The following is a 72,089-nucleotide window of genomic DNA, read 5'->3' on the forward strand; positions in this document are numbered from 1 at the left end:
TATAATATTATAACTTACCCTGCAGCAGGATCCACTCTGCACTGGAGGATTAGAGTAGAATTTCATGTTTCAGGAGACTCCAACAATCTCTTTAAATAGATAAGTTGGACAAAAGCTTTGTACCAAGATCAATAGGTCTTTGCCAGGGTTTAGACATTTTTAAAAATATATATATATATGATTATTTTTTATAATTTTGGTATATTCCTGGCATGAAATTTAGTTGTCTATGAAACACACTACAAGACACTCATAACTTTTTGGTTAAATTTTCAGCATTTGTGGTTTTTAAGTCGAGGCAGCAATATACCCACGGTTGCAGTATAGATTCCTATCAAAGAACCTCCAGGCCCATCAGTTAAGTGTTTTCCGGATATGATTCCAGACACAGGCCTAGAGCAATGGCCACCTTGTCCTTGAGCCTCAAAACAGGCGAGCTGGCTGGCTGTGTTGGGGAGGGTGCACCTTGATTCTGCTTAGCATCCTGCTCTTGGAAAAGATGTTATTTCTATCTCAGGGTAATCATCTTGACTGACAACATTCTTTCTCTTCAAAGTGGTGAGTTAGCACAGAGGTAAAACATGAGCCGATTCAGAAATAAAAACTCATCCAGCAGTGACGAAAACAGAAGCAGAAGGCAGGCCGCACAGCAAGTTAGCCCTGCCGTTTCTTTGCCGGGAGACAATTCTGTGGACTTGGCACAAGACGACGATCTGGGAGAGAAGGCAAAGTCTATGGATATGGTTGCCTTTTCTCCTCTCAGCCAACGAGTGCCTTGTTTTTCTGTGAGACTGCCACTGTGGGAAAATTGCGAGAGTGTAAACTTTCCCTCTTTGTCCCCAGAGCACTTCATTTACGAGGGAGCCAAGCTGGGGACAGAGCGGCCTCTCACACGGCTCATGAATGACTCCATTTTCTCAGGCAGCCTCTGCCTGCCCATTGTCTGACTGTCATGCCCTCTTGTGTAGGTGTTCTCTGCCACCCCGGCTGTTATGTAACGCCTGTGCAGGGAACATCGCGTGAGAGAGAGAGATCAGAGCACAAGAGGAAAAATCCAGAGGGTAACAGAGACCTAAATGTCTTCCTGGAGAACTCAAAACCAAAGGCTAGCCATTTGTCAGCATTTTTACTCTGGTTTGTGTGCCTGAGTGATAAACTTTGATTGCTGGTATATGAAGCCCATGGCTGGCATAAGTGAATGCCTCCGTTTATGTCCATGAGACGGGACGTGCTGTACCCTCATGCCCACGCCGGCGTAGCTGCCACTTAGGGCCTCCCACAAGACTCTGACATGAAATCCTAGCCCCTCTCCCTCGTGGCCTCAGAGGCAAGGACTTTCTCCCTCTTCGGTCACCACTTTCTATGCCTCCCTCTCCTGTATAACATCGGCTCAGTGAGCCTCTCAGTCCTGCTTAGAGAATCACACGCGCCCTCGGCAAATTCCAGGTGACCTCGACTCTTTGTCAGAGTTCAGCGTGGAGAGGCAGCTGCTACTTGGTGTCCACAAATAGGGCCACTCTTCCTCATGTTTGCATCGCCTGGATGTCGTGTTTTGAGCTTCAGTGTTACCTATCACCCCTTTGGTCACACTACCAATATGGCGAAATGAAGGAAGGTAGAAATGGTGCTTGTCATTCTTTCTCTATCTGCCCTAGCATTTTCCCCAGCATTTTCTTGTGCTGCAGAATACCAGGCCTGTTGCCACAGAAAGAGACATTACGGCAAATAAAATAAGATTCCAAACCATGGTGAGGTCGTAGGGCAACCTGTTACTCACGTGTTTGTGGTGATGCTGGTGTAAGCAAATGTATTGCACTGCCTGTAGTACAAAGTATAGCACATACCATTATGTACAGTACATGATACTTGATAATGACAAAAAATGACTCTGCTGCTATTTATGTATTTACTATATTATGTTTTTATCATTATTCTAGAGTGTATTCTTTCTACTTATAAAAAAAGTTTGCTTTGAAACAGTATGCTGTGTTATGCTGGCAGCAGCCTCATATTCAGCCACATCACCTGATTGCATCATTTTCTCCTGTACTTGATTTAATCTCATGTTGTTTTGTATAGTAACAGGTTGTGCAGGCTGGTAGCTTAGGAGCAACAGGCTGTACAAGGTAGCCTAGGGGTGTAGTAGGCTGAACCACCTAGGTTTGTGTAAGTGCACTCCATGATGTTCACACAAGGACTCAATTGCCTAAAGATGTGTTTCTCAGAATGTATACAGTCATTAAGTGGCGCATGACTGGAATTATAATGAAGAAAGAAGAAAAAGAGCACAGACCCATGATGAAGTCTTTCTGATTCTCACATAAGAATAGGCTGCAGGAAGTAGCTCTGTCTGTAGCCCTTTAAATGCATCCAGCCCACCCATGAACCATTCCAGGAAGACTGTAGAAGACTCTGTCTCTGCCACTCACCCAGACCTTCTGACTCGTCCCTCCACCAACTCTGTTTGTTTACCCTAGTTCTTTGAACCCTCAGCTTTGGGGACTATCTCACAGTAGGTTCTTCTATCTTCTTTTTAATAAAAAATCCATTAAAGCAAAACAGGACCTTATCTCTATCTTGCCAGTTGGGGCTCTGGAGTCTCAAAAACTTAGATTTGAATCGACTTACTGGCTGTGAGATTTTTAGAAATTTCTCATACCTATCAGAACCTCATTCTCCTCTCTATAAAATGATGGTAATAGTATCTACCTTATAGAGTCATTGTGAGCATTTAATGAGCATGCAAAGCCTCAGTGCCTGGCATTTAGCCAGTGCCCGGTACGTGGTTGCTGTTATCCAGTTGTTCTCCCCTGTCGGCTCTCAGCCATGCCTGCTGCCTCCGCGTGGGCACACACACCTCCAGGCAAGCGTGTATGCTCCCTCTATTGGGTTACCACCATGAGACCCAGCTGGCAGGAACTTTGGTCCAGATACCCTCTGCCACCAAGGACTTTTCTCCTCTCTTTTCATCTGCCCCCTCACTGCTACAGCCTTCAGGTACCCCTTAGATTCATCCCTTCACCACTTCTTATGCCCCCTCAGGGCTCTGACAAGAAAGGGTAACTCTTCATTAGTGTTTTGCAGTTTACAAAATTCTTTCTAATATGTAATCTCACTTAATCATCACAACAACACTCTGCAGGTTGAGTTATCTGCAGGTTGAGAATAAGTGACCAGTTTGAGATTACATAGCAAGCAAACATCAGAGGCTGCGTTTGAATCCAGATGTGGCTTAGAAGCAGCGCTCTCCCTCCCCACCCCTCACAGCTGCCACCTGGGTAACTGTGAAGGATAGTAGGAGGCAGAAGCCTATCCTCTTGCCCCGTCAGGACCTTGTCACTGACATTCCTTTTCTGCCTCCACTTCCATCCAGAGCATGGTCTTGCACAGCAACGAAAGAATGTGGAGAGAGAGGACATAGGAGGAAAGGAAGATATGGGAGAGAAAAGTTAGCCCAACTGACCCTCCAACTTCATGTCCCAGATTCTGGTCTTGCTCCCTGACCTGAGAGTTACCAGCCTCACCTTGCTAGGAGAGTAGCACATGGAAGGCCTATGTTCACATCCAGTAACAGTGAACAAAGACACTCAATGAAACATGCAGAAGAAAATTCTGATTAGCATACTCGAGTGTCCAGTATAAGGAATGGTACATTGTCAATGATAAAGTACCTGAAAACCCTCCAGGAGGGCTTGTTTAGTCCTTGCTCTGTTGAGAAGAACACACACACACACACACACACACACACACACACACAAACATTATGGACACTGTAAGTGCTACAAGACACACACACACACACACACACACACACACACCCCTCTATGGTACTAAAGTAAAGGAATGAACAAATGGTGGTCTTCCTTTTCAGGTTGTTCTTTATACCATACCCTAGAACAAATATGGGAAACCTCATGATAAATCATCTAAGGATCTAGGACACCTCTGTCATTGTAAATGGTAGAGCTGATAGATGTGAGTTCCTGTGAGGGGACAAAATGTGTCAGGAGCAGGAGGCACTGAGAAGGCACAGTCATCTTAGGCAGCACCATGGACAGTCACCCACCTTTCTGCTGGTCACTGAGGCAGGCTGCCCTAGAAATAAAGGAAGTGGCAAAAGACGACGGAGAGACGGGTCTTCCTTCTCTGTGGGAAGACTCACACACTAGGAAGAGTAAGGCTCGTGTGTCTTTCTGCAGAGCGGTGGACACTGCTGGGGAGTCAGGACCCTGATACATGGAAAAGGAAAGAATGGCAGTCTCTTGCCTTTTGGTATGGAGGTACCAGGAATAGCCTGTCACATGCTTTTCTTCCTCTTTAATTACCACGTTAATTCCTCTTTCTTTCTCCAGCCTCTAAAAGGCACTGAAAAAACATTGCCAGTGATTTTTTCACACTCTCTGACTTGCCATTCTACTCTGCCATCTAAGGATACATCTAGAATCTCGAATGTCCACCTTTACAGAAAAGACATCAAATCAGAGCTCTGTGTCTGAATTCTGGTGGTGAGGGGTATTCTTCTGCCTACATAGGCCTCCATGATAAACCCCTCCAAAAACCTAGTACTTTAGAATAACAAAATTCATTTTGCTCATAGATCTGCACTTTGGGAAAGATATGGAGGGAACTATATCTGGGGCAGCTCACAGGATGGGAGCTAGAATTCTTCGAAGGTTTCTTATTCAAATCTTTGTCACTGGGTGGGAAGATGCAAAACTAAAGGCTAAAAGACTTGAGATTCCTTGGGAATCTCTCTCTATCACCATGTGATGTCTCCACATGGCCTTTCCAGCGCACAGTTTCAGGGTAGGTGGACTTCTAATAGGTCAACTCAAAGCATTTCTGTGCTATAAACAATGCAATGTCAATGTTTGATCCCTCTATGGAGGACGGTCCAGAGAGGGTGGAGGTGAGACCAATTAGGAGGGCAGTGCTAAGCTCTAGGTGAGCCGTAATGAGAGCCCACATCAAAGCAGTTGGAGTGGAGATGTCTAGGATAATGACAAATATAAGAAACACATAGGACACAAATTCATCAAACTTGGTGATTCAGGGTAGGATAGAATAAGGGATGACCATTAGGATTCTAATATAGGCAACTTGGAGGAAGCAGTGGCATCAACTGAGGCAATAAACAAGGAGAGGAGAGATGCTGAGTTTAATTTATGGCAAGTTGAAGCTGAATGGACGGTGGGAAGATCCATCTGGTAATACACTACTACAAATCAATAAGAAAAAACAACCCAATAGAAAAGTAGGATTTGAACAGTCACATCATAAAAGAGAATATTCAAATGACAAATAAACACTGAGATACTGTTACACACCCACCAGAATAACTAAACTTAAAGAGGCTGAGAATATTAAGTTGATGAAGATATGCAAAAACAGAAACACATACAATGCTGGTGGGAATACACATACTTAAGAATTTTGGCATTATCTACAAAAGTACCTTATGATCTAGAAATTCTAAACTCACAGACATGTGAGTACATGTGCACCAAAAGACACGTACAACAATATCCACTGTAGCATTATTTATAAGAACTCCAAACTGGAAGCAACCCAAAAGTCTGTCAGTAATAGAATGGATAAATAAATTGGACAAATAGGTAAATAGACATAGTCATACTATGAAATACCATAAAGATATAAACATGAAAAATTACAGACAAGTAATAACATGAATAATAAATAATGACATGAATAAATAATATTCACAAATAATAACATGTATAAAGTTTATGAACAAAATATTGAGCAAAAGAAACCAGACATAAAAAGAACACACACTGTGTGAGTCCATCTATACCAAGTTTAAAAAAGGATAAAAACTAAACCATAGCATTTAAGGTTCAATAGTTAGGTGGTAAAACTATAAAGAAAAGCAAGCAAGTGATTTCTGTACAAGTCAGAATGTCTTTTTCCTTTGAAGAGAAGGAGGAGACAAGAATTGAGAGGGGTCATAAGGGCCACTTCTGGAGTTCTGGCAATGTCTATTTCTTGATTTTACATTGTGTTTGCCTGTGACAAAGCATTGAGCTGAACATGTTTGTCTTGTGCACTCTTTGGTAGGTGAGTTGTAGTTCACAAAATGCACACACATACATGCATATTTCACACACACTATACGTATGTGTGTATATATGCATATATGTATATATGTATCTATTAAGCACCTAGCCTCATGCCTGGCACATAATAGAGGCTCAAAAAACATGAAATTGCTTCTCTTCCTCCATTCCTTCCTTCTTTCTAGCAGAGAGAAAAGAAAAAGAGGAAAATGTGAATTTTCATAAACATCTTACTTCTCAAACATGGGCACCATCGTCCTCTTGCCTTCTCACAACGGTCTCTTTACCATGGCACCTGCCATCGAAGGCCCAGCCTGTGAGGAGAAGGATGAGTATGGGCATGACGGCCGGGACTAATTATCCCCTGCACAAGGAAATTCTTGCTGGAGCACTAAACCAAAAGTGCTCATTAATGGACAACATATTTGTTTGCTTTATATTTTATTTTCCCTCCCAAAAAAAAAAAAAATGAAAGCAAAACCTTTTTTGAAGGTTTACCTTTGCTATACGCTTCACATAATCCTGTAATCACTGGATGCATGTTTATGGAGCCAGACATGTTTTGTGAGTCAGAAAAGCAAGAGGTGGGCAGTGGAGGCCTCGTCTTCCATGTGATCGTGGTGCCTGGGGAGGACGAAGGGCTGGGCTGGGTGGCAGCACAGTGGACATGTTTCAGCCTGCACCTGCTGGGCTGGGTGTCTGCATTCACCGCTCCCATGCCCCAGCTCTTTACCCACACAGCTTGACATGTTTAGAACTGGGGAAAAAGCTCATGACACTTGGAAATTCACTTAAACTCTGTCAGATGAGAAATCAAAGACATTTGAAAAACAAGGAGGTGCCAAAGACCACTTTTAAAAGACTGTTCTGCAAGCCAAATCCCACTCCCACCCAACCAGTTCACCTGAAAAACACCAGTCTTGGAAAGAGAGGAAAGAATGAGATTCTTGGGCCTGAAAATGAGCAACAAGTCCAAAGGGCCAACCACTGAAATCACAAAGGACTTTGGAGGCTTATGTTTAGCTGATGTTGAAATTCTTTCTTACATCCTCAAAGGCAATTCTGCCTGTAGCATAGATTTGTTCCACAACGGAGTCAGTCTGGAATTCCTTGTAGACTAGAAGGAGGTGAGGGATAAAGGGTGTGAGTCAGGAGGACATCTGGACTTCAATTTCTTGGACCTTTGTGGAATTAGGCAAGAGACATTCTACTGGTTTGGTAGAAGTGAGAATCTCTTAAGACCAGATTATTGATTAATTAACTCAGCGATAGTAATTGAGAAACTAGAGTATACCTGTGCTGTGGTGGGTACAGGGGTTAGACTGACCAACCAGAGGGATAGTGTCCCTCCTCCACGGAGTATCAAGATAGGAGGGTGATAGGGCTCAAAAGTAGGCTCCTTGTGGCTAGAGATACCTATGTCCACATGGGTATTCCAGGGTGACCAGTCTCAAAACAGAGAGGAAAGACAGCAGAGAATCTACAGGCCAGAATAACCACCAATTCCTGTATTTCAAGTCTGCAGAAGTCTGGCAGGATGGCAAGGTATGAAGAAGAAGCTGTCCCAGATGGCTCACATCCATGGGACTCCACCGATACACATCATCAAGATGGGCCAGGGAGAAAGGAAACCCAATTATATGGTTGGGAAGATTCGTAATCTATATAAATATATAAAACGTGTCAAGAACCTGGAGGATTAACCCAGAACAGAGCCATCTTGCAGCATAGCAAAAATAGTAACACCACAGACTCTTGTCCGACTGTCTATTTCCAGGGAATTCATAATTACAAGGAAGGGCACACACTGCCAGCCTGCTCACGGGTATGATGACCCCATCCTTCTGAGGCTGATTAGAGATCCACCCAGAGACAAGGCTTGCCTGCTAGTCTGGTCATGCCGTGATTTCCTACATGGACTGGTGAGAGGAGCAGAGATATCTAAAAAGGGAGGACTTTCTTGTCGTGACTGCTACAGATTCCTCTGCACGACACTTGGCAGGCTTCTTTCCTCAGCAATTTCCTCATTTGCAAAGCATCAAAAACACTGATTAAAGCAATTCCAATTCCATTACCTTCATCATGCTCATTGCCAAAATTAAATAGTACAACACCAACATATCTTCCATAATCTGTCCCTATGATATCATCTCCAGTATTTATAAAAGTGTTTCCCAGCCAAATGAGAGCAGGGAGAATTGGACTTTTAACACCCGGAGAGAGGGAAATGCGTCCATGTCCTTCCATGAGTTGAAGTCATGGCCCCCACGTAATTATTGCAGATGGCCCGTGGGCACCGTGGGTAGGACCCTAGCCAACTTGGAAAGCTGAGCAAAGTAGAGCTTCTCTAAACCCTCATACCTGGCAGGACCATACAGATGTGTCCTAGCGATAGAATGCTGTGAGGTAGAATTTTACTCTTCACATATGTAAGTCTTTTCTCCCCCATTGGATTGTAGGACAACGGAAGACAAGGACATGTCATTATTCTTCTTTATTTCTCCCTCAGTGTCTAGAATTAGTGCTTGGTGTCCATGAAGTTCTTGTCAGTAGAACAAATTCAACAGGCATCCATCAAATGTTTATCGAATGAATCCTGTGTGATAGGCACTGTGCTACAATAAACAGATGTTGTTTTTAAAGGTCCAAATGACTCTTTAAGTAGGCGCTTACTGACAACATTGTTGTCAACTGCTTTTCAAAAATAACCCACCAGATCAATATTTATCCCTAGAATAGCAGCTTCCAGGAAGAGACAGGGGAGGGCGCCATTTCCTGCGTTCTCATAGGCCAGCTCCAGCCCAGTGTCCACAGCAAGGTTGGGTCAGTCCTTGTTCAAATGATCTAGAACCAGCCTGACAGGCCAGAAGCAAGTCACTGCTACAAGTTTTAGGGGCCAGTAGGGTCTCAAAGTTCACTCAGAAGACAGAAAAAGGAACTCAGATTAAGAGTTTTACTAGTTTACTGTGAGTTGAATTGTTTTCTGAGATTCTGGTAGTGGGATTGTGTGGAGATGATGATGTGGGAGCGACAAGGTGTTAGAACAGTAGGGAGTGTCAAGCGAGCGGAACATTTCAGAGTGACACAGAAAACTTGTCAAGTGTCTTCTCAGGTGGTTGTAAAGGGTGAGAGCAGTAGCACTTACAAACTTTGTCCCCTTTATAAGATACATGAAACAGAAAACCTAAGGGCTGTTATCTCATCATGCCTATTCTCAGGAAACAACCCTAGAAATGCTCCTTGATGGCCAGCCTGGTTCCTGCCTTATGCTCAGAGTCCAGACCTGTAAGACACCTGAGCAGACCCCAGCAGGTTTAATGCAGATGAAACCATCTTCTTCATGTACTTTCTAGGAAACCAAACTTTGGGGGATAATGTATCCTGTTCCTCTAAACTTTTATCAGTGTCCTCAAAGTTGAGATCAGGCCAAGCTCTTGCCAGGATAACCCACCAATTTCCTGAAAAGCTGATCTCCTGCCTGCAGAAGTTGGCAGAAAGGTTCTGTGGCTATACCCTTCTGGCCCCCCACTCTTCCCTCCACCCCATCTCAGAACCAAAGTGGCCACGCAGCTCAGGACCACAGGACAGTCAGTCTTTGCCATGATCCTTCCCTGCCCACACTGTGAGGCCTCTGTGAGAATGCAGACCTGCCCTGAATTGGAATGAACCAGAACGAATAGTGGCATTGGCATAGGCTGAACCCTCACATCCCAAATACAAGGAGACAAAGGTCTTGTGTGCAGTGGCCAGGGCTCCCCACGGGGGCAGGGAGTGAAGAGTCACCCCCCAACCCCCAACCTCGTGGGAAGGTATGGTCAGGGAAGCCCTCTTCCTATAAGGCTCGGGAGAGATCGGAAACTTCTCTCTTGACCTCTGCTGCCTAGAGCATGATTATTTTACTTATTCCTATCCATATTCTACCTGTAGCAAAGGGGGCTATACTTCTTCCATGCCCTTCCCTTGGGCCACTTAGCCTAAAGTAAGACTATCAATTAAGTAACACAGCAACTCTATAGAATTCAAGAGCTCAGAGCCACAGAGTTCTGGGGTTGGAAGAGACTGTAGATGTTGTCCATCCTTACCCCTCCTAGATTTGAGTTATCACTGCCACACCAAGGCCAAGGGGCCATGTATTTTTTTTTTCCCAAATGAAAGAATCATATTTCCTCTTTCTCTGGGCTATACATTCTCAGTTGCTTTAGTCATCCTTTATAAGTTATGACACCAGATACAGGTATGTGGCCAGCTACTGTCCTGGGCCTACAGAGATGAATAAGACAGATTAACCAGGTAGACAAATTAGTACAATGGCTGAGAGCTGTATGGAGCCACATGCCAAATTCTGAAGGAAGGGCTGGGAAAGGAGCTGTCAGCAGTACCAGGAAGGATTCTCAGAATGCCTGGTGCCTGAGCTGGGTGCTTTGGAAGATGAATAGGATTTACTAGATGGACAAACAGGAAGGGAGAACATTCTAGGCAGAAGAACTGGCACTGATTCATTCCTCCATTCATTCATTCTTTCAACCAGTATTGACCGAGTACCTTCTTTGTGGCAAGATCTGCCCTAAGTAGGAAAATAAGAGTGTAAAAAGGAACACTGCCTCTGCCCTCAGGTAGCTTACAGTCTAGTTTGGAATACAGGTTTTAAAAAAAGGCAACAATGGTATAGTGAGGTAAGGCAAGAACAACACGGGGAAACGTAGGTGCTTTGAGAGTCCATAGCAGGATACTAAACCTGTGAGCAAAAGCAAGAAGTGAACACCAGCTTGGTCAGCTCAGGGATCTGGGTGGCCAGAGCATCAGAGAGCAGAGGGAAATGTAGCTGCAAAGACAGGGTTAGAATGTGGAAAGTCTTGGGTTTTATTTCTTAGGCAATGGGAGAAAGAGCACTGAAGACTGAGTGAGCGATGTGATCCTATTTGGGAGCAGCATGGAGCCCTGGCAGGGAAGGGAAGAGACAGATGCAGGCAGACCAACAAGCGGCAGTGGTTTCTGTGGGTCCTGTGTTTCTTCTCTCTATGCACCCTACTATGTCAATGTCTCTCTTTAAACATGATACCAGATGGGCAAAAAAAAAAAAAAATACTGTAGGTATGGATTGACCAGCACGAAATGCCATAAAATAATTGGTGATTGTAGATGTGTCACTATTCTGCCACTGCTGCCTGAGACGACAATAGCTTTCAGCTGCATAGCACTACAGTGCTTCATATGGAGCTATTATCACCATGAGAGGGCCCGCTCTCTCATTTACTGTGGCCAAACACTGTTGCCTCGAGTGATATTAACATAGTCCTTGCTTGCTACCAAGGTGCAGGATTCCCATTCATTCCTACTAAAATCGTTGTGTTAGCTCTCCCCATGTGTCTAGGCCTGTGGGATCCCCTGTGTTTTGTCAATGCATTTCTATCTCACCTAGTTTTGCAACATCTCTAATTAGACTATTCTAGTGATGCTTTTATTTGAATCCTTGCTAAAATTTTTGAACAGGCCAAGGAGGGAAAGGGTAGAATATACCATTTATAAATTAAAGTAATAAAACTGTTTCACAAGCCCTTATTTTGCTATCATGTTCCAAACACCTGAGGGATTTTTTTTTTTTTTCAAACACCATGTTGAAATCTGGGCAAAATATGGCGTTGTCCAAGGATAGTTTCAAAATAAAAGAATGTACTTCAGCTCGCAAAACCTGTTCTTGGTGAAATGATCTTGAATCCTGATAACCATGACCTTCTTTTTCAAGAGTCCACTGACAATCCTTTTAACCAATTGTTCCAATGGTCATTTCTCAGTCCTCATCTAACTTGACCTTTCAACAGGAGTTGACAGTCCATCGTTTCCTCCTCCTGAGCACCCCGTCTTCCCTCACTGGCCCCCAGGACACCTCCTTCTCCTGGTTGTCCTTGCTGGCCGCTCCTTTTTGGTCTCCCTGTGCTGCTTCCTCCTCCTTTGCTCAACATTTCAGCATCAGGATCCCCCTCAGTCCTTGCGCTTCCTCTCTTTTCTAATTATTTTATTTTATTTTTAATTTATTTATTTAAATAAGTTTCAAGTAGATAGTACATTTGTTAGACATCTATATAGTTCATAAAGTGATCCCCCCAATTGTTCCCTCCCTCCCCTCTAGTTATTTTAGTCCCTTGTTAACTTCGGCATTCTCATGGACATACCTCTCTAACCTTGACCTCTTCCCTGATCCCCACACTTAGGAATCCCACTAGCTGCCGCACGTCTCTTCTTGGATGCCGAGGAGGCATCTCAAAGGTAACACATCCAAAAACAAGCTCCTCATCTCCTCCCATCCCCTACGCTAGGTGGGCCTGTAGTTGTCCCATTTCAGTTAATGCCACTCCATCGTTCCAGCCAATTAGGCCCAAACCCTTGCAGTTAGCCTTGACTCCTCTTTTTTTCTCTCATTCTCATTCAATCTATCAGCAAAATCCAATTCTGTTTCTGTCCAGAATTTAGCTACTACTTACACCATGTCTCATCATCTCCTTTGGCTACCAGCTGGATTCAAGCCATCATTGCTGCACAGTTTACTACAGGAACCTCATAACCGCCCTCCCTGCTTCCTCTGTAGCCTCTTTCAGTCTCCTGCACCACAGAGTGAACTTTTAAAATGTAAATCAGAACATGTCACTCCTCCGGTCAATGGCTGCCATCTCACTAAGTAACACTCTTAGACCTTACAAGGGCCAGCAGAGCTCCGCCCAGACTGGCCTCCTGTTCTCTCTCCGACTCGGTTCTCTACCATTTTCACCCCACGTCCCTCCACTGCAGCCACATGGTACTCTGCAGTGCCAGAAACACAACAGGCACGTTTCTCTCTTGGGCTCTTTGCATTTGCAATTCCTTCTCCAAGTGCCACGTGTCTTCAGGTTCTACTAAAATATCTTCTTGTGTCAAAGACCTTTAAATTGAACCTTCCCCCTCCAGTGTTTTGCATCTTCTTGCTCTATTTTGTTTTTCTCCATACCACCTATCAGCAACCAATATATTATATATTTACTTATTTTTAAAAGTTACATGTCTGCCCTGCTAGACCTACTATACTGAACAAGGCATGAATTTCTGTTTATTTCATTCCATCCTCTATTTCCGGGGCCTAGCACAGAGCCTGGCACCTGTTAGGTATATAATAACATTTGTTGCATGTTCGGAAGTTTTGCCTGGCACTGACAGCTTTGAGAAAATTTACTTCTTTTGTTTTCAAAATTGGGATGTATTTATTCATCTCTGTTTCCTAGACTTTTCTCTGATTGCCATGATGTTTCATAGATGCAGATCAGCCATATAATAGTATTAGCAACAGCTAACAGTTATTGAGCACTGAATAGGTGCCAGGCTGAGTGCCAAGAGTAGATAGAATCTTACTTAAACCCTTCAACAATCCTTTGAAATAAGTACTGTTATTCTACTCAGTTAACAGATAGAAAAACTAAGATCTAGATTGATTAAGTAATTTCCCCGAGTTAACAAGTAACTGAGCCAAGATTCAAACCCAGATATTTTAGCTCCAGGGCCTGTGTACTTAACTATTCTTCTACATCTACAATAATCCCTCCCTGAAAAAATTTTCAGAATTCTGGAATGTAATTCATTCGGGCCAGGATATGTCAGCTAACTTAAGGAATAAGTAAGTTTCACTCTTGCACACTCATTCTTTGGGGATTTCAATATCTTCTGTTCTTTTTCAGTCTTGAAATCATTCACCTGGACAAGAGAATTGACAGCAAAATAGACCAGTTGGGCTATTCTTCAGTAACACCCCAGCCCATCCCTAGGGACAGACCTAAGTCTACTTTGTTTGTCTGTTCAAACAAAGCTTCAAGAAGCCTGGTTAATGTTTTGCAGGTATCCTAGTTCCTGTCATTACCCTTTCAACTCTATACCAGTCTTTTACATTTTTACGTTGTTTTAGTTTTTATATTTATATGATTTGTTTTAGTTAAGATGATTCTAGCTCTTGTAATATACAAATTCTCAAATCTCTGTGGCTTAACAGGATAAATATTTACTATATTTCCTTCTCCCACAAAATCCAATCAGGAAAGGGCTCACTCAGGCATCCAGGCCAGCAGAGGCACTGCCTCATTTAACATGGGCCTTCCAGAGTCCGCTGGAGTGGAGACCGGCAGCCCACAGATGGGTGGGGAAGGCTGTGGGGAGCCGGGAAGGAGGATTAGCCCTGCGATTAGTCCGTATCACTTCTGCCCACATTTCATTGGCCAGAACTCAACAACAAGGTTCCCCGTCTTACATGGGGCTGGGAAGTGCAGTCATGGCTGGAAAGCCCTTCCCAGGAGCAACACACTGTGAACAAGAAACACAACTCAGGTAGGAGCAAACAAATGGGAATGAGAGTCTACTAATGAGATGTCAACATAACTGATCTCGGCCCCAAAAGCTGCTCTTCTCCCCAACACCTTTGAGTACTCGCCAGCACACTCAAATCCAAAAACTGAAGCTGAAAAGGACTTTCTTGCTTGCTTGCTTTTGTAATTGTTACTTCTGCTGCTTGCTAAAGGGATAAGAGATTAGGCAATGGGCTTCTGGCCTAGATAGACAAGATAGAAATCTCGCTAGTCTTTGGGTCTCCAGATGAGGTTTTCATGGGTTTTATGTTCACATGTCATTTGGGGTCCGATCCTATAGGTGATTTTGTCCCTACTCCTGCTACCATCTGTCCAATGGGCCATTACAGTCCTCAGGGGTCCCACTCTTGGTATAATTCATGCTCAGCAGGCTCATGCCCACTGTTCCCTATGCCAAGACAGCCCAGTCATGAGCTTTATCTGCACTGCAGGGTGCTGCGTGCACAGCAGAGAGCTCAGGGTTTAGGGGAAGGAGGTAGTGAGAGTGTGTGTGACAGATGGGTGAGGTTTCGGCCATGTTGGCCATTGCTCATTTAAACAAACACCCAGGAGCAGACAGAGCAGAAATCCATGAGTGTCTGCTGTGGCTAGTTGAAAGATTTCCATTTCCTTTACATAAGTTCATTCCCGAGTCATCGGTGGTTCCTGCTGCTTCAGCTGGGCCCAGGATACCAAGTGCAAGATTCAGGTTCAGAATCCAGAATCTTCTGAGCCAGTGGGCTCCTCTGAGGGGACCCGGGCTCCTGGCGGGGAAGAGAAGAGCTGTATTTTTTTCACATATGCCCCAAGATGGTGCCGATCCTTCTAGATTCTTCAATGACCAAAGGCATTTGTCAGTGTAATGAGCTCAATGCCTCGTCTTCCATGGCCTGGTGAAGGAAAGCGAGGAGAGGAGAGGAGGGTACCAATCCCAGGGCTCAGAGATGAGAAACCAGCTCTTCTTTTTTTTTTTTTTCTGGAATTTCTTGAGCCTTTATAAAATAGATTGTGCATTCTGTTTCCTCCACCCATCGGAGCATCGTATAAACATTGTTTCTGTGTGCTAAGGGCTTTCTGTGGCTGCAGAAGCCCAGGGAACCACAACCAGGCTCCGGGAAGATGCTGGGAGAGGGAGCGAAGAAGAGGATCCATCCCTGGGGCTGCTGCCCCCAGATGTATAGGGGGCAGTGGGTGTCCTGCTCAAACAGCCACCTTGCAGCAACGACGGGTGACAGCAGCGCACAGACCCGGATACGGAGGAGGCACACACATACTTCATCTAGCAGGGATTTGCTGGGCTCCTGGGCTGGGCAGGCTCTGTGCTAGAACTCAGGGTGAAATAAGACCTAGACTTGCTGTCATGGAAGCACAGTCAAGGGGAGAAAGCAGCACCAAACAGAAATGCGGCCATGACCAGGTTGGCTCACCCACCCAGCAGGCAGGAATACCTGGGGATGGGCCTGTTGTGCTTGTAACGCTAGCAGCTCGGAGGATGTGACCTTCTGCCACAGTCTTTCTCTTCACTCTTGGAGGAGTGCCCAAGGGTCTGCATGACCACCTAAATCAGCACCCCAAGTTCAGCAGCATGACCTGAGTGCTGTATTCATTCGTTAACTCAAAAGATGTCCACAGAGTACTTACCAGGTGTGCTCGCTCTCAGAGATGGGAAACCTAGGGCTTCCCAGTGGGGAGGACGGACCCAGGAACAAATTACATGCCTTAAAATGAGGAACCAACCTGGTGATGTGGATGCGGAGTTGGAGGGTGTAACGCCCTGGGACGTGTGTGTTTGGGAGGAGCCAGGAGGGCAGAGCGGCAGCTTGTTTACCAAACGGCATAGTCCGAGTGATGGGCTCCACACCCCCTTCCCTGGAGTCCCCCCTGGGACTGTTCTTGCATCCTCCCTTCTGCCCTTCCTGGTTCCTGCCCAGTGAAAGGTCATCAGAAGATACTGACGTCAGAAATGGCAAGTCGGGACACATGCCAAGTTCCAGGACACTTGTCCAGCTGCCCCTCCCAGCATCTCCAGCGCAGCCTCTTCCTGCTGCCCCAGACACAGCCTGATTTTAATGGATAGCAAGTAATGCCCCAGCTTTACTCTGGCCTGGGCTGGGACAGCCACCTGGGGCAATGAGGGTGGTTGTTTTCCTCCTGTAGCTGCCCTTCTGGTTACCTGAGTGACTCATGGGTGGTGGCAGGCCAGCCTGGGGCAGAGGAGGAGGCGTGTGGCCCAGAGCCAGCCTGGGGCTCAGAGCCTGGGCTGCCCCAGATGCCAGATTGTACGAGATGCCACAGGGAGAAGCCTGCTCCCACATGAGCATAACTTGTCTGTTTTTCAGAGCTTAGCAGGGAGGCCCTAGGGAGGGAGAAAGGACAGGCAGGGAGATACACGTTTTCGGTTTTGGGGCCAGAGCTCCATCAGATAGTAGAGAGTAGGTGCATGCTCCTGGGGAATGCAAGGAACACCCTGTCCTCGAGGTGCCATTTTCCTAAGCAACAGGAGTGAGGTCAGATGAGCCACGGCGGGTGGAGTGCTGACTGCGACATGGCTCTCGGCTTCCCACCCTGCCCGCAGCACGCACACCCACTCTCAGGGCTGCAGCTGGGTGGCTCAGGGGGACTCCCTGGTGGAACCTTTCCTTGTCTTAGGCAGACTCAGGAAGAAGCGTGGCGAGTGTGGTAATGGGGTCAGGGTGGAGCCCAGGAGGAGAGAAAAGGTTTTTACCCACACTGTAGGCTCACCCCCTTTCTCTATCCTACCTGTTGTCTCCCGCAAACACCTGACCATATCAAGCAAAGATCCCACATTTTTCACTGTGTAGCCCTAAAGTCTCATAACATGTACCTGGGAGTCAGGGGTGGAGAAGGCAGGAAGGTTCACGAGGGTACTCAAGTCCTCAGACTCCAGCCCAGAAGGCGCACCCCGAGGTGCTCAAAGACGTGGATTCTACTTCTCAGCTGCTCCCTCTTTGATTCCAGGACATGGCTTTGCTGGACTGGTGGCAGGCAAGGCCACACCACAAGCACGAGGACTGGGTTTGGGGTGCTGTGCTCTCTCTGACAGCACTTCTGCCTCCAGCCCTCTCGCCAGCTCTGTGCTCGATGCCCCTTTCTTGGTATGAAATGGGTCCAAGAGAAAAGCCAAGGAGAAGAGAAGGCCTGCTCTCCCTGTACTCTGCACTCCCTGGCAGTTCCAGACACTCCAGAAATTTCTATTGGCAACTGAGCAGGAACATCAGCATCTGACTGTTGATCGTGATCGGCTCGCTTCCCATGGACCACTTTCATCCCACCCAGAACCTCCGAGCGCTGACTTTACTTAAGAAGAAATCTCTGATAACTTGCTGGCGACCTTTCTGCTAATCACCTAATCCATCCTTCAGGGCCCAGACCAATTCCTGCCTCTACAAGGAAGCCTCTCTGTCAACTGCAACTTGCCACCATCTTCTCTCTCTCTTTATGCATTCGCATCATTTAACAACTGTGCCCCTCCGCTGGCTTCCTTCATCGCTTCCTGCGTGCCCCCTCTCGCCATGCCCGCACAGGGCCCTGCACCCACAAAGCTGTTTATAATGCAGTCGAAAATAAGTATCTCACACGGTTCCGTGGGACAGAGTCACAGAAAATGTTTTGGGGGGTAGAAGAGGAAAACACTGCATTGACCTGAAGAGACCTCTCAGGTGGCATCTGAAAAATGACTTTCTAAACTCAAAGGATTTGGATAGCAGGAGTCTAGAAAGACTTTCTGGCAGAAGAGTGACAAAGACATGGAGACAGGAAATGGTGGGTGAATACGTGGGGACACCCCAGGATGGATTCCTGCCGGGCCAGCTCCTTCAGTCGGCACCTGGGCTCCCCAACTCCAGGCTTTACTCACTTTGGCAGCTTGGTGCTCAGGGCCATCTGTGGGCAGTCACCTGGGGAGGCTGTGGGAAGAAGTAGGAGCAACATTGTGGTCACCTCAACCTGAAGTCAGCCTCCCTAGCCCAGATTTCCCAGGCACGGGTAGCACTGCCAATTTGTGTCCCCAGTCAACACCAGGATGTCTTCCTGGGGCCTCCGCTTCGTGAGATACCGCTGAGAATACTGCCTGCCCGAGAGGCAACGAAGCCGACCACTGAGCAAACCCTGCTCAGCCACCCCCTTTGCTTCTGCAGACTTGCCGATGAGCCCTGCCGCTGCGTTACAGCTCAGCTGGCCGTGGGGGTGGGCTGTGTGCAGACCACAGCCCACTTCGAGGCCGACTGTGCCATGAGGGCGCTGGAGGCTGTGCCTGGCAGGAGAGTGCTGCTCATCCTTTCGTCCCAGCAGCCATGTCCTGCTGGATGCCTAGAGACACGTGCTCAGCCTTCCTGGTTGAAGTTCTGTGCCAAGAGCTGACGGGTGGGCTGGCGGCCCGGCTGTGCTGGGTTTTCCTAATAGATAGAGTTCACTTTGTGACGGAAAGGCTGGCCTATGGACTCTAATCACGCAAATGGGAATTTGGCCTGCCCACCTTAGAATCACCTGGGAATTCCCAGGAACCATCCAGGAAACTCTGATTCAGTGATTCCAGGTGAGGCCTCTGAGGTTTGCTCTCTCTCTCTTTTTTTTTTTAAACAAACATACCACACCCCAAGAAGAACGCTCGGAATTAAAGAGAATTGGATCCACAAAGGGCTACAGATCCCTACTGTGTGTAGGGCAGTGGCATTTTGTGCCTCAAATGACACTCTGAGATTGACTTAGAAAAAGCCTCCTGTAGACTGCCTCCCAGGTCAAGAAATGTGTCCTTTGCATCACCTGTGGAAGTCGCTCATCCATAGGGCAATGCCGCCACCTGCTGGTCAATTCTAGAAACATCTCCCATTCTCCAGATGTCTGGTTTAAAATACTGAAAGGAAGCCAGGTGTCGTGGCTCTACCCTCCCTCTATTGTTCTGCCTTTGTCCTATTCTGAGAACTACGGTGTCCTCCAGCCTCTTCTGGTGCTTCTCATTTAAGCCTGTCTTCCTTGGGAAGCCACCGGATCCTGCTAATCCACAATTTGCCCTGAATTTGGTTCAGTTTAGCACACACTTGGTAGGAGCCAGGTGTGGGCTGTTGCAGAGGAAAATAATGCAGAGTGAGAAGTGGGGACGACTCATGAATATGGATCATTTCTCTATGAGGTGACACATGAGCTGAGTCCTCAAGGAGAAGACAGGAGAAAAGTGGGGAAGGAAATTTCAGGCAAAAGGACTAGCAAGACGGAATATTCTAGCTGTCTGAATATAGAAACTGAATTGTTTTCTTTTCAATCCACTTCTTTGCTGCCCACAAAAGAAAGGAATGCAAACATTTCCCCTCTGTTTCTGGGCAGATTTAAAGATTAAGAGAAAGGAAAACAAGTTTTTCGGTTGCTAACATTTGAGACTGGGTGTTAGAGGCTGAGTCTGGGGGTAGAAGCCGCAGGACCAGGGGGAGCAAGAGGCAGAGGAGGCTTCTCCCTCCTGGAGACTTCTCCTGGCCAGCGTGGGGAGAAGGCTCTAGGTCACTGTTCCCAACCCGCAGTGAACTAACCCCCAGAGAACTAACAAAGCCCAACGGAGGTGGCTGCATAGTGCCAGGATGCACTACACTTGCACATTTGCAAAGAATTTCTGGGCCAAGAATGGCCGAGAGGCATCCCAGAGCCAGTGGAACTATACACACCGCATGCTGAAAGAGCCCCTGATGTCTCCATGGAAACCCGTGGGGACCAATGCCCAGGGACCGGACCCCTTGACCTTATGAAGGACTACAGCACCTCAATTGTAGCCCCAGAAGTAGAGAAATACAAATTTAGACCACAAGGAGAAGACAAAGGGACTCTATGTTCCTGCACGTCAGGGTTTACAGCGGATTCATTCCAGCCATCGGTACAAAGAAGGTCCAGACGAGGCATCAGAATAAAAAGGGAAAGGCGTACCTATTGTGAAGCTGGCTAATCAGACTGTCTGGGTGGTGGGCGAAAGGCTGAGTCCAGGACATCCTGCAACTCAGTGGTTCCGGGATCCTAGCCAAATGTTTCCCTCAGATGGCCTTGTTTTGTGTCTCCAGAAGGTTAGGGTCACCTGGCTCCTGTGTGCCAGCTCTGTACTTGTTCTGGGCCCAAACACAACAGTAGCCAAATTTGATAATGTTCTACTTTTACCCATAGTCCTTCAGGAAAAACTATGCCTTCTAAAGACGAAAATGTCACCCTGCAGTGCGCCCTGCCATGTGGTCCCAGGATGGAGCCCAAACTCCTTAGCTTGCCCCAAAGGCCCCAATTCTGTGTCTTTACCTCTACAGCATCACCCTTTCTCACCACCTCTAACTCCAGCCCTTGGAAGGGTTCCCAGCTCCCAACGATCCCTCAGCTAACACCTGCCCATCCTTTAGGCCTTAGTCATTTTCTGAGTCCCCACCACCATGGCTGAGTTCAGGGTTTCTCGTGGGCTCCCACATGCTCTGGGCTGGCCCCAGCCCGGCCCTTAGCACACTCCACAACCACCCGCTCACTTCTTCGTCTGCTTCACCAGACTGTGGATTACTTGTGGGCAGAAACCGTGTGTGGATCACTATCACTCCTGTGGCCCCAGCACAGCACTCTGTCTAAAAAAGGTGTTCAACAAGGTTTCTGAGAAGAAATGACACTCGACACGAGAGAGACCTAAAAGATTGGGGTGGAGGTAGAGACGTGATTTCAAGACAAGAAAGAGCATGCCAGCAAATGCAAAGGCCCTGGGGTTGGAAAGAAAGTGCACGTCCAAGAAGCAGCTAAGGATGTGGCTGGGATGTGGAAGAAGTGAGCAGGTGGCATGGGATTTGGTCTGAGAGGTTCTAAGCGCGGCAGGAAGGGGCTGATGTGATTCGCTGGGTAGAAATGTTACCCTGTGTTCCCAATGTGTTCTCTTCCCCTTTGTGCTGTCATTGAACACAGACTCTCTTCTGAAAACAGTTCCTTGAAGTAGGCTTATTTGTGTTTTTCACATCCTCTTACCACTGGGTGGGGCAAGTGTCTTCCTCATTTCTTCTTGTTAATTCAGGCCGTTCTTTCTTAAAACTTCCTGGCTTCGAAGATCAAATCATCACCCCTCGTTGGTGCTGTCTCCCACAAACCCTAGATCGCTTCCCTTCATTCCTTGCGTGAATCTCTCACCAACAGCTTCTCATCACTCTTCTTGGAGACTTCAGCCCATGGAGCTGGCTTCTCAGTTCCCCGAGCTCCTCTCCTCCAGTGATCTTATCCTCTGCCCTGTGTCAAAAATTCACTCAAATGGCCAAAGACTACTGCCTGCCATCGATGATAACTGCGCCCCTGCACCCCCTCCGTCATCTCCAGTTGGTGCCTCTCCTCCTCTGAGCAGCACCTCCCAACTTCCCAGCTCACTGCTCCCGAAATCCCATCACCAACAACCTGTCGCTGTAGTGGGATCGCCAGCTCGGCCACCTTTTAGCTCGCCCCACTCAGTTCGGCTTCGATTCCATCATTTACCACTTCGACAGCGTCTTTTTTTGTGCACCTCCATCTTCAGTGCCCCACTTTTGCTTGGCTGTATTTGTTTGGCAAAACTCTAACCCTGGGGAGCTCCACTTCTGAGCCTACTCCATGCTTGCGCCCACGCAGCCGACCACGGCGGGAGGAACGCGCACAATCTTCCCGTCTGGTCTGGCTTTAGTGTGTGACCGCAAACCTCAGGTGGGCCTGTGCTGCTGGCAGTCATGGGCCCGTTCACTCCCCGACTCTCCCGCAGGAGTATTTCATACCTCCTTCCTCTTCAGACCTCCACACCTCCTCCCCCACCCTCCACCGCAGCCCGTGGCCTTGATTCCTTTTGCACTCACAAAAGGTGGCCGGAGAAAGAGCGCTTCCTCAAGCTCCCACCTCCACGTCCCCACATACCACATCTGTGTCCCTGTCCTTTTACTTCCCTCCTGTTCCTGTAGATGAATTGCCTGTGCAGAGGCCAACCCTCTCACTTTCTCGAGGACACCCCAGCAACCCCCTTCACTCCTACCTCATTAATTCACCTCCTCTGCTGGGTCGTTTCCTCCGGCATACAAGCACACTGTTCCCACTTCTCAGCTTCCTATCGCAGTGAGCTGTCTACGCTCATTGTCCACAATTCCTCTCCCCGCTTAAACCTACCCCAGTCAGCTTCTGATGTCCGTGTGGCTAACCAAATGGTCAATTCTTAGTCCTCACTTAACATAAGCTCTCAGTAGCATTTCACACGGTGGACCACTTCCTTCTCCTTGAACCATGTCTTCCCTTATCTCCAGAATATCACATCCTTCCGATTTCTCTTCGTACCCCTTTGTTCTCTTCTTTTCATCTCTTTTGCTGAGCCCTTTCGTCTCCCCCACTTACCAACACTGAATCAGTTCGAGGCTCAGTGCTTGGACCTGTTCACTACATACACTTTCTTAGTGGCTCATATAATCACGTGGTTTTAAATGCAATCGATACGGGTGCTCGCTTCAGCAGTGCATGTACTGAATGCAATTCATACAATAATAACTCTTCAATTTTATATTCTATCAAGACCTCCATTTGGAATCCAGATGCCTATATCCAATCCAGTGCCGATATCAATGTTTCCACTCGGACACATCGTCCAAGCCTGAACTCCTGTGCTTTTCCCCTAAAAATCTGTTTCCCAAGCCTCCCCATCTCGGTCAAGGGCAGCCTCATCCTTCCAGCTGCTGGGGCCCCAAATCTTAGCATCGTCCTGACTTCTTTCTTTCTCTCACCTCCACATCTGATCCATAACCCAATCGCGTTAGCTCTGACTCGTTATTTTGTCATCGGGCCCTTTGTTCAGGAGACTAGATCTCCTTTGCAGTCAGGCCCTGGGGACCTGGCTAAGAATCATACCGTAAGCTCCTCCTCTGAAGGAGCTTGCACTAGGTATGATTTTATCTTTGTAATTTGCATGTGTCACCTCACATCATTCCTCCAGTAAAACGTTCTTGCAGAATTTATCACTGAAGGTACACCTGCCTCATGCAGGATCACACCGGTGCTTCCTGGGACTTTCTGCACCTGGTGACCGAGTGAGGAGGAGGTAGAAAGAACTGACATCTGAACCTGGAGTTTTGTTGTGTGCTGGTTTATAACTATAAATTTAATTTTAAAAATACCTATAGGGTTGTTAACATTATTTCTCCTTGCGTAAGCTTTGGTAGTTTTTTTTTTCTTTTATTCTAAGGAATTTTTCTCTTCTAAGTTGTCAAATTTATCGGGATCCAGTTTATCCCTTATTATCCTTTCAGTATCTGCTGCAGATCTTGTAGAAATGTCATACCTCCCATTCTTGGTTATCAGTAATTTGTGTTTTCTCCTTTTTCACTCAGTCGGTCTGACTAGAAGATTGTCAGTTTCAGTCCTCGCAGAACCAGCTCTTGGTTTCATTCTTTTGCTTTCCTATTGTATTTGTTTTCTTTTTTATTTATTTCTGCTCTAATCTTTGTCCTTACATTTATTTTACTTATCCTAGGTTTACTTTTTTTAGTTTCTTAAGGTGGAAACTGAGGTCATTATTTGAGATCCTTTTCTCATATAGACCTTTAGTGTTATAAGTTTCTCGTGGTGGAATTTGTCTGTTTAGTTCACTGATAAACCCTAAGTCTAAAACAGTAATCAGCATAAAGTAAGTACTAAACATTTGTCATTAATGAATTAATGTCTCCTGTCTATCCAAAACCCTCTAAAGAGTTCCCATTTTACTCCAAAAAAAAAAAAAATCTTATTCCTTATATAACCTTCAAGCCCCTCCGCATCTGGGCCCCTCGCTGCTTCTCTGCCCTCCTCTCCTGCAATGCTTCCCTCAGCTCACTGGCTTCTTTGCCACCCCTCACATGTGCCAGGCAGGATTTGAACTCGGGGCCTTTGCAGTTACTGTTCTGCCCAGAGTACTCCCCCGCCCTGCCCCATTTCTCCTGGTGAAAAATGATGGTACACTGTGCAAAGAGCCTCAGCCGTCTCTCGTCCCCGCTCCCGTCCTAGGGCCATCCCAGATGAAGACACCTGGCTGAAGGGCCGAACCTGGACATTGAGTCCTTGTCTCCAGAGGACCCTGCCTGGAGCCATCACACCTCCCTGCCCTCCAGTCTTTCTGTCACCTCAGGGTCCCCCATCAGAATCAGGTGACTGTTTCTAAAAGGCTAAGGACTGGAGTCAGCCAAGGCGCTTTCCCCTGATGAGACCCAGCCACTAGCTGCATGTGATGCTTTTAATTCTGAATGCAAGAGTGAAATTTTATTCTTATTCATTTTACCTACCAGGACATAACTTCTTTCCTTGTTGTTTTCAAATGTAATGGCATAAAACTGCGCCAAGTATGCCTTTATGTTTCTATGACTGCTCACAGTCGTGTTTGCATTCTCATCTCCATCCTCCACTGACACCCTTCGATTTGTCTGAGGTTTTCGGGGCCTTTTCAAAGAATAGACATGGGCGCTACTGGGGTGTGAGGCAGGAGCAGTACTCAGTGTACCGAGGCCAGAGAACCCACACGGACAGAGTAATGCTGCATTCCAGGAGCCCTAAAGGGAGCTCCTTTCAGGAACTCTGCCCTCGCACTCGCGGCTAGAGCATTCTGGAGAACGGTCCTCTCCAGTTATGTTTAGTGCGGTGGATGGAAAAGGAAAGGGGAGGTGCGTTTTTAGGGAAACCTCAAACGCCTCTCTCCTCACCCCCTGTGAATTCCCTCTGTGTTCAGGCAGTTGAACTAGACAGCTGTGAGGAAAGGCGAGTGTGTTCGGTGGGGGCCTTGGACAGAAAAGGCCCCTTGTACCCTGGCCAGCGACTGTAGGTGGTGTGGCCCAGGAGGACAGGGCAGCCAGGAGCTTTGCAGCAGCGGCGGCAGAGCCAGAACCCTGGTGGCAGTGTTCAAGTGAGCCAGCGGGGCGGCCGGGGAGCTGGAGGCCCCATTCTGTGCAGAGAGAGGCAGAGCCAGGTCTGCTCCTCCAAAAAGGCGGGTAGCAAGGGCCAAGGAGCATGGTGTGAAATTCCTGACTGTAGCGAGACTCAAACTTACCCTTCAAGGTCCAACTCAAAAGGCCTCTCTTTTGGAAAGCCCTCCCCAGAGCCCAGGCGGAGACCATTCCTCCTTCTTGCTGTCCACAGCATTGGCAGCTCACGGTCGGACTGTCCGCTGATGGCTCCCAGTTCTCCAGCATGCAGGTGTGTCTTGAAAACCAAAGGAGGGACGAAGCGGGCTAGTTAACATGGAAGCCCCATGGCATACGGTAGCCAGTCGTTACGGTTTCCAGAAATAGAGGCATGATGCAAAGCTAGCTGTCTAGGCTAGATGCCAGTAGGCAGGCATTCGTGGGACCATCGTCTCCTTGGGCACCCGCGCTGAGTGAAAAGAGGGTCTCCTGCGGGGAGTGACTACGGTGACCGTACATACGCAGGTCCTGCAGCCTTGGGGCAGAGGGACTAAGGGTTTCCAGGAGGAACTGAGGGTGGAATCAGAAACTGCCTAATGTGTGCAGGCTCTGAAGGGGCAGGTTTGGGCAACTCGTGCTGTAATGATTCAGAGTATAGACCAGAGACCTTGGAATCACAGCTCCGCAACAGATTGGCTGTGTGGCTGTGACCTCAGATGAAATACTACGTCGTCTGGGCCTCGGGATCCTCAGTCTGTAAATGGGGAATGGCGCTGACAGCAGCCACTCCTTCTGAATATGGTGAGGATCCATAGAGACATGATATGTGGTGTGTTAGCATAGTGTTGGCCCGAGCAAACGCTCAGTGATGTTGGTTGTCGTGAGGCTGGGGGTGGGGAAGGACACGCACACGCACGCACGCACATCCCAGCTCCAGCTTTCACCTCTACGGGCCCTTCCCGAGGAATTCAGCCACTTTCTTGCCAAATGTGTGTGAAGCCCAAAGCTTGTGTGATGTGGCCGCCTGGGAAACTGAGCAGCAGCACTGGGTTGTGGGTTGGTGGCAACACCATCTGATAAGTTGCTATGGGAGATATTTTAAGTACTTTCTCTATCCTACACTCCCCCAACACACACACACACACACACACACACACACACACACACACACACACATCCCAATGGTCATCCACCATCTTTAGATCATGGCCCCTTCGAGAAATGCATGACAGTTAAGAATCCTCTTGCCAGGACAGTGCACATCCACATATTCTGTAGCATCCGGCACTTAATTTTGGGAACATCAGGATTTAAACCCTGTTCCAGACTTTCAGACTCAAAGACCTAGGGGCACCTCCTCCCTCCGAAGCCACACCTATAAAACAGCGAGGGGCAGAGGAGTCCACTTGTCCGGATCATACTCTGAAGACTACTGTTAGGCGTCAGTGTTGCAGCCCGGCCATGGCCACGGGGACATGAAAGGAGCCCCACGAGCCATGTCTCCCCGAGAAACAACAGCATGCATGACAGCAATGAGGGCAGCCAACTTTTCTGAGCACCATTACGTTCCAGACACCATGCTAAGCTCTTTATGTGCATTATCTTATTTAATCCTCCTAAGACTCTGCGATGGGGATACCATCACGATCCCTATTTTACAGATGAGGAGCTAAGGCACAGAGAAGTTAAGTAACTCACCTAAGGTCACACAGCTAGTGAGTGGTAATGTCTTCAGCATTCATTCACTCTAATAAAGGCACATTGGACTTGAGTGGATACAAATTCTGGACTCTCTGGGTCTTACTTCCTGGACCAGTTTTTCTCTTCGAAGTGAACCTTTATGGGAACCAATACTGAAAGATAGACAGAGTCCCAGACAGGTCCAAAATCTGTATGAATAAAGAGAGAAAACTATCTTCCTTCACCCCCACCCACAGCCAAATGGACATGGGCATCTTTGAGCCAATGACCACTTCAGAAAATTCTGGGAACACCTCTTCTCAAAACACAAAGTGGATACTAGAATTGGGGAGGTGGGAGAACAGACGAATACCTTGTGCTGCCTCCCAAGGAGGAAAAACTCACGCTTATTCAGAAGGTACACAGGTGACAAATGGCCAGTGGACATATGAGGGTAGGACTGAAGGATGGACTGCTGGCTCTGCAGGAAAGAAGGCATGAGAGTGAACAGGAGGGGCAGAGCCACCTGCAGGAGGACTGAGGGAGCGAGGGAAGGAGGCTGGCTCTGGCAGGAGGAGGAGGTGGGGGCAGAGGGAGCAGCAGGATCAGTTCAGGCAGTGGGAGAGGGCAGCCCCACTGTACCTCCCAGGCTGCTCTCTGGGATGCAGGCAGGAAGGTTGAGTGTATTACACTGGCCCCACCTCCTGAAGCTCTCTGCAGTTGCTGGACTGGACACAAAAGCATGAGGGACAGAGACAGAGTCTCTGCTGACCTGTACCAAACTCAGTTTCTGATTGCTGAGAGGCTACATGTGATAGAAGCCAGGGCGGGGGGCCCCCAGTGCCACAGAGCTATCTGCATTTCCCAGGTAAGCAAGTGTTTGTGTCTGAGCCAAAGGTGGAGAGCAAGGCCTGGGCGGTGGGCAGAGGAGGAGGCGGGAGGGGGCTGCCCTGCAGCGGCCTAGTGTAGTCTCCGGAAGAAAAGCAGGAAGAGGGGCCGGGCCAGGGCTGCGAGCAGTCCTTAGGCCAGGCTTCTGCAAAGTGTCCAGTATGAGGCGGGGAGGTCCACCTGGGCCGCTCCCGGCTAGCAAGTGTAGAGAAAGTTCCAGGAGAGGGCTGTGCTCTGACAGCCTCTGGGGGTCAGCACCCCTGGAGAACAGAGGGGCTGGCCACCCCGTGGCATCAGTGTTCCTCCCCCAGACCAGGAACATTTGCGTGAATATCCCACCTGAGTCCCTGCTTTCCGCTCCGTCTCCTTACGTACGGTCAAGAGAGCCTGTGGCAGCTACAGAAAGAGCAAAGCAGAACACATTCACTGTGGCTGCAGGCAGAGGTGGGATTTCCTGGCCGAAAAGGCAGTCTCCCGTCAGCTTCTGAGAGGGTGTGAGCTGGTAGAGGTGCTGCCTTGGGGAGGCTTCACCTGCGGCCCAGAGGAAGGGAAACGAGACACGGGTTGTGCAGAATGGGGTGTGTGTGTAAGAGGTGGGGCGGCGAGTGGGCGAGGTAAGCAGTCTGCAAACGGTTTCACATAACCATGCACACTGCATTGTCTCAGAGAGAGAAAAATGCCTAGGAAGTCTGTTTCGACCACACCCGGCATTGCCCTGCTGTCCTTGCTGGGGGACCACAGTCACTGATCAGGCATGTTAGCCTGAGCAGGTCATGTTAAGCTGGCTACCGCTGTATCTCCTCTGTTACACGCACACATGGCCACTCTAAGAACCACTATGCTGAAAATATGTCAGATCTGGTTTCCTCTTAAGAGGCATGCCAGCCACACTCCAACATGTTATGGGGATAGAGCTCAGGGCACACAAGACGCCGAACCCCGGCCGCTACTGCATTGTGTCCTCCCACTGCCACACACACACAGTAACGGGGCTTATGCCCAGGCAGGAGCTGGAGGAAGAACAGTTTGACAAGATGGGAATCCGTATAACAGGACGCAGTCTTACTGTGTGAACTTGACAATAACGCTGCTATGACCTTCCACTAGACACCTCCCAGAAGTCCTGCTGAGGTGCCAGGTGCTGGCAGCACAATTAACAGAGCACTGGCCACGGAGGGCCGGCCATGTGCACCGCTTTACGCGGACCATAGAGTAGGAGTTGTACTTCCGCCTTGCAGATGAAGAAAACAAGGCTCAGGGATTTGGGGGACACACAAGCATGCGATTTGGACTGCTTGGTAAACATCAGTTGAATGAATGAATATCTCTTGCTGAGAGTCACAGACGGCCTCCTGCCTCAACAGGGGCTTCTGGGAATCACACCAGGGCAGGCTCCTCTTATCCCTTCTCGAAGGGGTCGGGGTGAGGGGAGAGGAGGAGAGAAGGGACTTTCTGAAAGTACACACACGATCACTAAGACTCTCGACCACCCCAGAACCCCAGACAGCGATCTCTGCAGCCTGCGTTGAGGCCTCTCTCTCCTGCGGAGGGTAATTTGGGTCAATGGGAGCAGGGAGGAGCTCAGCAGTGAGGCCCCGTAGCCAAGGTTCCTTGGCCCAGAAAACACAGGGGGCTTTGATGCCTCAGAATGCGGCACTTTCCCCCAGGGGGCTGTGGCTGCTCTTGGGCAGGGCCCAGCCCCAGGGCAGGCCTCAGTCTGGAGGCCACAGCTGGGAGGTGGCAGAGCTCAGGGTTTAACATAACTGTCTCGAAGTTAGAAGCCCCAGAGCTGGGGTCCGTGAGCCTTGGGCAGGTAAAGAACTTCTTCGAGCCTCAGTTTCCTGGTCTGTAAAATAGGAAGAATAATACAATAGTAATAGCATCTATCTTAAAGGTTGCTGGGAGGACAAAATGAAATCGTTCTTGTGAAGTGCTCAGCATATCACCTGGCTTATAACGTCTGCCCAGAAAATGGAGCTACTAGTAACTACTAGTCTTACCACCCTCTGGGTTCTCAGAAGTTTCCCTCAAGACAAAAGCAAACTCAGGCCTGTGTCAGAAAATGTCTGCCCCTCCCCCCCGCCCCCCCCACGCACAGACCCTCAGTAGCCTGCCTCTCACTCCAGCAACTCCTATAAAATGTATTACTCACACAAACAACCCTTAATCACCAGTCCCAGCAGGCTTTCTGCGTGTCTTCAAGCTAAAATAAAATCAGTTAGGAGATGAAACTCAATGACTCCCTTGTCTCATGCCTTGCTGTCAAAACCCTAAGTCCATGCTTCTCAAGTTGGGGTACGTTCGCCCCTGGGGGCATGTAGGGGTGTGCCAGCAATACATGAAGCCATGTGGTAAATATGGTACACTTGAGGTGGCGGGTGGGGGGGGTGTTTAAACATTTAAATGGAAGGTAACTTAAAACACTATTTTTTATATTAAAGAATGTACATTCACTTGAATGTTTAAGATAAAGCAATATTGCAAAGATAGTTCAAGCTTACCGCGAGCATCCCATTCTCCCCTGTCCAGCATTTGGGGCTCTTTAACACAGAGGCTTGAGACGTGCTACCCAAGCAGTGAGGGGTGGCCGGTATCTTCTTGAGAACACCCTGGTGTCTTCCTGACACACTCCCATTCTCCTAGGGGCTGAAGCTTGTCTTTAGAAGAGATGGCCCAACAGCCCAGCACCTGTGACACAGCACCACCTGACACCACGAGATGGCAGACCGGCACTCCTGGCAGGCACCACAAGAGCTTTCTGTCTGGCCGGACAGTTAAAGAGTCCTGGAGAGGACCAGACCTGGCTTCCTACCCTCTCTTCTAGCCTTCTCCCAGGCTCACGGGGAACACAGCAGGCTAGCGGTTGGGGTTTGAGCCCTGTGGACAGGGCAGGGCACAGCTAGGACTCAGCAAATGTCCTCCTACCCCTTGTCATCGCTGACAGCATTGTCTCATGGGTCTTGTAGCTAGTGGGACCTCCAAAGGGACTGAGGCCGACTGTGGAGGTTTTCAGCAGGGCCCAGCACTCCTTCCGCCGTGCGGTGCAGCAGTGTGGCTGGCATGGCTGCCAGCCGGAAACAGATCAGTAGTGAGGACCTCAGTCCCCACCACCTTGAACATAATTAAGCACATTCTTTGTGATGTCCTCTCCACACTTTCCTTTCTGCAGGTATCCTGAGTCAAGCAGAGGTTCTGTCTAGGAGAAGCAAGAATAGAGGTGCCTGAACATCATGGCACAGGTGGACCCCCAAGACAGGTGGGGCGATGCGGCTCCTCTCTGCAGCTTGAATGAGGAGCCTCAGGAACCCCAGAGGCTGAGCATGAACTTAGAGAGTGAAGATAAGGATGGTGGGGTTGCAGGAGATGAAGGGGGCACTGGTGACCCTGATCACCAGGCCCATCTAAGAGGCAGCTCCCAAATGACTCAGGACAATCCTGACCTGCCATGGCAGCAGCCACCCAGTGAGGAGGAAGAGAATTTCTTTGACTCTTTTAGTGCCAGGGATGCTGGGAAGAAACCTACGGCGATGCCTGGGAAGAAGGCCAGCATGGGAAGAGATGAATCAAAGAACCCCCAGATCCAGGAGTCCCCTGGAGAAAGAGCGGCTCGGGGCGCCCTCCCGAGTGGCCTGTCGAACAAGTCGTTAGGTCAGATACAACCTCCCAGGGACTCATTACCTGCAGGTGACAGTGGAGGCTCGACGGCAAACTTCGACGCAGGCGTGGGTGTCCCGTCCAGCTTCCTTGGTACTGGAACCTATGGCTGTGCCCAGAGAGGTGCAGACACGTCCCCAGACAACACCTCTCCCTTGTGTGTCCCCAAGACGGGGACCAGAAGTAAGGACCAGAGTTCTGCGAGTGCGGGCGGGCGGGGGGAGGCGCCCTACAGGTGCCTGCAGAGTGGGCGGTCCTTCGGGAAGCCCAGCGACCCGCCGAGCCCCGCGCAGGCAGGAGGCGCCAAGCCTTACGCGTGCGAGCTTTGCGCGAAGGCCTACTCCCACCGGGGCACACTCCGGCAGCACCGGCGCCTGCACACGGGCGAGCGGCCCTACCGATGCCCCTTCTGCGACAAGGCCTACACCTGGTCCTCGGACCACCGCAAACACATCCGCACCCACACTGGCGAGAAACCCTACGCGTGCCCGGACTGCGGGAAGGCCTTCGTGCGCTCCTCCGACCTCCGCAAACACCAGCGCAACATGCACAGCAACGACAAGCCCTTCCCGTGCGCCGAGTGCGGCCTGACCTTCAACAAGCCGCTGTCGCTGCTGCGCCACCAGCGCACGCATCTGGGCGAGAAGCCCTTCCGCTGCTCCGCCTGCGACCGCGAGTTCGCGGTGGCCAGCCGGATGCTGGAGCACCAGCGCGTGCACTCTGGCGAGCGGCCCTTCCCCTGTCCCACCTGCGGCAAGTGCTTCACCAAGTCCTCCAACCTGATTGAGCATCAGACGCTGCACACCGGCCGGAGGCCCTTCAAGTGCGCGGACTGTGGCGTGGCCTTCGCGCAGCCCTCGCGCCTCGTGCGCCACCAGCGCATCCACACCGGCGAGAGGCCCTTTCCTTGCGCGCAGTGCGGCCAGGCCTTTGCCCGCTCCTCCACCCTGAAGCGGCACCAGCAGATCCACTCCGGGGAGAAGGGCTTCCTCTGTGCAGAATGCGGCAGGGCCTTCCGCACCGCCTCGGAGCTGGCCCAGCACATTCGGGTGCACAATGGGGAGAGGCCCTACCAATGTGAGGACTGTGGCCAGGCCTTCACCCGGTCCAATCACCTCCAACGGCACCGAGCCAAACATGGCACCTGCAAGAAGGAGCCCATCCCCTCCTCTGACGAGTGAGGGCTCTATCAGTAACTCGGCAGAGGCCAAGACACTGTCGACCGCGTTGCTTGGACCCCTTCTCCGAGGACAAGCCTACTCATGGGATCGCCATCTAGCCTCCTGGTCAGCCTCTCCTCCCAGTGGGTCACCGGCCATGGGGTGACCCATTTGATTCATGTGTTTGATCTCTGAGTAGAAAGTAACCGGAGGGCTTGCACCCCCGTGTGCGGTCTCACATCCTTCTGCATCTCAGAGGCCGTGTTGGAAAAGGATGAGAAAAGGTAGTGAGAGCTGGTCAAGAGTTGAGTTCCTTGGTGGGGGATCTCAGTCAACCGGAAACTACAGAATTATATGTGGGCACTGTGCAGGGCTCCAGGAGCAGAGTGAGGCAATCCTGCCCTCAAAGCCACATGCAGATACTGAGAACAGGGCATCGGGGACCGGTCTCTTTAAGAAAGGTACTTTTCAGTGTTTACAGGAATACAGGAACCCCAGAATTGGCCTCCACGAGGAACTCTTCCAAAGCGACAGAGCCTACCAAGGGGTGACTCAAACCCAGCTAGAGTTTCTTTTTCCTACTGGAATTACATTACCCTCAAAAATGTCTTGAGGAGTACTGGCTTTGAAGTAGGGAAATCCTTTATCTTAAAAGGAGAGATGGGGTGGGGAGGTATGTCTATGCTTAGGAACCAGCCATTCTAGAAGTCCAGAACAAGCTCTGCATCTGAGAAAGAAGCCCATACCTCTTTCCAGTGGAACTGAGTAACTGGGTCTGACCTGAGCCTCGCCCACGAAGTTCACAGGTGCTTCCTCTCTGGCCACCTTTGTTTCTATCCCACCCTGGGAGCTTAAATCACATGTAATATTTACAGAGGAATCTGCCCATTTGCAGAGAGAGACATAAAATTTCCATAAGGGCCTGACCGTGATTCAGGAAACTTTTTAGGTTCATTTAAATTTGCCAGCATTGTTCACTCCAATTGAAATAAAGAAAATAAAATTCCTCTTGCCCAAGTGCCAATTGGCTTGCCTTTGTTTAAAGTCATTAAAACGAGGTTTGAAAACCTACGTGACTCATAGCTATGCTTTAACGAGGTTATTCCAAATTTGCATTACCGACTGCCATTTTTCAAATGTATTAATTTTATATAGTTTAAGGTCAGTGGTTCTTGGCTCTGGATCTCAACTGTGAGGAGTCCAGGACTTCACAGAGTTCCGTCGATGCATAGGGGCAAACAGCACTCACCTCTAATCTTACTGAAGTCAGATAGGATATTCCAAAAGAATGTATGGTGCTCTATTTTTGAGGATATCTTTAGTATATTCCTAAAATTGCCACTAAAGTGTCCGAATCTAAATTTTTCTTGGATTCCACCTTATTTGGAGCCGTAGTATGCCTGCTAAATAGTATTCTCATGATTGGCACATGGGGGCCAAAGAAAAGTGAGATATGTCGTCCCTCCTTGTTTGACAAAGGTAACCTTATCAAAGAGCTCCGACTGCATGCCTGTAGGTGTCATGTGCTAAATCTCTCAAATACATCTACGTGTTCAAACGACAGTTAGCTGGTTGTCGATTCAGGCATGAGAACCAGTAGTCGGGTTCTTAGTACATCTCCATCAGTGATATGACCTTGGCTTCAGCTCCTGCGTCTGCATTGCCAAAATAGATATGATAATAACGGGGTAATAAAAGTTGAGGTCATCTTACTTTGCTGAATGCAAAGGCATTAGATTGGTAGGGAAGTCATAAAAACCAACCATAACCTTGTGACTGTAAACAGAGTAAAGACTAGTATATTTTTTTGGGTAATCAATGAAATATTTGAAGACCGAAGTTATCGTTCCTTTATTTTCTATTCTCTCTTTTTAAAGATGGTTGTTAGTACAGTTTTACTAATTAAAAAATTTGGTTTGGCTCTTTAATTTTTTAAGGCGGTTGTTCCCCAAACCAGTTCTTAGAATGAATGTATAGAAATTAACTAGAAAAAAAAAAAGAAATTACCTGGGCTATTTGTTAACCATACAAGTTGTTGAATTCTAGTCTTGAATATTGATACAGGTCTGCAGTGTGTCTTGGAATCTAATGTTTAAAGCTTCCCATGTGTCTTGATGCACAGCTAAATTGGGACCACCCATAAGGGTAATATATTGATGACGGTTAAATTTTATCATTTAATAAACAGATAATGTAGGAAGAAGAAGCAGGCAATCTGGATGAGATCACATCAAAACAAGACTAAAAATAGGCTCAAACTACTAGAACACCTCCTGACTTGGATACAGTGGACTCAAACTAGCAAGCAGGTTTTGATGCGGCCCCATAATTTCATTTCTGCAGATGAGATGCAGTCGTTAGGTATGGCTTCCACGGGCACACTTTGGGGGAGAGGGTGAGTGCACTTTTGTTAATAGGCAGAAAAACTAGATTAGCTGGTGTTGGGTATATTTGGAGCTGTATAGTATATTTCTGGAATATGAGGGAATATGATATAATATTCTAAACTGACTAAAGAGAGACTTATTAATCCTTCACTGCTTATCATACAATCAAGTCATATTTTAAGGAAAATTCTCTCAATCAGTCTTTTCTCTCATCAGCTGCCAGGGGCATGCTGCGTAGCTATTGTGGGAACGTGCAGTCCCATTACTGTAGTCACAAGTCACTGGACCAGTGAAACAGTGGTGTGCAAGCGGAAGGCAGCAATGCTGTTAGTTGAGAGGCCAGTATAAAAGAGAAGCCAGCCAGGTGTGAGGTGGCTTGGCACAAATCCTCCTCAACAGAGTCTGTTCGTCCCAGGTGGAGGCAGTTGAATCCTCTGTTTGTACAAGAATCAGTGCTACCAGACAGGCTAATCTGGCTCAGATTGTTGCCCAAATGATGCTGAGCTACTTTTTTCTAGTTTTCTATAAACCTACTTCCTATCATGGCAGACAATTATTTCCCTGCTATGTCATTAAAAATCGGAACAGGGCCTTCTTTGTAATAGAATTTAAAGCTTCTCTCTGAACTAGTGCTCTTTCCACAGTTTAGTTTGCCAAAATTAATTTGGATATACTCAGTAAACTGTTCATTTGTAGGTTTCCACTTAATAGAAATTCTCCTGATGTGGACCAGAGTCCCCAATTATGTGATCCATACCCTTTAGATAATAATGATAATAACACTTACATAGTACTCAATACGCTGGAACTGTTTTAAGTGTTTCACATATATTAACTTTAAATTTTAAAGTAAAGCTATAATAATTACTATCTCCATTTTTAAGATATATAAATCAAGAGACAAACAAGTCATATTGCCCAAAATTATCATACCCAGGAAGTAACATAATACTGATTGGACATTTAGTCATTTAGTGGTTCTAGGGTCAAACACAATGACCACGAGAATAACTGCAGGGCTAACTGTCTCTGTTTGGCATAGAAGAATACTCTGAAATTCTTGGTGACAGGCATTTTAAAAGTGGGTGACCATATATTCCAGAGAAGATAAAGGTTGAAACACAGCACAGCAGAAATTAAGGCATCACTCAGGGAAGGAGACCTATGAATTAGAATGGATGTGGAAGAGCTTGGGTTGAGAGGTATTGTTAATTCCCTAGAAAACCTATCAATAAGGTGGTGAGGAGGAAGGGAGTGGAGCTTAAAGAGTGATGATGGCTCCTTGAAGGCCCAGCATTGTTTTTATCTCACTGACTAAAGAAACTTTCTGGGGCTATTCTGTACACATAAAAATACCAGCAATGAATCTTGGCACTCAACATTTACACAACATTTTATGATCTAAATGCATGCACATTGAATAGCTATATTACCCCCGACATGAGCACAATAGATCACCCAGGAGTTCCAATGAGGCCTTAAAAATTCTTGCTGGAAAGGAAATTTTGTGTAAAGCATCAATTTAATTGCTAGAACACTCAAGCAGATGTCATTGCTAGACTCAGAACTAGACTACGAACCACAAACTCAATGACCCAGGAAAACATTGCCAAAGATGGAGTGACACAGTGTTTCATCAGACCAGCAAAGGGTATGTTTTTAAAGCTGAGAGGGAAGCTCATTTTTAACACGAGTTGCCCTCTCTCCATCCTGCATAAAACCATGCCAGAACAATTAAAATTCTTGCATTATGGCTGGGTAATATTTTTATATCCCTCTCCTCCTAGTTTTCTCCTTAACCACTCCCCACACCCTCAGTGAAATTGGCTCAGAGATTCACTGTCTCAGGAGTCTCAGGCATTTAGTAGATTAGCTCAGTCAATAAATGGTGCTTCTATAAAATAAGCCATAATTAAGATTTACAGAAAAACAGACCTGTTCCAGAAAGCAGAGAAGATGTGGAGGAGGCTGGAGACAAATTGGGGAGCATGGGTTCTGTGTGGTAGTTCTGATGGAGTCAAGGACAAGTGGCGATGGCAGATAAGATGAAGAGAGGCCTGAGATTTCTGAGGTGGAGTCAATATGGCTTGGTGACAGGGATAATAACAGCTATCATTTATGATGACTTTTTAGGGGTCAGGTATTTTATTTATTATACCAATTAATCCTTACAACAATCTGTTATGAGAGACCCTTGAAAAATATTCCCATATTTTTGGAATGTGCAGCCATTTTCCTTTCTAGGAAAACAGTTGAGATTAATAGATTGTGGCTACCGTCTATTATTGTTAAGCAAGGTCGCCGAGGTCTATGTGACCCTACTGAGAGATAAACTGCCTGCCTGCCATGAGGAGAATGTACTGCAAGTCCCCCGCCTCTGGGTTTAGAAATTATGCCTGCTTACATTTTTATTTTTCACAGGTGCGGTGGTTTAAAATATATACCAATGTATATGTGGACTCTAAAAAAGTTGAACTCCTAGAAACAGAGCAGAATGGTGGTTACCAGAGGCTGGGGGGTGGGGGAATTTGGAAGATATTGGTCAAAAGGTACAAACTTTCAGCTATAAAATGAACAAGACCTAAGGATCTAATGGAAAACATGATGGCTATAGTTAAGAATACTGAATTATATGCTTGAAAGTTCAGGAGAGTAGAACATAAACGTTTTCACACACAGGAAAAAAAAAAAGACAAATATGTGAGGTGATGGATGTGTTCATTAACCGGGCGGGGGGTGGATTTTTCAATAATGTAATTATATCTCATTTCCACGGCATACCATACACTTTACATATCTTACTATTTTTTATGTTAATTATACCTCGGTAAAGCTGAAATTTAAAAAAAGAATAAAAAATTGTTTTTAAATAAAAATTTTAAAAATATGACCACAAATTCTTTGACACTCCTTCCTTCAAAATGTGGAGCCTAAGTCCTCTCTTCTTTTGTGTGAGCTGGACTCAGTGACTGTGTTCTAATGAACAGAATAAAGCTGTAAATGTCCTTCTTAGGATTTCTTTAGCTAAATTGTACAAATTTTGATATGTAATACTTCCATATTGTTCAATTCAAAATATGTGCTAACTCCTTTATGATTTCTTCTTTGACCAGGGGTTAGTAGGATATGTGCTAAATTTCCAAGTATATGAGAATTTTCTGGTTATTTCTTATAATGGATTTCTAGCTTAACTGTATTAGGATTAATAATATACTCTGTCTAGTCTACAAGATTTCATTCATTTGAACTTTGATGAGATTTACTTTGTGATCCAGTTTATAGTCATTTTCTTTAGATGTTTCATGTGTGCTCGAAAAGAAAGGATTTTCTGAAGTACTCAGAGCATTCTATATTCGTCTATTAGGTCAAGTTTCTTGATTATTCTTTCCTGGTATTATATCCTTATTAAATTTTTGTCTGCTTCTTCTATTAATTACTAAAAGAGGTATGTATAAAAAGCTCCCACTATGATTATGGACTTATCTATTTCTCTCTGCTTTTGACCAATTTTATATATTTTGAGATTATGTTATCTTTTCCACTTAATGTGTGGGGGAAAAATAAGGAAAATTGGTTACAAAGATAACTCCAGCTCCTTTTAATAACTCAAAAGCATTGCTGGACAAGTAGCTCATGTTGTAGGACATTTTACTTGATGACATTTGTTATGAGTTATATTGTGTCCCCACAAAAGAGATACTGTTGGAGTCCTAACGCCAGTCCCTCAGAATGTGACCTTACCTGAAGACAGTCTACAGAGTGAATCAAGTTAAAACGAAGTCACTGGGGTGAGTCCTAATCCAATAATGACATGTTCTTATAAAAAAGGGGAAATTTGGTCAGTCAGACGTGTGTAGGGAGATGATGGCCATCAGCGAGCCAAGGAGAGAGGTCTGGAAGCAGAATGCCCTTCACATCCCCCGGGAGGACTAACCCTGCACACACTTCAATGGCTGACTTCTAACCCCCAGAACTGTGAGACAATAAATTTCTGTTATCATCTAAGACACCCATTGTGGTATTTGGTTACGAAAACCCTACCAAACTAACAGAACATTTACAACTTACAAGACAATTTCATTATTTAAAAAGAAAAGTATGTTTTCAGCAGAGGAAAAAAAACCTTCTGCCCTTAAAAATGTGAAATAAAGAACCAGAAATTAAGGAGTAAAGCTGGTCTGCTATTTAAAAGAATATCCTTTTACATTTTACAGCAAAGTTAAAAATTTTTTATCTGTTATCAAGGGAGAGTTTTATTTAATAAACTTGGAGGGTCAGTCTTATTGAGCAAAGGGAAACAATGCCCATGTCCGCAGAACTGCATTCTATGATTTCCTAATTAAGGACGAGAAAGACAATTCCCAAGCTTCCTTCTGAGAAGACCGGTGCAATAAATATAATTAACTCTAAGAGGTTTAATAATAAATCGTGAAATCTCCTGAGCATAATAAATACAACCAGGGAATTATTTTAATGTAGACTCAGCGGAATAATCACAAATTCAACTTCAAAGCAGAGTGAATTTCAAATAGCATACAGATTTATTAAACTTTTCTGGAAGCAAAATTTTAAAGAAGCTTAATTTTCTTAGCACAGCTCTTGGGCTATAATAATTTTGAGGCCATTTATTATTGGAAAAGAGAGGAGTGTGCTAATGTATAGCCTTAGCTGTCCTCAGATAATGTCAGCGAGGATAACAATGTCCTACAGACTCTTCATAGTACCTTGCTAAAGAGAAAATATGAAGCTGAATAAAGCACGGACTGTGAATATGGCCCAAGAAAGAGCTTCAGATCACCGTAGAACTTTGCAATAACATACATAGGTTTGCTCATTAGCACTATGCTGATCTCTCTAATTCCCCAAACTACCCTGATACTCTGAGTATTTGGAGGCTCTTGTCTCGCATGTATTCAGACCAATGCCTGGAATATGCATTTGATAGATGGTCAACTGATGAATAAGACAAGACAAACGTAATTCCATCTTTATGGGATCTCATAAACCCAGAGAAGAGAAGAACCTTGAAAGTCATCTTCAGTCATCAACTTAATACAGCAAACTCACGTAGAGAGCCACCTAACCTCTTCCTAGACACTTCAAGTGATTTGAGTCAAAGAAATCTCACAGTATTTTAGGTATTCCATTTTACCATCTGACTGCTCTAGGTATTAAAAATGCTTTCTCTAGACTGAGCCCCAAGTTGGCCTAGAGTTAAGTCTACTCAGTCTTGATTTTGACTGAGCGAGGTATAGGAAGTTCATCTTAGAAATGACAGCCCTTCAGATATCTAAAGAGAGCAATTATATCTCCACTGAGTCTATTTCTAATTACAAAATTAACACATTTCTGTATTTCAGTAAATGCTGGGGATAATTTTCAGTGATGGAGTTAGAGATAAGTAGGAGCTGGGAGAGTGATTTAATTAAGAGCAATTCTAGAGTCCGGAGGGCAAATTTATCCAGTTCTCGTCATCCCCACGGGGAGAATAGCTACATGCCTGCCCTTTCCATAGTTTGATTATATGAGCCAATAAATTCATTTTTCCCCCTTACATACTTTCCAATGAATTTGTTCACTTGCATCGGAGAGTCCTGACTAAATATAAAAATGCAGTGCCCCGGTAAACCTAGGTTGGGACATGCAGCAAAGCCTGAAGACCACTCAGCTCTGTTCTTTCCCTAAACCATAGTGCAGATCTTGGGATCTTGCCAATTTCTGGCCAGTGGCATATTGTTGGAGACCAAGCCAAGAATTTGCGCTTAGGTATATGTCTTAGTCTGTCTAGGCTGCTATAATAGATTACCATTGACTGGGTGGCTTATAAACACCAAAAATTTATTTCTCACAGTTCTGGAGGCTAGAAGTCCAAGATCAAGGTGCCTGCAGATTTGACATCTGGTGAGGGCCCATTTCCTGATTTTAGACAGCCTTTTTTCACATGGCACAAGGGAGCCCTCTGGGGTCTCTTTAATAAGGCCACTAATCCCATTTATGATAGCTCCAGCCTCCTGATCTAATCACCTTGCAAGTCTTCATCTCCAGACACCCTCACATTAGGGATTAGGTTTCAACATATGACTTTGGAGTAGGTGGGGGCGGGGGGCGGTGTGTGAACATTCAGTCTACAGCAGTGCACAGAAGATAGTGCAAGATGGCAGAGAGAGAGAAAGAGAGAAAATTAACAAGATGGCCAGTCAGCTATGAGGAGGCAGATTCTTAGCTATAAAGAAAAAGGAATAGGAGAGATACAGGTCTGGCACAAGTTGCCTTCTTCCTAGCTTCAGGTAGCAGTTAAGCACTTGACATGTGGCTAGTACGACTGAAGAGCTAAATTTTTAAACTTATTTAATTTTACTGAATTTTAAAACTGCAGCAGTGTAAAATATTTCCCCATTAAACACAGCGTTATTGTTTTGGTAGGATCATATTTCACTTTACTGTCATGTTGTCTCAGATATGATTACTGTAGCATTGTGTCATTTCTAGTATTACAACTGGGTCTAGTATTGATTCAGTTGGTGTCAATCTTTGATTCAATTTGAATGATTTTTCCCCTAAGCACCAATGTAACATAATGCATTTATTTGAATATTTTATGCAGACAGCATGGGTTACAGTGGTATCTACATAAATTATAATTAGTAACTAAATTCATACACATATTATTTTCATTATAATACAATTAAATTATTTTTTCAGGTTAAAATAAGTATGGACAGATTTTTAAATTTAAAACAAAGGCATAATACTGGTGGAGAATCAAATGGAAATGCAGAAGTTACTAGTATGACCCGAACAGTGGGAGAAACAGACAGACTGAAATAAGATATGCTGCAAATTTCACAATTAATAGTAATTTGCTGAGGAAAATTTTAAAAAACTATTTGTTATATAAAAAAATAATTCTAAAATAATATAATGAACATTTTCATCAAATACGTAGTAAATTTGATCATAGTCAAAAAAAGGTCAATGAAATTAATTGCCTGAAATCGAAGTTAAATAAACGACACTGACTAAAATCTTGTCCATTTTGGTTCGTAGTAAACAAATTGTAAGAATCATTTTTAGTGATTTGTATTATGAGAAGTTTCAATTTCACCATAAATGCTTGAATATCTAGGTCTTATATGAGTTTTTCTTTTCCCTAAAGCTTCAAATTTAGTTGTTCATTGAGAAGCATGAGAGTGAGGTCGACTCAAATTTCTGAACACTTTGTTACAGTTAGAATAAAAATAACTGTCAGATAGTCCATATTGCTATTTTAAGGACCTCTTAATGTAACTCCATGAGACATTTGGGTAACTGACTGTTGTTGTAATTCTGCAGCAATAAGTTCAAGAAAGTTCTCCGACCAAGCTGTGCTAGCCTTGGAGAGAGGTGGCCAAGGGAGAAAAATGAGTGTATGTCCACATCCCAGCACACTGTACCAAACTCTGCAGTCATATTGTCCATTGCCTGGGCCAGAGATTGATAAGATGCATGTGATTCAGATGAGGAACCTCCCAGCACATACCTTGCTTAGCCCATTGGAAACAATTCAAATGCCTATCTATACAGTACAATAGATAAACAAATAGTGGAGTATTCATGATTGAATGCTATAAAGAAAGGATAAAAATGAATTACTGCTACATGCAACAATATGAATAAATATCACAAACATAATATTGATGAAAAGACATACACAAAAGAATACATACTATATGATTCCACTTACATAACGTTTTTAAAAGGGAAAAAGCTAATCTATGATATTAGATATCAGGACAGTGGAGAAGGAGGCGGAACTTAGGGAGACAGCATGGAGGAGGCTATTTGGGTATTAATAATACTCTATTTCGTGCTGAGAGATAGTTACATGGGTATGTGCCCTTCGTGAGAAGCCGTCAAGTTGTACACTTAAAATAGGCAGTTGGATAACATTAAGGAACATTTTTAAATTTGAGTTTTATCCACAACAAGCGATAAAATACTTTGAAGGAATGGAATACTCACAATTCCTATAATTTTCTGAGATTTGATTTGCATAGAATTTCCACACTCTCTGAGACTAAAGTGATGGATCAGATTTGGGCAAAATCGAGAGAGACCAGTAGAAGTAGAGAGAGGAGGATGAGAAGAACATAAAGATGAGCAAATGCTGATCATGGTCCATGGCTAGTGAGAGGTGAAATGTCATGGGAAAGATGGCTGAGGCTTTTGCACAGGGAAGTAATATTCCTTTCCCCTAGTTCTTTCTACTTTTCATAGGGTGAGGTGTGGGGAAGGTATCTGAATTTATTCAGAAACGTTTTTGTCCCACGCATGTGCGCGCGAGTATCCACACACGCACACGTAAACACACACACTTAATGTATTTATGTATAAAATAAATACACCACCCACAACAATTCAAAGAAGTGAGTTATTCTATTTCTTAAATTAGGAAATCGATGCCGAGAAAGGCTAAGTAATGCATCTGAAGGCAACAGAAGGGAGATAACGATAGTGGAGCAACGTAGCTTCCTTTCTAAGAGTGACCCCAAGAAACAGAGCACAGAGGGTTCAGCAAGCGATTTATTGATTGGCGGTGGGAGGTGGTGAGCAGGGAGAGGGAGCAAGGAAAATCTCAATAGCATTTGGCAGAGACCAACATCCAGGGCAAATGGCTGGCGTGGTTTCCATGGTAATAGATACCCACCCCAGCCACAAAACCTCGTCCTCTTTTAGGCCAGAGAACCTGATTTCATAATTTCATTCAAGCTGTGGAGTCAGAATCACTCGATCCTGCGTCAGCTCAGGGCGCTGCCTCTAGAAAAATACTTTTTATTTTAGCAGGTCATTATTAATGGTTCTTATTTCTTGTCTTAGGAATGTCTCCTGCGCAGTGATGTGCTAGGTGAAAAAGTGGCTTTTGAAATTTTCCGTCTACTTCACAGCTTTCAGATTTGGCTCATGTGAAAGGGAGTTGAGAAAGTGGAAAATTTTCTTTACCGGTACTGAGACCTGCGTCACTCATTGTTTCTGAATATGTGCATCTACTCTGTGTCATCTTCTCGTTAACTTCCAATAGTAGTTTTGATGTCAGATGGTGGTTTAGGTTCAATTCCCAGACCCATTTCTTCCTAGTTCTGTGATTTGGAGCAAGTTAATAAACCTCCCAAAGTCTCAGTTTTCTTACCCGTATCATACGATATGATGCTAGTACTTGCTTCATAATGAGAAAATGGATATAAAGTGTTTATAACACACAGCCAAAGCTAAATAAATTATTAATCTCATGTCTAGACTGTTTTTTTTTTTTCCGGGCTTTTCCATTACTTAATGGAGAATTTCTTAGTAATTTTTTAGCACCTATTATTCAAAGGAGTTAGGAAATATGTTTCAACTAATTGAATATTATGAGTAACGGAGTTGATACACATAAAGTCAATATATGAGATCAAGAATATTTAAGGAATAAGATTCACAATTATATTTAAGAGGGAATTCTAATGCAAAGCACTTAAAACTCAGGATTTGAATCCAATTGGCTAACTCCAGAGCCCCTACTTTAAGCTTCCAAAGATAAGAACATGAATAGGTTTTGCGAGTACCCATTTTACAAATACGTAAACTGAGGAATGCCTTCTTATCTATACGTTTATTACACCTGAAAACGCAGACCCTCATTATGTAACCACAAGTCATTTAAACTCTCAAGGTTAATTTCCTTTATCTGTAAAGTGGAGACAATCTTAATACCTCTGCCCTGGAGTTGCTGGCAAGTTTAAATGAGACAGTCAGTGGAAAAGAACGTAGCCTCTGCCACACACTCACTAATGTTAGTGTAACGGAATCTCTTAGTGTCCCACCTGAACCTTCTTTACAAACAGCGGGCCCACCCCGAGCTACGATTCCTGTTGTCTGATAACAATCCACAGCTGCCCCTACGCTTGAAAATAGTCCTCAGCCAATCAGAGATCTCCTTGCCCAGGAGGCACCACCCCCGACCACGCGGGACAAATCTCAGCGAATGGCAACAGACGTGGTGGTACAAAGACCTGGCCCCCAGCGCTGAGTTGGGCTTAGTTCTGTGGTGTGATGCCGGCCTCGCTGTGGAATCAAACTGACACGTCTTCCTCAGGTACCACACTCCTGCTTAAGCGTTCTACTCAGTCTCACTCTGCTTCTTTCGCTCCTCTTATGCTGGGAGCACTGCCTCAATCACTTAGAAGACTTCTTTTTTTTTTTTTTATTTCCCCATCTCAGTTCTAGCGGCTCCGGAACCCAACTTAAGACAACCGGCATCAGAGGTGCTTTTAGGAAGCCGGCCCTGAGGACGCCATCCTGGAGGTGGCTTGCTTTCTGGCCGGACGGCAGTGAGAACCCCACAGCTGAAGGTAGGTAGAGAATTGATCATCCTTGCTCTGCCTCACAGCGTGATTGCTAAGATTTCTGTTTGTAATGCGCTGGAGCGGGTTCGGGTCGAAGAATATTGTGTGCAATGTCTCCGCGTTTGAGAGGTGTGGGAAAAAAATAACTATAAGGCCTCTGGAACTGGGTAATTGAAGAGACAACATTACATATTTGGGTTTATTGGTCAAAAATTTAAAGCAAAGCATGAGCCTCAGAAGGCCTTAACTCCCGCAGCTGGGATGAGGCTGGGGCAGAAACAGCTGAAGCTGGGGCACGAGTCTTAATTGCAGTAGTGCAAAGCTCTGGGAAGGCTGAGTTCTCAGCTGAGGCCAGTCGCTTAAGACAAAGTTGGGGCCTTAAATGGAGTAAGAATGTGACCCTGAGATTTGTGATAGATGTAGTTCTGCATTTCTGTTCTCCGACCTTTCATTCCCCTGAACTCTCTGATCCTGAAGAAGTGGCCTGTTTCTCATTATTGAAAATAGAGCCCCCTATCCCGGCTTGCTTGAAGACTACAAAGAGACTTCAAATAAAACCTTATAAAACAGTGCAAGGTCTTTTTCAAGATATGCTCCCATTTTTCCTCCCAGTCACCTGACTCATAACTAGCATCAAATCTCACCATAGCTTAATCAGAAAAGTGCTGGACCAGCCAAGAGGGAGGTGATATTATATGTTGAAGGGGCCTCAGGACCTAGAATACATTTATTGGGAGAAGCTGGGAGAGCATGTCTAAGAAGGACCCCGAAAGTATTTGACCGGGGTGGGGTGGTAGAATATAAAGTCGGTTAAAGGAGAGTTAGTGGATATGGGAGCCCTCCACCACCGCCATAAGTTAATACCCCAGCAAGGGCCTGGGAGATGACTCTAGATAGTGGCTGCGATAGCTCTTAGAGGGTTTGAAAAAGCGATGACCTACACAAAGTGACGTAAAAATGCAAGAACTACTGTAGCAAATGGGGGAGGAAGGAATCAGCTCAGAGAACTGTGTCTGCTGGATCAGGTCTGCTGTATATGACCAGAACACTCACTAGCTGACCTGATTCTCAGGAGAGACCAGAGGTCACTCCAGTTAGCAAGGCAATAAGGAACACAATGGTGAGGAGGACTTCAGCGTCACTGAGAAGCTCAGCAGTAGCTGTGTTTTGTGGGCTGGGACTCATGGTTACACAGTGGGACTCCCTCATAGCAATGGGATGATAGGATTTTGGAAAAGCGGGCCACGTGGCAGAAATTAACTGACAAGCCAAGGTGGGTGCAATTATGATAATGGCAGCAAGACTATAAGAGACTTGCTTCAGATTTAAGAACTTGTTGATTCCAACAGGTGTGAGATTATATAGCAGTTTTGTTTTGTACTTCCTTGATGGTTGGTGACGCTGAGCACCTTTTCCTGGACCTCTTGGCCATTTGTATTTCTTCTCTGCAAAAATGTCTATTCAGATCCTTTGCCCATTTTTAATATGATTTTTCTTGGGTTTTTTGCTATTGAGCTGTGTGAGTTCTTTATAGTTTGGATGTTAATCCCTTATCAGTTATCTAATGTGCAAATATTTTCTCTCATTTTGTAGGTTGCCTTTTCATTTTGTCGATGGCTTCCTTTGCTGTGTGGAAGCTTTTTAGTTTGTAGTCTCACTTGTTTGTTTGCCTTTGTTGACTTTGCTTTGGTGTCAAATCCAAAGAAATGATTTCAGAGACTGATGTTAATGAGCTTACCGCTTATGTTCTTTCTAGGAGTCTTATGGTTCCAGGTCTTACATTTAAGTCTTTAATCCACTTTCGAGTTGATTTTTGTGTCTAGTATACAATAGTGGTCCAGTTTTATGCTTTTGCATGAAGCTGTCCAGTTTTCCCAACACCACGTGTTGCAGAGACTATCCTCTCCATTGTGTATTCTTTGCTCTTTCGTTGTAAATTAACTGACTGTGTATGTGTGGGTTTATTTCTAGGGTTTTTTTTTTATTCCATTGATCTATGTGTTTATTTTTATGACAATACCATACTATTTTGATTACTATAATTTGAAATCAGGAAGTGTGATGCTTCCAGCTTAGTTTTTCAGTCTCAATATTGCTTTGGCCATTTGGGATTTTTGTGGTTTTACATGATTTTTTAGGAGTGTTCTATTTCTGTGAAAAAGTGCCATTGGCATTGTAATAGAGAATCTATTTACATAGAGGTGTTCGTGACCTATGAGGTCAGTGAGAAAAGAGAGCATTCTGCATGATGACAGTGCGAGGATGGGCTAACAATTTGTAGGAAACATCGGTTGTATGGACTTGTGGAGGGCAGGCAACTCTCCTATCCATCTTGAACCTCCAGTGCCTGGAACATAGGCACTCAACCAACCTTGAACTTATTTTACTATGGACTTGCGAAACTTAATCATAGTGAACAGGAATTTAAGTGGTTATCACCTTTGTAGGAATATGTGCTTATGAAGTAATAAATTACTAAGGAAAGGATCAACAGGTTTGATTACATGGTTTTAAAACTTCGATATAGTAAACAAACTAAAATGCAAGTAACTGTCACAGGGTCGATACAGAGAAGTTTCACGAAGTGATAAGAAAAGCACTAAGCTCTACGTGGATAAAAAAGCAGAATTGTTGGACAGATGATTCATTAAAATGAAATCCTTACAAACAAACAGAAAATGATATACAAAGACATTTCCTCCTCCTCAGTTAGCAAAAGATGTTCAGTAAAAATATAAAATGCTGGTGAATGTGTGAGTAAACAAGTTTGTGCTTGTGTGCTTGGATGTATCATGAATTAGAGTAATTGTGAAAGTTGACTTTTGTAAAATCTACCCAGAATTATGAAAATGTAAATCAGGTTTGCTCCCATCTTTACAGTTTTGGAAATAATCCTAAGGAAATATCCATCCTAGGGAAATAATCCAAAATTTAAATTAAAATTTAGATATTAAGAAATCCATGGCAGTCTTATTTATAATGCCAAAGGATTGCAAACAACATTAAAGTCTAACCTAGTGGAAAGGTTGAGTAAAATATGCTGTATCTGTTCTATTGCACATTTGAAATCATTAAATATGTTTCAGGAGCAAGGTAGGAAAAGGAAATTGAAGGTTTCATTGTTTAAAGTGCAAACTTTCACTGAATTCTCCTGTTTCGGTGCCTGACGTTTCCATGCCTGGAATCCTCCTTATTCAATTTTACTGGTGAACCAACTTTTGACTTTTTGCAGGGGTTGTTTGTCTGGCTGTGTAGTTTTAGAAAGAAGGTCTGAAGGATCTAACTGCTCCTTACAGATTCTGGCCAAGCAAGCCCCTATTTCCGGTCCCACACCTCACCCTCCTCTTTGGTGCTGCCTGCATCTTCAGATGCTAAGCCTTTCCACGAATCTATTAGGCTACTTACCTTTTTCTCTGAAGGCATGTGGGCTGGTGCTTACTGCACTCTGTGGTGTCTGTCACTGCTTCTCCATCTGGTATTTAAACTCAGATCTTCTGAAACTGCCAAATCTTCTTATCTATCCTCTCCTTCTATTGTTCTCTTGTTCTTTGTGGATTTATATATTATTATTCCCTCACTGTGACTTTAATGCATTTGGAGACAGATGAATTATTTTTTTTTTAATTTTTATTTTTCAATTACAGTTAACATACAATATTAGTTTCAGGTGTTCAACATAGTGATTAGACATTTATATAACTTGTAAAGTTTTCACCCTGATAAATCTAGTACCCACTCGGCACCATACATAATTATTGTAATATCGTTGACTGTATTCCCTGTGTTGTACTTTAGATCCCTGTGACTTTTTTATAAGTGCCAATTTGCACTCCTTAATTCCTTCCCCTTTTTCACCCATCCCTTAAACCTCCTCCCATCTGGCAACCATCAAAACGTTTTTTATATCTGAGTTTTTTTCTGTTTTGTTTGTTCCTTTATGTAGTTCTTTAGACGTCACATATAAGTGAAATCATATAGCATTTGTTTTTCTCTGACATACTCTACTCAGCGCAATACCTTGTAGGTCCATCCATGTTGTTGCAGATGGCGAGATTTCATTCTTTTTTGCTGGTCGAGTAATAGTCTATTGTATATGTGTACCACCTCCTCATCTATCCATTGATGTACACTCAGGTTGTCTCCATATCTTAGCTATTGTAAATAATGCTGCAGTGAACATATGGATGCACATGGGACAAAGAAGAGTCTTTTAAAGAATAAGTGATAAACCACCTCATTTACTTAGAAATATACTGCTTTTGTAATGGAAAAATCTGAACACTGCTCACCATGGTAACAGAAATCTACATACGTACAACAGAAAGGTAGTCAACAGACATGATTTATTTGACCATTTATCCACTCTCCTCCCTCCAGTATCTATAAAGGTTTTGTTGGTGCTTGTGCAGTTCTTGAAATATTGAAGTTTAGTAATTCAGTTTCACAAATATTTATTGATGAGAAAATCACATCATCAAAACCCTTTTCCAGAATTGTTTTCTACAAATTGGCACAGAGGGTGTGAGTAGAAATTAATATTTTAGCATTTTATTGCTTTGCTCTGGTTATTTTTCAAAGCAAAACTGTAAACATGAAAATTTGACCTTTTTTGGAGAAGGGAATGGGTATAAAAGTTTATTTAAAATGATCGTATTGTAATATATAACCTCAGATATATTTCCTAAATGTTTCTCATGGTTTTACTGCACTTTAGTTCTATTAAAGTTCGATTTCATAAGGTTAATTTTTCTCCTTCATATTTAATAGCCAGAAGCTGCTTATTCTCCTGATCCATCTAGGTTCCTCCTTTTTCTAGCATGTCACACTGCCTCTTCTTTGAGATGAATAAGATTGAAGTAACATAGAGAGCTGGAGATGTATTTATAGAATGGAGACGAGAGTGAAAAAAATTTACACTTGAAGGCCTTTTTTTTTTTTTCTCTTTAATTCGGATATCCATTCACTGAGATCCTCTCTGCCCCTCTCAATTTAATTGAGATTAAATTGCCTCAGTATTATTCCAAACCTTGTGAAAATCTCAAAGCCTTTCAGAATTTCTAGACTCCTGGGCTGGAATTTCCGTGGGCTCCTCTGGGTCTCAGTGCTGGCTTTCACTGAGTTGGTTCTTCTGAGAGACCCCCTGCGTCCCGTGGGCACTCTTGATGCCTATGCCTTGTCTTACAAAGCAGCGTTCTCACACAGCACTTGTATTTGTGGTGGACTTGACAGAGGCTTTTGATGGGAAGCAAAGGAGAGGTATTTATCCTAACAAAATGAACAGCTTCCAACTTAACATAACTCACTATAGTTCTTAAAAGCCTTTTAGTTTTCCCCACTGGCGTTTCTCACTGGCTTCATCACCCAAGAGTGTCAGCTTACTTTGGCCAACTTGTTGGCTCCCCAACCCCCACAACCCCCACCCTCACCTCTTCTCTCTCCTCTTTACTCCCTCTTCCCTCTGTTATCCTTGGGATGCTAACATTTTCTCATTCTATCATGCCAAGCAACTGTCCCTAGCTCCTGTTCCCTTCTGCTGCTCTAAGCCTTCCTTTGCAAATCCAAGTTCATCAAGGTACTCCATTGATTGAAAGGGCCTTTCAAGTAACAAGATCCAGATGCCTGGTTTTGATTTCTGTCACCCTGTGTGCACATAGAAGTAAGACCATCTGCTGAGACGGAGCTAGGTGGGGGACAGCAGGAGTTAGAAAGGGCTTGGGAAAGGGGTGAAAACGTCAGGTCACCTCTGCAGGGAAAGATATGCCAGGCACAGCAGAAGACTCAATTGAAGCAGAGGTGGTTGGATTCTTCTCTAGCAATCAGTTATCCAAGCAGAAAAAAAGCAAAAAAGTGGCTGGAATTCCTTGAGATTGGAAGTTTACACGCACGATGGCAGGGTACGGACAAAGACACAGTTGTGTGAGGTCCTGGTGAGGTGGTAGCGATGAGATGAGCCGCGGTGCTGAAGAGGTGGGTCTGGGGCGGGGACCGTGAGGAAGCAGGACCAAGAGGAAAAGGAGAAGGAACAGAAAAAGATGAGGTTTCAGCAAGAAAGAAAAAGACAACTTGTGAGAGGAAGGGCAAGACAGGGAGAAGGTAGTGAGTGACCAGAAAGGCAGGTCTGAAGGTAAAACTTAGCAACTGGTTGACCCTCCTGGCGCTCTGGGCCCTGGACCCCGAGCATCCAGTGTACCGGCACCGCCTCTGAGCAGCGGAATACTGCCTCCCGGCTCTCCCATGTCTCCCTGAAAGACACTGGACTGTCAAAGCTCCAGTTACGTAAAGTGGGCCACCCCAGTCACAGAAATGAGACGAGAAAGGCTAATTAGGAAATCGAAGTCTCCGTCCCCGAGTGCACTCAGCGTGGCTCCCCGAGCACGTGCTTTCAGGTGGGCTTCTCGTCTGGAACACGCAGTGGCACGATAGCTGTCACTTCTCTCTCTCTCGCTTCGCTCCCAAACATCTCCTTTCTTTTTAGGCAACAATATTCCGTCTTTCCTGCTGCTGCACATGCGGGGGGAGGGAGGGGTAGATTTCAGTTGCAAATAGTTGAAATCGCATCCATCTCCACTCCTGAAATCCGCTCCAGTCCACATTCACTCAGTTTTATCTCGAGGTTCGAGCACTCATAAATTGCCTTCCTCATCATCTTTCCCTCCCACAGCCTCCCCACATCTTCGTTTCATTTTCTGTCTTCTCGCTTACTGTTCTTCCCGTCAAATGTCATCTGTTAGCACTAGTGGAAGAGCAGAGAAAGCCTGTCTTCCTGAGCGTTCATTAAAGGTGAGCTGGTGTTTAGATGTTCCACCTGCCATGGGCGAGCCATCTGTCATTCGTGCATCCTGAAGCAGCATCTTTTCCGCCAGCTTTTTTTTTTTTCCCCTCTGTAGCTTTTGCGCCTGAGTCATTAATAGCTCGATACCATGTACTATTGTGCCTATGGCACAGTTAGTAGCCACTTTAAAGTTATAACAAATGTCCTTAGTCACGGGGCCATATGGAGACTTGGTGGGTGGTACCATTAGCTGTAAAGCTTGAGGCAGATTTGCAGTTGCCTTGCCCAGAAGAGAGAATCCCAAATCAGACAAATGTTTTGATAAAATATACTGGAACAGATTTTAAGCTGCTCCGCCATCCAACAAGAGTCTTCTTGTTCTCAATTAAATTTTATTTTCCCCAAATGACATCGAACATGACATTCACGGGCAAAAGCCCCTGACACTATCTACATCATCCTTGATGACTATCGTCTTACCCCAGGCAGCCACGTTTGATCGTGGCTCTCTCTAGAACCAGGGGGAGCTCTCTCAGCCCAGCGTTTAGGGCAGTTGTTGGGGAAGTAGTGACAATCTCCCATTAATATTTTACCATGAATCCATATGTTTCTGCTGAATTCACAAGTAAGCAACAAAGGACTCTAGGCAAGCTCTTTATCAGCCGATGAACTATAATCGGTCCTTGACTCACAAGGCATCACACTCACCCTTCACAATGACGTCGTCATTCGCTTCTCCGTCTTTTGGCTAAGATCATCAGCTTTTGGCGATGTCATCAGCTAACTAGGCAATCTGCTTTTCTATCCCATGGACCAAAACTGTCCTTGACTGCAAGCAGCTTATAGCAGGGTATAATTTACCAAAAAGTGGGCCCTCATGGCAGAAATGAGCTGAATCCGGGCTAAAAGGGGACTGTAAGGTCACATACAAGGTCATCTACTTTAGAATTTATACAAATGGGTTCCTTGAAACATCAGGGCTTAATGAGATAGAGGTTAAGTTGAGGGAGGGGGAAGGAAGAGGGGCACAGGGGCTGTTTCATGGCCAAATGAGTTTGGAAAATAGCATGAGCAACAATGTTATTTTTTTAATACAGAACATGCCGAGTCTGTAAAGTGCTTTTGAACTCTGCAAATGACCAAAAGAAGGGACGAAAGTGTGATTGTGTATTCCCGCTAGAGGGCTGTGTATTGGTTTGGGAAAGGCTGATGCGGCCCAACCCTCTCGTTTTGTAAATGAGGAAAATGAGACCAAAAGAAACATTTGACTCATAGCACATCTGGAATTAGAATCTGGGCATCTCCTTACTGTGCATTTTCCACAGGGGGTCACCACAGAGCCTCCTGCTTCCAGGTAATGGGGGAAAAACATGACCGCGCCAATAGCATGAATCTGATGCCAATTGCTTATTTCCAGCTTGACATTTCAGAGATCAGTGCCCTGTGACTATCAGGAATTACCCCAAACCTCCCCAGGCCCTCAACGGAGGAATGTGTTTTCTCATGAACCATGCACTTCCCAAATCTCTGATCCTGTGAAGACATGTCATGCCCTGCTTCATCGTTGATTCATGTTAGTCTAAGTCATCACCTCACCATAAAAAAGGAGGGAGGGGGGAGGCAAACGATCCTTACAGAAAGAACCTTTACTGACAAATGCAAGGCCCTTTGCCTAAACTAGATAAAAAAAACGAAATGCCAAGAACATCTAAACGTGCATAGAACACTAGACAGAGATGTGTGCATGTGACGGAGTGGGGGTGTCTTCTGAATCATTTCTCTAAATTTAGCAATGCAGTTTTAAAAAAATAAACGTTCAAGATCTGCTTCCCAGAAATCCCTTTTTTTTTTTTTTTTTGGTATGTGTCTTATGTAAGTCTGTGCCACAGGCCTGCAGAATAATTAGATGGGAAGGGCACAGCCCTATTTCTACAGAACCGAGAGGAATCCAGCGGAGAATCTGAGAGGATAAGAAACTTGGGGAAATCCACCCTTTGTCTTTTCTAGCCATACAGCTGTGACTCGTGCCAACTTTTGGAAGTGCTCTGTTAGTGCTTGCCACCTAGATGTTATGGGCAATTCTAAGATTTATTCATTTCTCCTTCCCGAATAGAGCTGTCATTGTCGCTAATCCTTTCCACAAGCCTTTATCATTGTTCTGATTTCGTTCCTAAAAGTGCATTTCTGCCAAAACCCCTCATTCCCTGGGCCTGTCACTGTCCCTCCCATCTTCCTTTCTCCAGCCTCCCCTGTGAGTGGCTTCAGGAAGAGTTTTTAGACATCATTTTTTTTTTTTTTTTTTAAGATTCTTCTTCCAGCTTCCATCTAGTAATTGCTTATGTGGTTTCTCTGAGTTTCCTCCTAGCAAGTGGTACAGAGTGATGAGAATCCCGACAGTCAAGGCAGGATTGTGTTGTGTGCTGCACAGGTGATGTCACTGAAAGAAGGTGACATCCAAGTTGGAACAAATGTGCTGCTGTCCCCTCTGTGAATGGCGAAGGGGCAGCTTTGAGTGCCCCGGTGAGGAGAGGGAAGGTGGTCACGATGGCACACTCCTCTCCAGAAGCCCCTTCACGTGTCCCCTCCTTACCTGCCCATGTCTCCCACCTGAGCCTCTCTTTCCCCTCCTTCCCCATAACTAAACCTCTTTCCCACTCTGCAGCCCTATTTAATCCTCTCTTGTTCCCCCACTGAGCTGCTAGAGGGAGTCATGAATCTCTGGTAGCTGGTGCTCAGAAAAGAAGCTGATAAACAAATTCACAACCATCTATTAGTAACTGATAATGACTTAATATATTACTTGCCTAAGACACTTCACATTGTAATAGGAGATTGCTAATTAATTCATAAAGTTACTGAAATGCCTACCGTGTGCCACACCTGGCTAGGATCAATTCAGGCAAGGGTTCAGCTTACGCTCAGGTGGGAGAGACAGACAATAAGCAAGTATAAGATTGTTTGTGAGAGTGGTGAGTTCTGTGAAGAAAATAGAGCAAGGTAGCGTGACAGTGACTTGGAGCGCTGGAGTGAGCAGGGAAAGCTCCGTTGAGCAAAGGACATTTGAGCCTCCCCCTGAATGAAGAGAAGGAGCAAGATCTGGGCGCGGGTGTTCCAGGCAGAGGGGAGAGCAAGCGGAGAGCTGCTGAGGCGGGAACAGGAAAAAGGTTGTGTGGCTGTGGTGTGGTAAGGAGGACGTCAGTCTGGAGAGGTAAGCGGGGGTCAGATCATGGGGCACTCCGTCACTCATAATAAAAAGTTTGGATTTTATGTAATCGCGGCGGGAGGCCTTTAGTTTTAAGAAGGGAGTTGGCAGGATCTAACGTAAGTCTTAGCAGACCAGGCCGTGACATAGTAGCATAACTGTGCTGGTCCAGGAGCTTCCCAGCCCGTGGAGGGGGAACTAAGATGTGGTGGGTGGAGGAGTGGGTTCGAGAAGTCCCGATCACAGCTGCGACTCTGCCCCCAACAGCTGACCAAGCTGCTTCACCTCACTGTGTTTTTCGCCTGGGAAATGGTGACGTTGGGCCGCTTAGTGCTCCCAGCTCTTTTCCTGTCGCACCGTGCAGGTAACGGTCGTTGGGCTGGGCGGCACACCTGGATGGGAATAAGATCGCTCAGACCGCCCCAGGGGCTGCACGTGCAGGGAGGGCACTTCTAGACTAGATGATCTTGACGGGTTCTCTCAGTTATATTATTTTAAGATTTCATGACATTTCCTCATGATGCCCCTCAATTCATATCACACAGGCAATTATCTAACTAAAAGAAGGGCAGTACCAATCTAAGTGACAACGATTAGCGTGACCTGTTATTTTTCACATTTCCCAAGCTTCAAACCTCATCCTAAATAATCAACCATTGTCATCCTGTGCTTTCTGCTGCCAACCATGCAAATTTCCCAGACACACTGGGTCTCGGGTTTTCCTTTTCTGCCACTTGGTGGTCACTTTCCTCCTGAAATGGCCTGCCCAGCTTGGAACTGGGAGTGCTTCAGAATCTTCTGGCTTTTGAGTTGGCAAATTTAGATTTCAAGACAAATGACAAGACAATTGATTGACCACAATTGCTATCGAGGTGGAGATGTTTATTCTTTCTTTCCTCTTTTCCACACTCCAAAAGGAATTTCTTACAGAATAAAAAAGCAATTGCCACAGTCCAGTGTCATAGATAAGATGTGGAGACTGGAGGTATCTGTACCAGAGGATCAAAAATCACTACTACAATAAAAGACAAATGTATAAAAATAGCAAGGCTTGCTCCATACTGCTAGGACACGTTATTTGACTCATATATTCAATAGTGCAGGTGTATTTGAACGTGCACATCCTCGTTTTCCTGTGTCCTTTGAGACCTGGCCTAGAATTACAAACCGATTGAACTCTACCTCACATTTATTCCACCGCTGGACTTAAAATCCCCTAAGCTTTTCATTTCCTGCCTCTCTTATATTCACCCTTGTCCTGTCTCATCGTGACCTCAGTTCTCTGACCCCCCTTAGTCCATCGCCCCACCCCCACTACTCTCAACCTCACTTCTTTCTCTTCTCGCTCTGTACCATGTGTTCACCAGGATCCCTTGTGACCTAGGCTTTCTACTTCATCAGTTCTCAGCCGTAGTAACTCATGAGCTCCCCAGCATTACCAGAGTTACAAAACCCAGGCAACTGGGAAGCGATTGTGAAAGGGTCAACCCCGTGGGCTTCTCTGGTTACCACTGGGCCCCACTTAGCCACAGGCTCCTCCAGAAGAATTCATGCCTTTGCCAAAAGGCTCTTTTTTGGGTTGTTCCATAGAGGTGATTTTAATGGGGAAAATAAGACTTGAGTAAGAATGGGAACATCCAGCTGTTATATAACTTCGTGTAACTCGTTCAACTAGGAAGCTAGTTGTTTTTTGTTTTTTTTTTTTTTTGCCCGTATTATCCTTTTCTTTTTTCTTTTACATATTGTTGTCATCCTATCACATGCCTGACTTAACTAGCAGTTACACATTCCTTCCTCAGTCCGATCATTGAACACATACTATAATCTTTTGTTTACAAGTCTTCTCCCTTTCTAGATATATAGATAAAAATATTTCCCTCCACTCTTATTTGCATAGCTTCCGGAGAGAAGTCCAAAATAATTCTTACCCTTCCTCTACAGGTAAGATGTTTTTCTCCCCTCTGGCTTCTTTCAAGATTTCGTCTTTGATTTTCTACATTTGGACTATAATACACCTAGGTGTAGATTTTTGGTATTTATCCTGTTTGGTGTTCTCTGAGCTAATTGGCCCTGTGGTTTGGTGTCATTAATTTCGGAAAATTCTCAGCCATTATTACAACTATTTTTTTCTGTTCCTTTCTCTCTTTTCCTTCTGATATTCCTATTATATGTACTTTAAACCTTTTGTGAACCACACCTTTAAACCACAGTTCTTAGAAATCCAGTTACGTTTTTTTCATTCTTTTTGCTGTCAGTTTGGAAAGTTTATAGTGACATATCTTCAGACTCACTGATTCTTTCCTTGGTCGCGTCCAGTCTGCTGATGGACCATCCAAGGCCTTCTTTATTTCTTTAACAGTGCTTTCTATTCTTTGGAGTTTCTATATCTCTGCTTACCTTCCCCTTCCACTCTTACCTGTTATCTACTTTTTCCAATAGAGCCTTTAACATATTAATTATAGTATTTATAAATTCCCCATTTGCTAAACTCTCTGATTTTGATGTTTGCTTTATCTCTTTATGCCAGAAACACGCGGGATTTTTTTCTTCAATATTCACCCCCGAATCCTGGTGGGGCTCCTGGAGATAAAACTCATGAAAGTGTGGGGAGCTCTCCCCTTAAAGCTGGGGTCCCCAGGAGTTTTTCAAGTTAGTTCAGTTACTCTTAAAGGTCCCGAACTGGTTCCTGCAGCAGCTTCTGTTCCAGGCAAGCTGTGTTTCTTTATTTTCATTTGTTTTTCCAGTTTTCTAAGTGGCAGTTTGTCCTGTGTCCTCTGTTCTCTGATCTAAGAAGAGTAATTTTTAGTTCAGTTATTTTCTTGTTTTGAGGACAGGAGTGATAACTTCTAAGCTCTTTCTAATGAGACTGGCAACTGTGGGCTTCTTATTGATCTTTGAAGCCCTTTAGAATGTCATGATACCTAGAAGATAGCAAATATTCAACAAATATTTGCTAGGTCAGAGTCTAAAAGAACTGAAGAAAGGAAGCAATAAATTAAAGGACCATTTTGCTGAAGGCTTATTTTCAGCTGTATAGTGAAAGAAGGAACTTTACTCCTTGATCTTGAGATTACATTGGTGTCTTTTTTTATTTTTATTTTTGGTAAGAACTAACTGCTTGCTCAAACTTCCGATGCATGATCAGATCTCAGCCTCTCAACTTACTTCCCTACTCTGTCTTCGCTAGGTACCAGATTTGAGATTCTTATTGACCCTACTCTATAGAATTCCCAGAGATTTTCTAAGCCCCAACTTGAATTCAAAGACCTGTATCCTACTGTCATCCACCATGAGCTCTTTGAACTTCCTTTCTCTCATTCCTAGTGTTTATCCCTCTCTCCATTTAACTAGGTAACACTCATTGAGCAGGTTAATAACACTAGGCATTGTGCTGAGTACTTTTTGAAGATTATCTCATTGGCTTCTCCTAACAAACGATGAGGTGGTTGCAATTTCTACTTTTGGAAGATATGGAATTTTGACTTCACAATGACAAATTGCCTAATTAACATATCTAATAGGTGGCAGAGTTAGGAGATTTTAACTCTTCTCTCTTCTTTGTCCATTCTCAGTGTATCCATCCATCTATCCATCTACCCTACAAGCAAGTACTGGTCACCTACATGTTACAGGTATAGAAATATAGGTGCCTTGCTGGATGCAAAGATAAATCACATGTTCTTGCCCTCAAGAATTACAATCCCCTACTTCTAGGAGTGAGTAGAAGAGGATGAAGAAATGGCAGAAAAAAGTATAGAAAGGGTAGGAAGAGAAAGAAGCCATTTTTTCCATAGACATGTATCTTCACAGTGTTTCCAGTGCAAATAACTTGTATTTTTCCCCTTCAGTAATAGACTCAATCTAAGACTCAGCCCAAGTCAGAATACCAAAAAGGCCTTTGAAATATGCTAATAAAAATATGCCCCCCAAATATGCTCACCAACTTAGTCAAAGACAGAAACATCAAAGCTGGGAGAGGCTATCGTAGAGCCATAACACCGATGCCACCTCCTCCTACCGGCCCTTTCACCAGGAAGAGTCACCAGCCTCTAAAGCTGCCAGTTTTCATCCTGCCAGGACCTATAGTGAACTTGGGACAGGGCAGACCAAATTAGAGAATGAAAGCCCTGCTTGTTTGTGTGCTCAATTCAGGGGCTAGTATTATATATTCTGTTAGTATAATATACATTAGTGTTGTATACTCTCATGTTCTACCTAATCTTAGCTTCTTAAAGCTTCACAAATGTCCATTTCTGTAGTTGCACTGATTTAGGTTTGGGAACCATCTACAAAGATGAAGATAAATGATAGAATAGGTAGATGGATGAGAGAGTAAATGAAACATGAGGGAAGAGTGAATCATGACACCTTAGGGCGGGAAGGAAACTTAGAGGTCGTTTAGAGCCACACTCCTCCAGTGCTGAAGAGTTGAGTGAGCCTAACAAGCTCTCATGAGCTGTAAGGACACTATAAGTTCTGTTCTGAAAGTGTGATAATAAGTAGTGTACTTATTATACCACTCTGCAAGTAGATAATGTGATAATAAGTAAAAGCTAGCTTTCCGAGCTATTAGTCCCTCCTACCAGATGAGTGACACCCCAGGAAAAGTGTTCACCTTTCATTATAACCCACCTTGTTATTGCTTAAAGAACTGTAGCAAATATAACATCTGTCAACTAGTTGAAAAAGAATATTTTCGTGTGAAAACAAATGTCATGGAGGTTCCTGGTATGACATTCATTTTATAAGGCCAAATATTCTATTTTCTTCTATCATCCATAGAGAATTTGTTTCCTATATTCCTACTTATAAAGTTCTTTGCTTCTCTCAATGTCTTTCCATTTCTTCATCTATTTCTCTTTTTTCCAAAGACTTAGAGCAGATGAACCTTTTCTAATGCACTTGAGCTGTTTAGAATCGAACTTGTTACTTAACCTCTCTAAAATTCAGTTTTCTCTTCTGAAAAATGGGGATAATAATAGTTGCTTTATAATTATTGCAAAGTTAAATGAGACAATACAGGTAAGAACTGTAGCTCAGAATTCAGACCATAATGAGGACATAATAATTGCTGGCAGTTACATTTAGTCATTGTTCTTGTTTTTATTTTTTATTCATATTTCCTATTCTCCCTGTTTCCTTTTTCCTACATCAGAAAGCCATTTCTCATTTTCACAGATTTTCTAAGGCAGCCCCCTTTGTAAAGGCTAGAGGTTTGCTCATACATCCATATGTTTTCAGCCCATAATTGGAAGTATCTATGATGAAGATATAGATGTCATCATGTTGACTCAGGCTAGAAGGAACTGGGACTCCTTTCAGCTTATCTAATACAAGGTCTATACACAGCAGTTTGCAGTAAAAATTGTTGCCTGAGGACTGCGAAGCATCTGTGTTCCTCTCTTCTACCCCCACACTCCATGGAAATTTGACCCCAGCTAATACAAAGTTATTAGCTGACAAAGGCAATCTAGAAAGGGCCTGAGAGGCCAGAATCTATCCGCCTCCCACCACCCTGCATATACACCTGACCTCTGTGACCACACCCAGAAATGAAGCAAGGAGGACTTAGGAACCTTCCGGCCAAGCTAGGCTCTCACGTGGCCCGGTGGGTGCCTATTGAAATATGTATAACCCTAGTCACTTAGAAATACATCTCATTAAATGAAATATTTTTTAAAGAATGGGAAATAATTTATGAAGATAAAAATAACTCAGCCTTGCCACAAAAGTGCAAAAATAAATTCTGTATCTTCTCTGCCTGGTTCAGGGAGGGAGGAAAGCGGGGTGGTGGGGGTGGGGGAAGAATGAGAGAGAGAGAATATGAGATGATACATTCTGGCTGAAGCTAAGGAAGAGCGGAAACTTGACCAGGCAGCAGTGGTACCCTAAGGCCCAGGGATCTCGGACAAGAGAATAGAGGGAAATTGAATTAAAAAAAAAAAAAAAAAGTCTTTTCCTTAGTCCAGAGCTCATCAAGTCATGCCCAATGTGGTGCTTTGTTTCCAGACAGGGGTGCATTACAGGGGTACCAATGCGTTCAGCCCTAGTTCCTCTCCCTTCCCAACACCTTTTAATTCTAGGCCTCTGAAAGAAGAAAATAATAGATCTCAGAAGGTCGTTTCCTGTTTTTCAAATATACTGCTTGGTGCATATCTGCCTCTCACCTGCCCTCAGTTCCTACGAGTCTCCCCTGCCTCCACCTGCCCCAGCCTCTCTTCCCCAAGCTGCTCCTCACGAAACAGCAGCCATGTTCCTGCTTCAGGGCCTTTGCACTGGCCGTTCTCTCTGCCGTCCAGGATGCCCTTCCTCTAGACACTGAGAGCTGCCCAGGCAAATTTTGGCCATGCCTGTGACTACCCATAAGACACATTCAGCTCAAATTATCCAAAATAATAGTCGTCACACTTGTACTTTTGGAAACTAGAAATGGAATCACAAGGAGTCATGAAGCAATCTGAGTGGAGCAATGTGTTCCCTTCTGCTTGTTCTATCCCGTGCCAAGAGCACGGCCAGCTGCAGGGCTAGGAATACAGGAAGTAGGGGCATCTCTTGCGTGCACTGTACAAAACCCCATTATTTCTCAATCCTTGTGTTCTGGACTAAATGCCAAGTTAGTGATTGTGAGTATAGTAGTGCATGGTTCTAAGCAATTTGTAGTTATCACTACATCTTTAATTTTTTACCAGTTACTGTGAGGCATCCTGTCCTAAGTGCCTGCGTGCTTGCTTTGATTGCCATCTGCTTTCCCCTTATCAGCCCAACTGAACTAGAGAAATCTCTCAGCACCAGGCAAGGAAGGTAGAAAGCATGCCCTGATTAGCTGCGAAGCAGAGAGAGAGGGCTCCAGTCACCCTTTGAAGGAGCACCAGGAGGCAAGGCAGGCGGCATTCAAGCTCTATCCAGTGTCACAGGACGTGGCTCAAACCCCAGCTCCCCCTTGTCAATTCTGTAAGCTTAGAGTGTTTGAATGTGTGGCCAAGTTTGACCTCCATCATCTCTAAAATATCATTGTTCACTCTGTTTACTCCATTGGGTCTTAATAATGAAAATGGATAATATGTATTGAGCAGTTACTATGTATCAGACACTGAACAAATGTGTATATATATTTATATAAGTTTATATGTGAATTTATATACTTATATGTATATATCAATATGTATATGTAATAAACATATGCATATATACATTTATACATACATATAATGAAGTGCATAAATTTTAAGTGTAAAGCTTATTGAATTTTTACATATCTATTCATTTGTGAAACCACTATCCAGATCAGCACAGAGCCAAACCAGCACACTTCCAATGAATAACCTCCAAAGGTAACTGCTATTCGACTTCTATCAAAATAGATAAGTTACACCTGTTCTTGACTTTTATATAAATGGACTGTTACGGGGACATTTTCTTTTTTTTTTTTCTGACTCCTCATGAAACTCTAGGTCTGTGAGATTCATCCATGTTGCAGGTATCAGTGATATTTTATTCCTGTGTACTATATCATTATATGAATACACTTTAGTTATCCATTTTATTATCATACATTTGAATTGTTTCCAGATTTTGCATTTATGCATAAAACTGCTATGAACAGTCTTGTGCAAGTCTTTTGGGGACATGTTTTTATTTCTTTTCAACATATACCCAGGATGGAACGTGTTGGATTTTGGACTTATGTATGTTTACCTTCAGTAGAGATGACCAAGTGGTTTCACAAGATGATTATATCACCTGGCACCCACCAGCGGTGTATGAGAGAGCCAGTTACTTTGTATTCTCGCCAACACTTGGTATTTCCAGGCTTTGTAATTTTAGCCACTCTGGTAGCGGGTACAGTGGTATTTCACTGTGGCTTTAAATTACATTTCCCTGGTGATATACAACACTGAGCAACTTTTTATATGTTCATTGGCCAGTTGGATAACCTTTTTTTGAAGTTCAGGTCTTTGCCTTTCAACTGTTGCTTGTATTATCTGCTGGTTTGTAGGGATTCTTGATATATTCTAGATATGAGTCTATTATCACATATATGTGTGTGTGTGTATGGCAAATATTTTCTCCCTGTATCTTGACTTTTCACTTTGTTAATAGTTCTTAATTTTTAAAATGTCCAATTAATGTATTCATTCTTTTATGGTTATTGATTTTTATATCCTGTTCAAGAATATTTGGCCACCCCAAAGTTTGTCATTTCTTGTAAAAAATTTTATTGTTCGCATTTTATGTTTAGGTCTATGACTCAAATTAATTTTTAGGTTCAAGGTAAAGGCAGGCAGTTTCTTTTTTTGCCCGTATTGACATCCAGTTGATTCAATGCCATTTATTAAAAGGATCATCCTTTCCCCTACTGACTTGTAATAGCTTCTTTGTTACAATCAAGTGGTTGTACTTGTGTGGGCTTCTTCTTGTGCTCGATTATATTTCATTGTTCTCCTTGTTCTTTCATCAATACCACATTGTGTTTGTCTTTAAAATAGGTCCTTGAACTGTACTCTTCCTCAAGATTTCCTTTGCTATTCTAGAGTCTTCATATGTCCGTAAAATTGACAATATTGACTATTCCAATCCATGAACATGGCGCATTCCTCTATTTAGCTATTCTTTAATTTCTTTCAGCAATGTCATATAGTTTTCAGTGCCAGTATTTTAAGTGTTGTACTTAATCTCCTGAACAACCCTAAGAAACAGGCACTGTTATTATCCTCATTCTTACAGGCTTAGTTAAGTCTTATAGACTTAGTTAAGAAACTAAGTCTCTTAGAGGTTAAATGACTTGCCCGAGGTCTCATAGTTAGCAGAGTCACTGTGTGGATAAAGTATAATTGTTCAGAGACAAGAGCTTTATAAAGTTATAGTTTGTAAAGTGCTACCCAAATGTCAGCTATGATTATGGATACGTTCTCCTGAGCACACGGGCCCCAGCGCCGTCACATAAACATTCAGAGCCTTGTTCCTCTGTGAACCCAGAGTCCTTATCATCTTGGCTTGGTTAGTTGTCTTCTAGACTTTATTTTGAATTCTCGCTTCTGAATAAAATTGAGTATCCATAGAAAAACTGTTGGTGCAAGGACCATGTATTTCTCATTCCTTTAGCCCCACAGTGTCTGACGTGATGTCTGATACATATCTATGTAGTAGACATTTGCTCAGAAACATAGTTCGGTCGTAATAGTAAGTGTCGTTAGAATCATCGTGCTTTCTCAAAATAAGTCTTTTGTGAGCAAAAATCACCATAGCACAGCAGAAATTTAGGGACCAGTAGCTTAAATCCAAAAGACAAACTAAATTGTCTACGCCAAAGTTTGGAGCAGAGTAAGAGCAGAGGATGTGGTCCGATGAGTAAGCTTCCTCTCCTGGAAGATGTCTCTTCTCTGACGTATTTTTGAGTTACTGCAATACCCTGTTTCTGTTTTAGCCCCCTTATTTAATCTGTAGGTATGTAATTTAGTGAACACTAGGTCATAGATCAGGAGAGAAATTATTTCAGGTCTTTGAACTAAAGACTATTTTCTATGTGAAAATGTCCAAAACATGCAATTATGGAAGACAATTTGCTTCAGAAAAATGTATCATAAAATTTAATGCTTATGGCTCACAGGAAGGGCTCTCTGTAGAGCATAGAGGCCTCAGAGTTTGAAAATTTTTTAAAAATCACCTAATCTCTATTACTATAAAACTGGAAGTGCAAAGTGCAAGACACGTGATCTCTTACTATCTTGTCGAACTCATGTCATCAGAGCAAGGAAAAGATATATAACAGTTATCACAGTGGTTGTCATTGCCACTTACCCATGGATTGACAAAATAGAACCTGAGGAAGGAAACTTCTAAGATTTTAAAGGAAGAAATCATCTCTACAGGGCTGCTGTGTGTGTACACATGTGCGTATGTTTCTGACCATGCGACCAGTAGATACTTCAAAATCTATAATGGCCTCATACATTCTCACTGGCAATCTTGGGCATTGATTTTTTGCTAAAGTGGACAAAATCTCTAATGATAGGGATAGAAGAGAATCTAAGAAATATAGGAAAATTCGTGTAATTAAAAAGACAGGGAGGCAATAAAATGTAAACACAAACAACAGGTTCTTTAGAATTTTATTCTGAAAAATATCTGTGTTAAGTATCAAATATCAGTTGAGATTTTTGGTTTTCTCATTCAAGGGAACACCAAGAAGTATAAGGAAAATGTATCTATTTGTATAGATTATGTTCTAAGGATACAGCAATTCTAATAGATTCCTCTCTGAATTTTTCTCACCAGACTTCTGAAATTAATAACTATTGACCTAGAGAAGCACAGAAGAGAATAATAATTATAGTAAAAATAACAGCACTAATAATCCTCTTTGAATTTATACAAGGACTTTCTTATATCAAATGCAAGATGTTCCTTACGCATCTTAACATTAACTGTCACATAAAATTTAGCTGAATTCTGGGATTGGGTTCAAATAAATCAACTGACTTAACATTATACATAGTTTCTCTTAATGAAATAGGTCAGGTAATTCTCAATTCTCTCTTCCAACCTCTTTCAAATAGGTTTACTTTTTTCTCCACTAATACGCTTTCCCCCTCTTTTCTTATCTAATATTATATGAAATTAGGATACATATCTTTCATATTGTGTTTCCTTTATTACTGTAGGAAATTAGTAGGTGTCTGACATGATGTCTGGTGAACAAGTAATAGAAACTAAAGTGTGCTGCTGGCATTTGAGGTAGTTTTGAGTATTACAAATATTCAAACAAGTAAAAATGCCGCTTTTGGCTCCATTTAATTATTGAAACTTGGAGAATGTAGTGTACTTACCCAATTTAATTCTTGTTTTATTAGCTACAAATTTTCTGCTGGTGACTCTAAGAGTTCTAAATTCCAGGATTAAAAATATTAGTTTCCTATGAATATACATTTAAAATAGTTCCTCAAGAAGAAGTCACAGGTATGCAAATTCTGAGTCGCTATAAAGAAAAGATAGCGAACAGCATCTGGGAGACTCAAAGGAGGAATGTACATTTGAGAACGATCGATGCAGGATTTAGATTATTTGAAAAACCGTTCCACAGCCTCTAAAAGTTGAAGGATGTGAACTTGATGAATTAAGAGAGAAAAAGTCACAAAGGGAGACTAACCTGAGATGACAATCATAAAATGGGATTAAAAATAGGTAAAAGAAGTTTATAAGGAAATTGCAGTACAAATATTACATACTTAAAATTTACCCAGACAGACATAAAGAGCAGAATTAAAATCGTGGAGAATTGAAACAGTGGAAAAAATTGGGAAGGTGTTCAGAATTCAGATTAAATGGACAAATAGAGGGAAATGCTGACCAAGAGGATGATATATATGGATGGTAGAAAATAGAGAGCTCTGTATATAGATAAAATAGATATTCTTGGACAAAAGATTAGACTAAGTGGAACCAATGCAATTGTTTGAAATATGAGAGAAAATTTCTATTATTAAAAAAAAAAAGACTTTGCTTTCAGGCTTTAAGCAAAATTAATAACTTTAAGAGGAAACCAATACCTAGATATGGCCCGATCAAATTGTTTTTAATTAAAAATAATCCTAAGGTCATCAACAGACTAACAGCAAAGAATTTTTTTTTTTTTTAAGTGGCTAGGGCTACATTTTTAGCAATGATAGACTATATTATTTTTTCTCTTTATACAAAAAACAAGAAAATCTAAAAAATTCATCTGTTTGAAAGCATTGGAGAACTTCCAAAGCAGTGAGAATTTGGGGCTAAGATCCTGGGAGAAAAAAGAAGCAAAGGGGAAAAGCCCAACATTTCATGTACTTCTCAAGGCAGCTGTCAAGTTCAAAAGCAGCTGCTGAGAGAATAAAAAGCTGAACAGAGTTTTAGCCCCATGGGCTAGGGAGACAAACATTGGAGTTAGGAGCTCAACCAAGAAAAAGGGACCTGCTTTCCAAATGGGCCTTTGTAGTGTTTGTTATATTCCAGGAATAAGCATGAATTAGGAATAGATCTGCTCCCACAGGGGCCAGAAACCTATCTTTAAGTCATCTATCTGATGGCATTAAGTGATCTGGGATTGCTAGGGTTTCCAGCCTACGGGAGTATGAGAAGAAAACAGTCTCCGAGGGAAGATAATATCTAAGGTCTCAAATAGCTATGCAGTTTTTCATTCGCAATATCTAGCACTTGGTCAAATATAACCAAGTATGTGAAAACACTTAATTGAGAACTAAGAAAATAAAACACAGTAGAAACAAATCTGTAGGAAATGCAGATAAGGAAGTTAAAGAGGACATTTGTATGATCTTTAAAATAGTTATGATTTCTATGTCGAAGGAATTAAACAAGAAGGGAATTCGAGCAGACAGCTAGAAACTATTTTAAAAATTAAATGGAAATTTTAGAATTGAAAAACAACTGTAATTAAAACTGAATAGGTTTAGATACAGCTGAAATAGAAGATAGATAAGATAGGTAAGAAACAGTAAGAATCAATTAAAGGGAAAATGATGAAATCGCAGAAAAAAAATTAAGATACCCATAGGTTATGGTGTAGAGGTGTAACATACTCATACTTTTAATCCCAAGGAGAAAAAAGGAAGAATGAGGGCAGAGTAGTATTTGAAGAGATAATAACTGATAATTTTCTAAAACTGAAGAAAGATCATGAGCCACCACCGAGGAGGTATAGCCATTCCTCAGCATCCTCAGAGGATCGATTCCAGGTCCCCCTGAGGATACCAAAATCCAAGGATGCTCAGGTCACTTCCATGAAGTGGCATAGTATTTGCATATCACCTACACACATCCTCCCATTTAGGTCAGATCATCTCTAGACTACTTATAATACCCAATACAATGTAAATACTATGAAAATAGTTGTTATCCTGTATCGTTTAGGGGATAATAACAGAAAAAAAAAAGACTTACTCATTCCGTACAGACCCAACCATGATGGACCTAACTACATAGTATGTCTGCAACAATGTAACTTGTTTTTTTCAAATGTTTTTGATCCATGGTCGGTTGAATATGGACGACCAACTGTACTGTAAACTTAAAGCAAGATAGAGAAAATTACACCCAGCAACTTCAAAATAAATTTGCCAGAAGTTGATAATAAAGTGAAAATCTTAAAAGCAACCAGTGTGGAGAAAAATCAGGTTGGACTATAGCAAAGGAAAAGACTAATAGGAAAGGTTGATTTTATTACATTAAGATTGAAAACTTATGTGATCAGAACATCATGTGTAAATCAGAATGTAAATGGGACACTGAGAATATATTTTTTAATACATATGACAGATAAAGTATTAATAGTCTTCACATATAAAATAGCATTTTAAACCAGTAGGAAATAGAGAATTTATGAAAATGTTTGAACTTACTAGACATCATAAATGCAAATTAAAACAATAATTTCATTTTCACCCATCAGATCTACAATGTAAAAAATGATAAAAACCAATTTTGGCAAGGACATAGAGGAATGTTACTTTCATTTCTGGTCAGGATTGTAAATTCAGGCAGATTTTCTAGACGGCAATGTGTATCAAAGCTTCAAATGTTTATTATACTCTTCACTCCGCAATCCTTTAGGATTTTCATTCGAAGGAAATGTTTAGACAAGTAAACATTAAATTGCAACATGAACAAAATAGCCACAATTGTGAACACTATCCAACTGGTAGTTCATAATGTATTTCCTAAATGTTAAGATATTCTTATCTTTCCAAATTAAATGCATGCTGCAGTTGATATTAAAAGACTACCTACAGTTGTCACGTAGACTAGTAGCTACGAGGTAGTTGTCATTGCTTTTGCATGTGCAAACTTAATTATAAGCTGTCACTTACATCAAATTGTTATTTTAATTGAGTTATTTGCCCTGGTATAACACTAACCATCGCATTGGTGTAACACTGTCGGATCCCTAATACCTTTAACATACTTGGGATGCCTCTTTACGGTGACAGGGTTCAGGACACAGTATCTCCAAAATACACCACATTGAATGTTTCAGGCTGAAGGCATTTGTGCAGGTGCAGGAAGGATTTTTCTGACCTTCCTCTGAAACAGGTCATGAGACCCTCATGTGAGAGATGGCCTCCCTGCACCTGGAGGAAGAGGCCTCCTGATTTGCTCAGACACAGGACTGCAGAGAGGAACAGGCAGGCCTTGCTCTTTTCCCCAGTTTACTACACTTAGTTCATACCTTTTTTTTTTTTTTTTTTTTTTTTTTGCCTTAACACATTTTTCCATGACTTTCTAGTCTTCATCAAATCTAGCATAAAAACCCTCGGGTTTAACCATTTCTTTGGGTCTTCATTTTCTTACGAAGGCTCTTGTGTCATGTAAAACTTATATTAAATACATTTGTATGTTTTTCTCTTGTTAATATGGCTTTCGTTATGGGACCCTAGCTGAGACCTTAAAAGCGTTAAGGAAAAAGATATTTTTCCTCCCCTATAGTTGCATAAAATATCCTGAAAAGACAGCTTTTTATTTCAATGCTTCATCATGCAGATATCTCGTAAATAGATGATTGCATATCATATGCTAAGCAATGCAGTAAAAATAGATACTGCCATATCTCTGTACTAAATAGAATTTTCACAACTCAAAGAGTTAGATATGGCTAATTTATGTGTCTACAAGAACCATCACTCAGGCCCTGTCAAATGTAATTTTAAAAATAATAAAAATTTCCATAGAAGATATGTAGATAAAATCCTAGCATTCTTTGATGTGCTTTGAAATTATGCTATTAATTCTAATGGGGCCAAAAAAGATGAGTGTTATGAACATAGGCTTAAAAGGCATAAAATTACTATAATTGTATGTATGATTACTAATGGCCAAAATGTTGCATAACCTTTAAACCTTAGATGGAAGACTTAGATTAAAACATTGACTTTAATATTAAAACAAAATATTATATGGACAAATGTTGTATTGTCCACAAGTAAAAATGAACAAATAAAAACTTTTGTGCCCTTTCATTTTTTTCCCCAAAAAGCTGTTATTAATAACACATCAAGATCAACCTCATCTTAGTAATGGAAAACAATATTATAGGCATAAAATAATCTGAGATAATTAATATCAAAGCATTAAGTATGTTTATTGCTGGGTAGTATTTGTGTTTCTATTTTACTTGGCCTAATAAAATAGATTAACCATTATACTTTTCCTTTGTAATAGTGAATTTCAGAAAATGGAATACAATCTAGGAAATTTTGTAACCTAAGAATTTTGTGCATAGCTAAGCTTGCTTTCCTTGTATGTCAGCAACACAAAGATATTCTTAGATATGTAAAGATTGAGAAAAGGGCCTACTCTTGTATTTTTCTTTTAATAACTACTCGAAGTTGTGCCGCAGATGAATGAGGCAACAAAATTAAAGTTTAAGATTGGAGAAGTCAGGGCATGAGTGGAATGGCAGTGATGGCTTAATCCAGTTCAAACAGAGCTGTCTAAATACTTGCTCTACGTCTGATCGTAAAATTTTGTGAAAAGTTAAAATGATTAATAAAAATATTAAAAATATAAAACAGTATAATAACAGCACTCTAGATCAAAAAAGCCCAGATCATTGTAACAAAGACCTAAGAAGTGATGGTCATTGAGGGGGTGGAGAGAAATGGTGTGAAATCAGGGGAGTTACAAACTATCATTGAATTCTTTAATTTTAAAGAAATATGTTAATGATTTAGAATATTTTCTAAAAAACCAATGATTTATGAACTGCTTATATATATATAATTAGGAAGTTTACACGATTCAAAACTATAAATCAGAAATGAAGAGAAAATATATCAAAAGACTTAAAACAGAAATAACAAGAAAACCTTTTTTAAAAAAATATAAAACATCAGTAAAGAACTAAGACAAAATTTGCAATTTTTAGAAATAAATGTAAATGGGATGAATTCCTCCATGAAAAGACAGAGAAGTTTAGATTGAGTGAAAAAAGAAAAAAAAATTCCAAAATTTAACTCTACGCTACTTATCAGATCTGTTTAAAGCAAAGTGCCAATACAGTTTATAAGCAAACATGACAAAAATGTTTTATGCAAATGTAACTAACAAACAGTATCAATATCAATGATAGGATGTTGATGGTGAGCAATATCAATATCAGACAAAACTTATTTTTACAAACACTTTTATACAAAGAGAACTATTTTATTGAGAATTTAATTCTCTAAACTGAAATTATCATAGACCTTTAAGTGCCAAATGCTACTACTTCACTGTATTTAAAGGAAAGTTTTAAAAATTAATTCATTTAAAATAATCTGATTACATTAAGTAACATAAGTTTAAGAAAAATATTTTCCAGAACAAAAAATTAAGTAACATTGTTTTTGTAATTTTCTAAATCTCTTTAATATCTGGCTTAATAAACAGCTCGATTCTCATATCTGCCTCTGCTTTGTCACAGGTCAGGTAGCCGCTGGAAAACTACAGTGTACACTCATGAAAGAATAAGGGCAAATAATGTCCTAGCATTATAAAAGTGATTTGACTTTGAAGAAGCCCTAACAGGGAGTCACTGGACCACATTTTTGAGGGAATTTTTCTCCAAGAAATGCCATAAAACATTAATCTTTAAAAATGTTAACAAATGTTCGACTATGGGGAAAATAAGCGGCATAGCCAATTGAT

General features: G+C 43.4%; 1 protein-coding gene and 2 long non-coding RNA genes across 4 annotated transcripts; 2 read left to right on the top strand and 1 right to left on the bottom strand.

Annotated features, from left to right (window-relative positions):
- Positions 1 to 18,084: 18,084 nt before the first annotated feature.
- Positions 18,085 to 37,139, bottom strand: LOC120617598 (uncharacterized). The gene is made up of 6 exons (XR_005656969.1): positions 37,019 to 37,139; positions 28,222 to 28,278; positions 27,400 to 27,475; positions 27,013 to 27,167; positions 25,461 to 25,612; positions 18,085 to 18,360 (listed from the first exon to the last, which is right to left on the bottom strand). It is a non-coding gene; the product is annotated as an uncharacterized LOC120617598 (long non-coding RNA).
- On the top strand, positions 27,587 to 33,701 carry ZNF648 (zinc finger protein 648). 2 transcript variants are annotated; one of them, XM_039881328.1, is made up of 2 exons: positions 27,587 to 27,862; positions 30,526 to 33,701. In XM_039881328.1, the coding sequence occupies exon 2, from the start codon at positions 31,113 to 31,115 to the stop codon at positions 32,715 to 32,717; it is 1,605 nt and encodes a 534-aa protein (XP_039737262.1). In that variant the 5' UTR covers positions 27,587 to 27,862; positions 30,526 to 31,112; the 3' UTR covers positions 32,718 to 33,701. The 2 variants fall into 2 exon arrangements, with proteins under 2 accessions (XP_039737262.1, XP_039737261.1); XM_039881327.1 differs by having other exon boundaries at positions 31,052 to 33,701.
- LOC120617599 (uncharacterized) lies at positions 36,150 to 45,444 on the top strand. Its single transcript, XR_005656970.1, has 3 exons — positions 36,150 to 36,734; positions 45,045 to 45,194; positions 45,320 to 45,444. It is a non-coding gene; the product is annotated as an uncharacterized LOC120617599 (long non-coding RNA).
- Positions 45,445 to 72,089: the final 26,645 nt, after the last annotated feature.

Source organism: Pteropus medius, unplaced genomic scaffold (genome assembly GCF_902729225.1).
Source record: "Pteropus medius unplaced genomic scaffold, Ma_sr-lr_union100, whole genome shotgun sequence".
Taxonomy (NCBI): Eukaryota; Metazoa; Chordata; class Mammalia; order Chiroptera; family Pteropodidae; genus Pteropus; species Pteropus medius.

Bases quoted from the DNA above. Each gene is read 5' to 3' on its own strand.
- ZNF648 (XM_039881328.1), top strand. From the start codon at position 31,113: ATGGCACAGGTGGACCCCCAAGACAGGTGGGGCGATGCGGCTCCTCTC.